At 39.2% G+C, this 70,437-nt stretch overlaps 8 protein-coding genes across 12 annotated transcripts; 2 read left to right on the forward strand and 6 right to left on the reverse strand.

The window, feature by feature from the left end:
- Positions 1-4,016: 4,016 nt before the first annotated feature.
- LOC130933729 (uncharacterized) lies at positions 4,017-5,562 on the forward strand. The gene is made up of 2 exons (XM_057863349.1): positions 4,017-5,028; positions 5,117-5,562. Exons 1-2 carry the CDS (start codon positions 4,017-4,019, stop codon positions 5,560-5,562), a joined length of 1,458 nt encoding a protein of 485 aa, XP_057719332.1.
- A 798-nt stretch (positions 5,563-6,360) lies between these two features.
- LOC130933737 (serine/threonine-protein phosphatase 7 long form homolog) lies at positions 6,361-7,819 on the reverse strand. The gene is made up of 5 exons (XM_057863357.1): positions 7,407-7,819; positions 7,186-7,297; positions 6,947-7,033; positions 6,659-6,856; positions 6,361-6,546 (listed from the first exon to the last, which is right to left on the reverse strand). The coding sequence occupies exons 1-5, from the start codon at positions 7,817-7,819 to the stop codon at positions 6,361-6,363; spliced, it is 996 nt and encodes a 331-aa protein (XP_057719340.1).
- A 3,618-nt stretch (positions 7,820-11,437) lies between these two features.
- Positions 11,438-13,864, reverse strand: LOC130933746 (protein MAIN-LIKE 1-like). The gene is made up of 5 exons (XM_057863366.1): positions 13,793-13,864; positions 12,904-13,164; positions 12,422-12,801; positions 12,215-12,302; positions 11,438-12,121 (listed from the first exon to the last, which is right to left on the reverse strand). Exons 1-5 carry the CDS (start codon positions 13,862-13,864, stop codon positions 11,438-11,440), a joined length of 1,485 nt encoding a protein of 494 aa, XP_057719349.1.
- A 786-nt stretch (positions 13,865-14,650) lies between these two features.
- LOC130970460 (pyruvate, phosphate dikinase, chloroplastic-like) lies at positions 14,651-19,942 on the reverse strand. Its single transcript, XM_057896553.1, has 18 exons — positions 19,749-19,942; positions 19,415-19,648; positions 19,200-19,337; positions 18,905-19,067; positions 18,588-18,823; positions 18,346-18,474; positions 18,010-18,189; positions 17,592-17,729; positions 17,323-17,487; positions 17,050-17,211; positions 16,854-16,943; positions 16,390-16,706; positions 16,156-16,285; positions 15,806-15,934; positions 15,466-15,603; positions 15,303-15,380; positions 15,115-15,206; positions 14,651-15,034 (listed from the first exon to the last, which is right to left on the reverse strand). Exons 1-18 carry the CDS (start codon positions 19,821-19,823, stop codon positions 14,980-14,982), a joined length of 2,649 nt encoding a protein of 882 aa, XP_057752536.1. The 5' UTR covers positions 19,824-19,942; the 3' UTR covers positions 14,651-14,979.
- Positions 19,943-20,231: 289 nt separating this feature from the next.
- LOC130970469 (uncharacterized) lies at positions 20,232-22,119 on the reverse strand. The gene is made up of 4 exons (XM_057896564.1): positions 21,783-22,119; positions 21,560-21,661; positions 21,326-21,452; positions 20,232-20,833 (listed from the first exon to the last, which is right to left on the reverse strand). The coding sequence occupies exons 1-4, from the start codon at positions 21,987-21,989 to the stop codon at positions 20,613-20,615; spliced, it is 657 nt and encodes a 218-aa protein (XP_057752547.1). The 5' UTR covers positions 21,990-22,119; the 3' UTR covers positions 20,232-20,612.
- A 685-nt stretch (positions 22,120-22,804) lies between these two features.
- LOC130933756 (uncharacterized) lies at positions 22,805-25,432 on the forward strand. The gene has a single exon (XM_057863375.1). It carries the CDS (start codon positions 22,805-22,807, stop codon positions 25,430-25,432), a length of 2,628 nt encoding a protein of 875 aa, XP_057719358.1.
- Positions 25,433-34,830: 9,398 nt separating this feature from the next.
- On the reverse strand, positions 34,831-41,648 carry LOC130945428 (pyruvate, phosphate dikinase 2-like). Its single transcript, XM_057874148.1, has 20 exons — positions 41,513-41,648; positions 41,120-41,429; positions 39,705-39,761; positions 39,346-39,579; positions 39,117-39,254; positions 38,755-38,917; positions 38,378-38,613; positions 38,169-38,297; positions 37,897-38,076; positions 37,671-37,808; positions 37,389-37,553; positions 37,153-37,314; positions 36,969-37,058; positions 36,524-36,840; positions 36,264-36,393; positions 35,981-36,109; positions 35,664-35,801; positions 35,502-35,579; positions 35,286-35,377; positions 34,831-35,201 (listed from the first exon to the last, which is right to left on the reverse strand). Exons 2-20 carry the CDS (start codon positions 41,387-41,389, stop codon positions 35,159-35,161), a joined length of 2,889 nt encoding a protein of 962 aa, XP_057730131.1. The 5' UTR covers positions 41,390-41,429; positions 41,513-41,648; the 3' UTR covers positions 34,831-35,158.
- A 1,956-nt stretch (positions 41,649-43,604) lies between these two features.
- LOC130970478 (putative E3 ubiquitin-protein ligase RF298) lies at positions 43,605-47,973 on the reverse strand. Of its 5 annotated transcripts, XR_009082071.1 has the most exons (4): positions 45,105-47,250; positions 44,876-45,014; positions 44,687-44,793; positions 44,200-44,424 (listed from the first exon to the last, which is right to left on the reverse strand). XR_009082071.1 is itself a non-coding variant. In XM_057896584.1 (3 exons), the coding sequence occupies exons 2-3, from the start codon at positions 47,205-47,207 to the stop codon at positions 43,888-43,890; spliced, it is 2,640 nt and encodes an 879-aa protein (XP_057752567.1). In that variant the 5' UTR covers positions 47,208-47,220; positions 47,819-47,959; the 3' UTR covers positions 43,605-43,887. The 5 variants fall into 5 exon arrangements, 3 of the variants coding, with proteins under 3 accessions (XP_057752567.1, XP_057752559.1, XP_057752575.1); XM_057896584.1 differs by lacking the exons at positions 44,687-44,793; positions 44,876-45,014 and adding an exon at positions 47,819-47,959 and having other exon boundaries at positions 43,605-44,424; positions 45,105-47,220; XM_057896576.1 differs by lacking the exons at positions 44,687-44,793; positions 44,876-45,014 and adding an exon at positions 47,819-47,973 and having other exon boundaries at positions 43,606-44,424.
- Between the last annotated feature and the right edge of the window lie 22,464 nt (positions 47,974-70,437).

The following is a 70,437-nucleotide window of genomic DNA, read 5'->3' on the forward strand; positions in this document are numbered from 1 at the left end:
CAAAGCAAATTGACAACAAGAAGAGAATCTAACAACAATTATTGAAAGAAATTAGCAACAACAATCAAAAGAAACACAATTATTATGAATTACCTTGAATTGAATTGAAAGAAAGTAGAAGGAACAATACTAGATCTACAACAAAATATAAGAACAACATAAAAGAGATTACACCAAAAGAATAGGAGAAGAATGAATGTAACTACAAGGAATTGAGAAGATAGAAGTAGAAGAAGATGAATCTAAATCTAGATCTAAGAACTAAACCTAATCCTAATCCTAATTCTAGAGAGAAGTGAGAGCTTCTCTCTCTAGAAACTAGTTCTAACTACTTCTAAAACTAAACAATGACTAATGGTAACTAACTTCTAAAGTATGAAAAGTATCTTGATTCCTCTTCAATCCTTGGCTTAAATAGCATCAGAAATGTGTTGGATTGGGCCCACAAGGCTTCTAAAATCGCTGGCCACGTTTTGCTTTAAGTGAACCAGGTGGCAGCAACGGCGCGTGCGCGTACTATGCGCGTGCGCGCCACCATACGTGTAGCAACTATGGCAAATCTTATATCGTTTCGAAGCCCCGGATGTTAGCTTTCCAACCCAACTAAAACCGCATCATTTGGACCTCTGTAGCTCAAGTTATGATCGTTTAAGTGCGAAGAGGTCGGCTTGACAGCTTTCCGGTTCTTTCATTTCTTCATGAGTTCTCCAACTTTTCATGCTTTCTTTCTTCATTCCCTTGATCCAATCTTTGCCTCCTAAACCTTAAATCACTTAACAAACATATCAAGGCATCTAATGGAATCAAGGTGAATTAAATTTAACTATTTTAAGACCTAAAAAGCATGTTTTCACTCTTAAGCACAATTAAGGGAGAAGTTATAAAACCATGCTATTTCATTGAATAAATGTGGGTAAAATGTGATAAAATCCCCAAAAATCAATACAAGATAAACCCTACAAATGGGGTTTATCAAGCACTCAGGAGCAAGACGACGTTTTTCACACGCCGCCTGAGAAGTCGTCATTTTCCACCTCCCGCGAGAAGCCGTTGGACCACTACACGACTTTCAACGAGTCGCTGGAGTTCATCGATTTTGGTGATTCCCAAGGAGCAGGGTGCGTCAATTTGGAGACAGATTCTAATTTAGGGTTTTCGAAGGTGCAGTTGACGGAAAGGGATGAAAGGGAATTGGTCTTTTGGAGCCCACTGGGAATTAAACGAGATGGTATTGATGAAGATACTGATGAGTTGCAGGTTAAAAAATCGAAAATTTCAGAGCCACAATCAGGTAGTGATTTTTCTAGGGCTTATTTGGGGATTGAATCTCTGGAAACCCAAGAGAGTAATGAAAATTGTATGGTTGATGTTGAACTTCTGCAAGTTGTTCCTGCTGAGGAACAAGTGTGTGGGGCCAATGAAATCTCAATATTATAGAATGAAGAAAATGAAGTGATGTGTGGAGAAGAAGATCAAAACATGGAGAATTCGGCTTGTGCACTGGAGATTCCTAGAGAAGAAGATGTTCAGAAGAAAAATAAGAGCTGTATTGTTTTCGATTTCGATGTTTTGAGGTTTCTAGCAGAGAAAAAAATTTAGGACTTGAGCTCTTGTGTTAGACCAATTTTATTTATAAGTGATTTACATAATTATATTATCTAATTTAATTGATAAATAAAATTATACTTAATATTTATTGAGGGGTAAAAATATCTTAGAGAAATAATATAATTCATTAATAAGTCATTTTAAATAATGAAATTCAATTCTATCTCATTAAATGAGTTAGTTGTTCCAAACTATGGAATTGAATTTCATTTCTTTAAGAATTCATTTCTTGATGGAATTGAATTCTAATTCATCATTTAAAGGTGTCTAAAGAGGCTGTAATTTTCCATAAAATTGGCTCTCACCTTATTCCTATTATTATTATTAAGCTCACTCTCACTAAAACCCATCAACTCCTCTTCTTCCTCTTTTTTTTCTTCACTCAATTACCAACAACATCATGAGGTGGCAACAGAAGGAGAAGAACAACAAAAAGAAAAAGGGGGAGAGGATGCGGGCGACGATGGTGAGAAGAACGACCCCCGCCGTTGTCTTCCACCTTCGCGAAGTGGAAGAGCACGAAGTGAAGTTGCCGTTATGTCTTGCCTCTGCTGCCGGATTAGAGAGACAGATCGAGTGAGAGAGGGCAAATAGAAATTAAGAGATAGAGAGACAGTGAGAGGGAGGTGGCTGAGGCTGATAGGTGGTGGCGGTGGTAGTGGTGGCTGGAGTGCTGGCGGTGGACATGGGTGATAATTATTATTATTTTTGTTGAAACTTGCTTCCTTATTATTAAGGAGGGGAAGGTTTAATTGGTTGTGTTGATGATAGTAATGGTGATTAGAAGAGGAAGAAAATCACGATGGTGGTATTGGCGGCTAGGGATGGTGGTTGCAGGTTGATGATGAACAGATGAAGGACGAAAATGGAAAAAGGGTGAATTTGGGGGCTGATTTTTATGGTTATGGAACTAATGAGTGTGTAGTCATCTATTATAGGGTATTGGGGGTGCTTAACCACAGTGTGGGGGCAGTTTTTTGTGACATTAGGCAGGAGCAATTCGGATGGTCCGAATTGCTGAAGAATAAAATATATGGTGCAAATCGGATGGTCCGATTTGCAAGGAGCGAAAATTTGAATTTTGGATGGTGCAATTCGGACCGTCCGTTTTGTTTTTTTTTAATAAATTGAAAAAATAATTCGTAGGGTCCGATTTGATTATTATAAGATTATTTTGAACGAGTTTGAACAACTCGTAGGGTCCGATCTGTGAGGTTATATGTATATAAAAATGTGTAACTCATAAATTAGGCAGAGAGCGTCTTCTTCCTCACACCGTGTCTGCGTTTTTCTATTTCTCCTAGTTCGTTTTTCTTTCTTATGAGGTTCAAAAAAATTGGTCATGAGGGTTCTGTTTTTGTTTAGGTTGTTGAGGGAAATGGATGATAGAGTTCTTTTAAAGGTATATTATTTTGGTCAGATTTTATTAGAAACATCTGAAGGAGTAAAATTTATTTGTGAAAATCCATTAGATGTTGTTATTCCCTTCACAATCTCATTTGAAGAGCTGAAAGGTGTCATATATGAGAAGATAGATTTGGCGATGTCAAGGAAGATATCATGTATTTTATACAGATATCCAATCACAGTATTTGGTGGATTCGTTCTATATCAAACCAAATACATAACCGACGAAGCGAGTATGCAAGATATGTTTTCAATGTATATTGAAAGTCGTGGCCAGGTGTCGTTTATCGAGCTGTACATTGAATTCGAACAATCTGAGGCCGACCGAAATATTATACGAGAAGATTACAATAGTGACAGTGAGAAAGAGTTCGAAAGCAATTATGAAGTTGTGGATCCAAATGGAGATGAAGATCAAGGTGATGGCACCATGGCTCCAAATGTGACAGACGTGGCAAATGCACTGGCAAATGAAGTGCCGTTCGAGGAGCCATCTTTCATGCGAGTGTTGGATTTGGAAGCCATGCATGCTCCGGAGTTTCCAGATTACATGAGCACCGGTACGTAATTGCCTATTTTTAGAAAGATGGATTAGAATTCCGTAATAAACTATATTGAGTGATGGAGCAAATAGTTAAGTTACATGTGAAAGTATATTTAATTAGCATCTGTTTATGTGTTGAATAAGTTAAGTGTATGATAATAATATTTTTTGTTAGTTATTGATGGAGTAAATAGTTAAGTGACATGTGAGAATATATTCAATTAGCACTTGTGCAGGTGTTTATGTAGTTAAATGTAGGGCAATAAAAATTTTTGGTTAGTCATTGATGTAGTTAAATATTAATTATTATTTGTTAATCAATATTTATTTATGTATTTATGTATTTTATTTATTTTTTTGTTAAGATTGAGATATTAACCTGATGTAGAGTTTAATAATATGACCATAAATGTATTGAGTGTTGATTAACTTTTAATTTTGGTTATTAAATTTTCGTATGGCTGCCGTCGTGGCAGAAGTACCTATTGTTGCAGATGGTGAATTTGCTGTGGGGATGAAATTCGGTTCAAGGGAAGCTATTATTAGGGCGATGAAAGAGTATGCCATCCGAAGAAGTGTAGACTATCGGGTGTATGAGTCAGAGCCGTTGACATTTTATGCCAAGTGTACACAGTATGGGGAGGGGTGTGATTGGCTTATTAGGGTTAGCATGATCAGCAGAAAGTACTGTTGGGTTATTAGGAGGTATAATGGTAGTCACACCTGTACCAGAGCCACCATATCTCAGGATCATTCGAAGCTGGATTATAACACAATTACAGAAGCAATAAAGCCGTTGGTTGAGGCTGACCCGTTGTTAAAGGTAAAATCAGTTATTGCAGAAGTGCAATCCAAATTAAATTACACCATCAGTTATCGGAAAGCATGGTTGGCTAAGCAAAAGTCAGTAGAAAAAATATTTGGAGGTTGGGAAGCATCGTACGAAGCTTTGCCGATATGGTTTGAGGCCATGTGTCATAAGGAGCCATCAGCTATCGTCTATTTTGAGACTATGCCTGCATACCAAGGCGATGACTTGGTAAATGATATCCGGGTATTGCATCGGGTCTTTTGGAGTATTTACCCATGCATTAGAGCATTCAGACATTGTAAGCCAGTTGTCCAGGTGGATGGGACCCACTTGTACGGAAAGTATAAGGGTTGTTTGTTAGTGGCAGTGTCACAGGATGGTAACAACAATATCGTCCCAATTGCATTTGCTATTGTGGAGGGAGAGACATCTGATGCGTGGCACTTTTTTCTTAGTAACCTGCGACAACATGTTGTGACTCGGGATGGTGTGGGGTTGATATCCGACCAACACGAATCCATCAATGCAGCTGTGGCTCGCAGTAACGGAGCATGGTCACCTCCTAGAGCTTTCCATATGTTTTGCATCAAGCATATAGAGTCGAACTTCTTGAGAAAATTCAAGGCACCGTACCTGCAAAAACTTGTCGTCAATATAGGTAACATTGAGTAATTAAAAGTTTGTTATGAACAGAGATAATAACAATTAGTGTTTGTTAATCCTTTTTTTTGTTCGCTATTATGCAGGATATTCGAGGACGGTGCGCGAGTACGAAGTGCATTACCAGCGGTTACGAGAACGGGGCGAGGCTTACACTAACTGGTTAAATCGAATCCCCCACGAGCAGTATGCGTTAGCATTTGATGGTGGCTACCGATGGGGTCACATGACGACAAATTTAGTAGAATGTATCAACTCAGTCTTGATGGGTGCACGCAATCTTCTCATCACTGCACTTGTCAAAGCAACATTCTACAGGTTTAATGAGTTGTTCACCCGAAAAAGATCCGAAGCGGAGGCTCGGATTAATGCTGGTCATATTTTTTCTGAGCTTGTGACCTCAAAATTGCATGCAAACCAACTTGCATCAGGGAACATCCAGGTTAATTGCTTCGACAGGCAGAATGAGGTCTTTGAAGTGCGTGAGATGCCAAGTGGGTTAGAGTATGCCGTTGACCTTCGCCGGCACTGATGTGACTGTGGTGAGTTCCAAGTGGACCGGATTCCGTGTCGGCATGTGTTTGCATGCTGTGTAAATCAAAGACTGGATTGGCAAGTGTACGTCCATGATGTGTATAAGATGGACCAAGTACGACGGGTTTATCGTGCTAGGTTTAGGCCCTTGGGAAACCCAACTACATGGCCTACATACAATGGGCCGCGGTTTGTACAAAATCCGTACCTCAGGCGCGTAACCAAAGGTCGGCCCAGGATGACGCGCTTCTTGAATGAGATGGACACGCGAATGCTACGTCGTCCACGGCGATGTAGGCAATGTGGGGTCGAGGGACACATCTGTAGTAGATGTCGTCAAACAGTTGGTGCAAGTGGCGGAGATAATGCTCAGTAGAGCCATATATATTATCCTATTTGAAACCTTGTAGCTTATATTAATCTACTATAAGATTTGCGCGTCTTTAGATTTATATATTATGCTATTTGAAACAAGTATTTAGATTTCTGTATTAATCTACTCTATGGCAGATGTGATTTCTATTTCAATCTACTCTATTTCAAATGTAGCCCATATTAATTTGATAACTTCATACATAGTACTTGATAACTAATTAAGCTAATTCATACATAGAAAAGTGCACTAATACATAGCCGATATTAATTTGATAACTTTATACATAGTACTTGATAACTAATTAAGCTAATAAATACATAGAAAACTGAACTAATACATAGCCCATATTAATTTGATAACTTCATACATAGTCGGTTAATAAGTTAATTCCCACATAGAAAATGTAAACTATACAAGCATCTACTTTCTCATTGCCCACTTTACATCTTTCACAAAACTCTTGCATTTTTTGGCAGCCTTTTTGAACATGGACGGAGTGAATCGATTAGCACTACGACGAGGCGGATCAACTCTGAGATTGTAACCTTTTTCTGTATCATCTGGAGTGCGTCCCTCACCTAGATACAACTTAATTAGACAGACCATCTTAACATGATTATATTAACATCAAACACAAACATATCATCATGGATACCACATATGAACATATTATAATCAAGTGAGCAAACAAGTATATAATCGGAACTTCTCTGTGTACATTGTCTATATTCCGTTGCTGATGAGGAACTCCCTGCACAAAACTAAACTGTCGCCTAGACCGATCGGTTGCATGCCACTCAATGCATTCAAAAGATTCCAACGGGACCGTAGAACTCCACACAATTGAGTGCATGTACATATCTGCAGGAATTATGTCCGGATCCACTCGATCCATAGAAGAAGCAACCCACGCAAACTGTGAAAGATAAACGACACTAGTGATTATAATCGGAATAACAATAACACTGCAACCCCTAAACCAAATATTTCTTTAATGAAAATATACCTGGCCTTCCTGCAGATCATCGAAAGCCTTCCTAAACTCAGCAAATTTCATATACCTAAAGCGTCGATCTCCACGCTCCCAGTTACGCTAACTAATATCGCTTAATTCATTAATAGGACTAGATTCTAAATATGAAGATACGGAGTAAATGTAAGATAATGTTACTTGTTCACAAGCGGAAAACTACGAGGTTTCCTAGGAACCGAAGCTAGGAATGGCAGGCGCATTCAAGCCCAAACGAGCAGCAGTGTCAGCGAACTGTTGATCTCCTTACAATCAAAACGAGATGCCCTGCATAACACCCTGTACAGATGTGCAAGGCAAGCCGATCCCCAACTGAACTGTACGATACTGCCAAATTCACGAAGTAAAGGCAGAAACTTCCAGTGCACAGATTCCCCCCGACTTGTCTCCCAACAATATTGTACCGAACAACAACATAATGTGGACCTTCACGTACCTCTGTTTACTTTCTTCGTCAGTCAACTGTAGGTGTTCTTTTAGATCCCGTAGCCACCCTATTTTTATACCGCTTCCTCTACATTCTGATTTTCTCGGTGTAACCCCAAATTGGTGCAAACACTCCGCCTCTAAGGTGTCAACACTGCTGATAGTCATCCCTGTGACTGGAAGACCGTCCGTTGGAAGACCAAGTATCATAGTCACATCTTCGAGTGTCACAGCACATTCACCAATCGGAAGATGAAAGGTATGTGTCTGTGGATGCCACCTTTCGACTAAAGCATTTACGAGTGCTTTCTGACACTGGACTATGCCAATTTGAGATGCATGATAAAACCCAATAAATCGTAAATGGTCCACCACCCTATCATCGTACCGATTCGGAGGGACAGGGTGATTACACCTCAACATTCGTGAACTCTACAAAAACATAAATTATAAATTATAAATTATAAATTATATACCTAAATATAACAGCATGCTTAAGTCAATAAAAAACATAACAATAAACAAATAATTATTATCAAAAACCAAATACATTGTATTATTATATTTTACAAAACTTAATTATTGATCAAAATCAGCAACATTAATCCAAAAACGTATCTTTTAAACATATATTTTTTACTAAAAATACTACAAAAAATTCTAAATATATTCCTTTTACTAATATATATTACTTTTACCGTCCGGAGCCTAAATTTAAACTACTAACAATCTATAATTAATTTTTTTATAATAATAATTATTATTATGAAATAATAATAATAATAATAATAACTACTAACAATCTATAATTAAATTTTTTATAATAATATTAATTAAATAATAATAATAATAATAATAATAATAATAATAATAATAATAATAATAATAATAATATCACTGAGATAGGTTGTTCCTAAATCGACCTAACAAGAACAGCTATAATATAACTAAATTAACAACAACAATTATAATTCTAAATTAATAATAACAACAAACTTAACAATCATAATAATTATAATAGTCATAACATCCTAATTAGAACGTTTAACCCAAACCAGCAACAACAACTACCATAACTTTCAAATAATAATAATAATAAAAATAAAAATAATGACAATAAAAATAATAATATCACTAACATATACTTAACTTGATCTACTAATAACAGCAACTATAATTAAATTTTTGACAATATTAGTTATATTTTTTAAAAAATTAAAAAAAATAATAAAAAAACTTACATAATCAGAATGATTGAGATATCTTATAATATGAAGGATGGCTGAGATATCTTATAATATGAAGTTCAGGACGATTAACATCTTTAGATTTTTGTATTTTTGACATTATAATTTTTTTTTGCTCACTTTGAGAAGAAGAAGATCTGAAAGAGAATGGGAGAAAGGTTGGTGCTGGGATGGAGAAGAAGAGCAATTCGGATAGTGGAACTGGGAATACATGCAGTAAAGGGAAGGAGCTGGGGTTAGGGGCACCGCTGTGGGGAATAACAGGGACGCGACACGTGGCGGGGGGAGGGGGCAGATCAGACCCTGCGATCTGTGGTAGCAATGTGGACCGTCTAATTTGTAATGGAAAATTCAGACGATCCGATCTGTCTTTACCTGATCCCACACTGTTGTAAAGCACACTCTTTCCATAAACCCATGCTACTCCAGACCCTTCTCCATAATAAAAATAAAAAGCGAAATTTGGGATGGTGTGAATGTGTGATGATGATGTTATTACATTAAATAGGGAGGTAAAATTAGTAAAATAATTGATTTAATAATTGACCATCATAAAATTAACAGAAAGGGCAAAAAATGTATTTAAGCCATGGGAGTGAAAAATTTACCGAAATCAGCCAAACTGAATTCCTAGACACCATTCAACCAGAACCAAATTTTTATATAATTCGAATCTAATCGATTCGAATTATACTCTCATGTAGTTCGAAATATGTTAATTCAAATTACATGGAAGGAATAGCATGAAGTAATTCGAAATAATATGTAACGAATTATAAAAGAGTAATTCGAATTAAGTTAATTCGAATTACTATGATAGGCTGAAGTAGCACATAATTCGAAAGATATTGATTCAAATTATTGAGCAATTGTAATTCGAATCCAATTGATTCGAATTATATATATATATGGTGCGAATTTAGTTGATTCGAATTACAATGAGCCGGAGCTGTATATATATGCTGTGAACTCATGTTGCTCTCAACAAAGAGGTGAGATGGCTAGTGAGGATAGTTTCCTAGTGCTGGTACATCACAGAGGGTCGATTAAGAGAAAAACTCGGTCCGGCGTGAAGTTCACTGATAAGGATCCCCTATGTATTATCGTGAGGCCAACAACCACCTACGATGCTCTTGTTAGCTCTGTGCTGGAGAAGCTTGGTCTCGAAGGAGTTAAAAGGGTTAAGAAGTTTTTCTATCGCATTCCAACAACGGTGCTCCATGACACCGTGAAGTATGATTCTTTCACGATCGGTAGTGATGAGGACTTGCAGGTTATGTTTATTTGTCGTAGGCAGTTTTCCGAGGTAAGGACACCAGAGTTGTTGGCAAAGTTGGTTGATGTGGTATCTAGCTCGGGTGGTTCGAACCGGAATGCCAATACTATAGCCGCGGTTGCCGGCTCGAGCTCGAGACCTGCGGTTGCTTCATCCTCCGTTCCTGTGTATGAGCCACCGATGCAGCCTGTTGCCTCCCCTTCGTTTGCCGTTGATCTGAGCGGCAATGTTGGAGACGAGGTTCGATATGGCCTGCTGTGCTTATTCACGTCTTACATGGCAGCCTTACGTCCACCAGGTCTATCGCCTTAGTTCCATTTTCGGTGTCTATCAGATGGGATTTACACCTCTCATTCCGGAGGGTTTCTGGCCACCATATGTCGGGCCTACCGTTATACCGGATCCGAACATAAGGCGTGCGAGGGAGGGTCGTCCAAGGTCCACACGCATTCGCACCAACATGGATAATGCAGATCCGAACCGGCCAAAGAGATGTGGCCTCTGCAGGCAGCCAGGACACACCCGTCGTAGTTGTCCACAAGCCGCAGGACCCAACGGGAATGCTGGGAATTAATAGAAGATTTGGTTTGTCTGTTTTTATTTCTTACTATATCAGCAGATGTATTTTATTTCAGTTAGCAACCATTGTTCTACGTGGAACTAAGTTATATTCTATAAGTGTTGAAACTTGTAATTCGTACCACATATGTATGTTGAATGTCTTTCTAATTTTGGAATTTAGTGACTAAAACAAACTACACTATCTGATGGGATGACTGATAATATGTAACATAACATCAAAGTACATAACATAACATAACATCAAAGTACATAACATCAAAGTACATAACATAACACTGATAACCAACAAAGAAGGTACATAATATAAACTTAATAATACGACATACACCACTATCCATAAATCATCTAAATAGGTGCGACCCCGTGCCACATCGGCGTGGCACCCGTGTCCTGTAACCCCTACGTGTAAGTGGCTCCTCATCCTCAATCGAGTCGTCACTGTCATCCAGAACTGCGTCTGTCGGGGTCATGGGCGGAACATGCACGGGTCTGGATGATGACGGGCCGGCAACTGAATGTGACCCCAGAGTCTGGGCCGATGTTGGCGTCCCACCCATGGCAAAAGTATGCGCAGGAGGCACCGTGGCAGGCTCGTTCAGATCTACATCTAGCGGTGCCTGTGTCCCTGTCGTGTGAACCCGTCCTGGTGCAGCCTCATCCTCCTGCATGATGGTCCGGATATCATCTAGGAAATGCGGTCCACCGAACTCGGCCACAATCCCATCACTAGCAAGGAAGTCTGGAAACATCGAGCTCGGACTCACCCATGGAGTACTCTCCTGAAGGGTCTGATCGTCACCGGGAACACCTACGAAATAATCTCCAAGAGGTCCACCCCCAAGCCCAGCGTCAGTGTGACTCGTGGGATCTCCCATACCAGATCCATGCCACTCACCATCATGCCCGCCCTGATGGGCCCTATCAACCCCCGCAACATCACCTCCTCCAGCTGCACCCCCCAGGCTGATGGGCACCCTCTCCACCAGCAGCCACCCTCCTCCTGCCTCCACGACCACGCCGCCTCCCCCCACCCCTAACTGCGTCCTCGACGTCATCCATAGCATGATCCACCCAATTCCACTCACGCTGGCTACGACGTGTCCCGACTCGTGCTCTCCTCTCAATACGACGTCTGTCAGGAACATCCTCAACTCGGTCCATATCTGGAACTCGGCCTGCACCCCTCTGCGTCGCCTCATCCGGAATAGGAATACCTCTAGGATCCCCCAATAACATCTCTGGCGACAGGAATCTCTTTCCGTGCTGATACCACCATGTCAAGAAATCATGCGACGGGCCGGGGTCGGCCACGATGTCGAACTGTAAAATGTGCTCCGCACGCTCCTGCCATTGAAGATGCCACTCAGGTAAATGCGCCGGGAACCAACGGTCACCTCCTCTCCCGTCCTTCGACATCAAGAAGTCGATGTTCAGGGCGGGACGCGGTGTGGGCTGAACGCCGCCTAACTGCGGTAAAACTCTATCAACCTGATGCCACTCGACCACCGCAAAATAAATCAGAGACGTCCTACACCGCCATAACATCGTATGCCGAGGCTCCAACACCTCCGGATGGACAACCTGGATGACGTCGAGTGCGCTATAGGGCATCCATATGAACTGAAAAAAACAAATAAAAACATTTTTGCACTTCTGCTAGACAATATAAACTGAAACAACGACTGCAGATACATATGGGCTCAGCGTACTTACATCCCGAGGCTGTAACAAGTCGATCTTCAGGCGAGCCATCTGTACCCGAGGTCCCTTGTTGCTAATCCCAAGATTGTAACCAGACCATCTGCGTAAGAGAATTAAAAAATTCTATTGTATTCATGACTCACTCTACAAGGCATGAAATTGCTTGCATAATCGAAAATAAATACAACAAGAATACATAGTATAAAACAATAACGGTACCTCGAGGCAAGGGGCCAGCTAATCTCATCATACCCAGTAGGCCTAAAAGTAGGAAACCTCCAGAAGATCCAAGACTGCAGTAACTGTAAAGGGCCAGCTAGCTTCACGACATGTCTGTTGGCGACTCGGCACATGCACCGGTACAACCATGCTAGTGCCGCCGACCCCCAACTGTAGCGACCCATCTCCTCAAGCCGAGCAACATAGGGTAGCCATCTGATGTGTATACGATTGCCGGACTTGTCGGCAAACAGCTGCGTGCCCAATAACATCATGATATAGGCACGGGCAAAGCGCCTAACTGTCTCCTCATCAGCCCCGTCTGGACACTCTCCAAATGTCTCCTGGAACCAGGTGCAGTTGACTGCGAATTTCTGCACCTGGTTCTCGGGAGGTGCAACACCGAGCAACTCACGGAATCATTGCCAAGCTGGCCTCCCACCCTCAATGTAAAGGTGGAAGTCTGTCAGGCAACCACTGACGTAATCTCCGTCCACTGGCAACCCCAGATGGTATGCGACGTCCTGAAGCGTGATGGTGCACTCTCCGAACGGCATGTGGAAGGTGTGCGTCTCAGGCCGCCACCTCTCGACGAATGCGCTGACTAGGGACTCATCTAGTCGGAACCATCTGTCGTTCAGTCTCGCAAGATGGTACAATCCGGCCATCTGAAAGTACGGTACGTACCTCTCATCAAGACGCATCCCCTGCTGCCGCCTAACGCTGGATATGCAACGACGAGGCTGGCCAGTACATAAACCGCATAATTAGAACAGATGCACAAACCAGTAACATATACAATATATTTCATAAGGAACCAGAAAATAAATCGTTCAACATAACATATATGAAACAAGCGACCAACATTTTATTCTCAAAAAACGCTTACAAAAAACCATTTCACTAAACTCACTATCCAAAACCATTCGCTAAAACCACTATCCAAAACCATTCACTAAAACCACTTGCCTAAACCGCTAACACTAAAATAAGCCGCTATAAAAAACCATTAACAAGATCCACTAGCCTACACCACCATCCTAAACCACCACCCTTAACCGCTAACCATCACTAAAACCACTATCCAAAACCATTCACAAAAACCGCTTACAAAAAACCATTTCAAAAACCACTAACAAAAACCACTGGCCTAAACCACTTGCTTAAACCGCTAACACTAAAATAAACCGCTATAAAAAACCATTAACAAAAACCACTAGCATACACCACTATCCTAAACCACTATTCTAAACCACTAACAGTAACATAAACCATTATCAAAAACCATTAACAAATACCATTATCATAAACCGCTTTCATCAACCACTAACAAAAAACACAATCAACAGCGCAACATCTTAAACCACTAACCTCGTCGTTGATCACACCGGCGATATGAGCAACTCCATCCAAACGATAAAGCCTCCCCGGATCGTCCCCCATCGACTGAAAATGCCGCTCTGGTCTTACTCGGCCCGAATGTTGGTCGTTTTCTCTGGGATTTGGTGGGGTTGGAGAATGACAAAGTGATTCGAATGAACTAGGTTCGAACTCCTTATATAGCCGAAACCCTTGTAATTCGAATCAACTTGATTCGAATTACTTAGTAGAACGAAATTCACCTAATTGGAATCAACTTGATTCGAACCTCTCTTTTGTGCACTTCTCCATCTAATTCGAATTAATATCACTCGAACTAGCCTTTCATAATTCGAATTTATTTGTTTCGAATTACTAGGGAGGATTGCAAGTTTAATTCGTTTTGTATTGATTCGAATTAGCTTATAGTTGTTTTTGAGAGTAGTTTGGATTGATTCAATTCGAATTACATGTAAATTTAATTCGAATCTTATTGATTCGAATTATATATAAATTGGTCCTGGTAAATTCAGGTATGAAAGTTTGATTTGGCTGATTTGAGTTATATTGAGCTCTCCTTGGCTCATTTGGGTTTTTTACCCTAACAGAAAGGTTAAAATGGGTAAAATAAAAACTTATTCAGCATTTTTCGACAAAATTGAATTGAATTAAAAATGTAAGGGTATTTTTAAAAAATTCAAAAATATTAGGGATAAAAAGTATTTTAATATATATGATAAAGATAATCTATTAAATCATCGTCATATATGATTCATTTCATCTGGCAATAGGCATTGATTTCATCTTTCATATTGCAAGAAAGAGTATCATCAATTAATTAAAAGAAAGATACACAAATTTATGGAAGACTTTATTAGCAAAAGAGTGTGGAACATGTACAAGAACTTCTACAGAATCTCTCTTATTTTATGACTTAGATATACAAACATGTCTCTACAGATATTTGTAGGCCAAGTTTCTGTTTCATATCCATTTCTGATTTACATGAATGGACTTTATTAGCAAAAGAGAGTGTGGAAAATGTACAAGAACTTCTACAGAATCTCTCTTATTTTATGACTAAGATATACATACATGTCTCTACAGATATTTGTAGGCCAAGTTTCTGTTTCATATCCATTTCCGATTTACATGAATGGACTTATTATAGACCACAATATTCAGAGCGAGTTAGAGTGTCAATTCCCATCTTCCACTGCAACTTGAGCTGCTGCAAGGCTAGCAATTGGAACCCTGCAAGAAAGTGTCAACAAATCTCAGTTTGGTGATTGTTAGAACAAAATCACTCATTTTAATGGGCCTGAAAATCTGACCTATAAGGAGAACAGGAAACATAGTCAAGACCAACTTTAGCAAAGAATGCAACAGAGGATGGTTCACCACCATGCTCTCCGCATATTCCAACCTGAGATATCATGCATATAACAAATGCTTTTATATCATTGTGTATGAAGATTCGGTTGGTTCAAATTATTTGTATTAGTTGTGCATCTATTCCTACCTCTAAGTTTGGTCTAGCAGCACGTCCCTTTTCTATGCAAATCTTGATGAGTTGACCAACACCCTTCTGGTCAAGTACCTGATAATATTGTCAACAGTTCAAATTCAGCAAGCATTCTTCATACATGTTCCATGAAGAAACAAAGTGAAGTTTTTCAATTAACCTCAAATGGGTCATTCTGCAGAATGCCGGTTGACAGGTAAATAGGAAGAAATTTGCCAACATCATCTCTGCTGTACCCAAATGTCATTTGGGTAAGGTCATTGGTTCCAAATGAAAAGAATTCTGCTTCCTCTGCAATCTACATGAACAGATAATAAAATTCTGAAGTGTGAGAAACCAAAAGGGAATAGAATGACACTTTAATTGTTCCAGCCTAAGCAAAATGGTGGAGTCGATTGCCATTCTTTATGGCTTTATCATATTCGAAATTAGTAATATGCAAAGCTAGAATCTAAATGTGATTCTTTGAGTTGATAAATAACAGAGGATTTAAGTTATACCTCATCTGCAATCAGAGTAGCTCTAGGGACCTCAATCATGGTTCCTACTTTATAGCTTAGAGAGGAACCCGTCTCAGAGAACACTTTCACAGCAACATTTCTTATTAAACTCACTTGGTGCTTCAACTCCTGCCAAGGATAAAAGAGGAAAGATTATAAATAATCAAAACAAGAAGCTAATGTAGTTGTACTTGGTACATACCGTTTAGGAAAAACTAAAAAGACTACGAAGCCTTGGCTCAAAGAATGTAAGATAAAGCTATAACATAATTTTTATGATTAATGGTACATGTAGAGCAAAAAGTGAAGCAAGAAAGCAGCAAGGGAATGAGATTGAATAAGAATCATGCCTGAGGTGTACCAACAAGTGGAACCATTATTTCCGGCAGAACTTTAATGCCATGGTTACTCACTGAAACTGCAGCCTCAAAGATTGCACGAACCTGCATCTCAGTTAGTTCCGGGTATGAGATTCCTAGCCTGTTGACAGAAAATTCAATAGTCAGATATGAATGCCGTGAATCAATCCATAAACTAAGGAGAGAGAGAAAGAGAGAGGGGGGGGGGGGGGGGGGGATGCAAACCTGCAGCCTCGGCAACCAAGCATGGGATTCACTTCTGATAGTTTTTCAATCCTAGAGAAGATTTCTTCTTCATTGATACCTGTCTCCGAAGTTAGCTCCCTGACAATGTGATGCAACTCACCCTGGGGAATAAACTCATGAAGTGGAGGATCCAACAATCGGATTGTCACCGGGAGACCGTCCATTGCGCGGAAGATCCCCTCGAAATCTGATCTCTGATAAGGTAGCAACAGGTCAATTGCGGCTTTCCTCTGTTCTGGCGTAATGGCTACTATCATCAACCTCACGGCCTTTATCCTCTCGTCTGAGGCAAAAAACTGAAAGTAGAGAATCATACAATTCTTAAATATTTAGTGCCATAACAATTGAGCATGCATTATTCCTCTATATATATATTGAGGAATATTGAGAGCACACTTTTCATTTAATTATGACCAAGGAGTTGAAATTTTATTTTTTTTTACCATGTGTTCGGTCCTGCACAGTCCAATTCCTTGGGCACCATTCTGTCTAGCTGTTAGTGCATCTGCAGGTGTGTCAACATTTGCCATTACCTGATTCACAACAGCAATATGAATTCACAATGTTCAGAAAACAATATTTTGAAGCTTTAATTCAACTCAAACTATGAAGTAGGTAAGACTCATGACATACACTCACCTTCAGATGCCTTGTTTCATCAGCCCAAGACATGAAGGTTGCCAGATCATCACTTAGAGTTGGAGGAGAAAGTGGTTGCTTTCCTAGTATCACCTCACCGGTGGACCCATTAAGTGATATCCATTCTCCTTCCCGGAGCACCTTATCCCCAACTACCACCACCTGCTTCATTGATTGAGATTATACTCTCATGGTTATTTTTTATATGAATTACTACCAATAGCAAGATGGCCATTTAGCATGTTTGTACTACCTAAATGAATAATCAGTCACCTTTTCGGTGTCATTTACAAGTATACCAGAGCAGCCAGCCACACAACACTTTCCCCATCCGCGGGCTACAACGGCAGCATGAGATGTCATACCACCTCTCTCTGTCAAGATCCCAGCAGCTGCATGCATACCGCCAACATCCTCTGCACTTGTCTCTGTCCTCACCTTTCAACAATGCAAGACTGGATCAGCTAATAGTCACTCATTTAGCAATAATGGATGATCTACTGATCACAAAAAAACTAGAGCAAGGGGGATTATTGCCATACCAATATGACACTCTTTCCTTCTGCATGCCATGCCTCTGCATCATCAGCAGTGAACACAATCTGCCCTATTGCAGCTCCAGGGGAAGCAGGCAAGCCCGTGGCAATCACTTTGTCCTTGTAAGCAGATGGATCCTCAAACTAACCGAACAATTAAAACAAGTCAAAAACACCAAGCATAGTCTAGTGAAGCCGTACTTATTACTATTTCAAAATCTTACAACTGAGTGTGTGGTTCTGATTACTGGTCACTTAATACTATTTTTTCAAGTTAGTTTAATTCCTCCAAGTCCTTTCAAGCTGAAACTAGTTGGCTAGTTGCTACTTTCCTTCTATGCAATAAGAGACAAAAAGAATCTATTGGCACACGACACACTGGTACTGGTCATAGAGATACTGGCAATTACAACAGAATATATACCTGAGGGTGAAGAAGTTGATCAAGATGGCGTGGCTCTACCATCTTGATTGCAGAACGAATATCAACAAGTCCTTCCTTAACCATATCAACAGCTATTTTGACGGCACCTTTACCAGTACGTTTTCCACTTCGGCACTGCAACATCCACAACCTATTTTCTTGAACAGTGAACTCAATATCCTGCATTACAGGTTAAAGAAATTTCAGAAGCTTTGTCTTAATCCATTCAAATTGAAGCCAGAATAGCATGCAGAGCAGCAAACATCAGTTTCTGTAAATAAACAAATATTACACAGGATTAAGAATATATAAGAATCTATGAGATTGGAATTTAACCATCATATCCTTGTATTGCTTCTCCAATATTTCACAGTTCTCCTCAAGTTCTTTGTAAGCTTCCGGCATGCAAGTTTTCATCATCTCCAAATCCTCAGGTGTCCTGATTCCGGAAACTACATCCTCTCCCTACATCAATAATAATAATAAAACAATGATGCTCCTTAAAAAGCAGCTCTACTCTATCACATCAACACTAAACAAGTAGTATTAGAAAATTATTATATGGTATCAGATGTAACCTGAGCATTAATCAGAAACTCCCCATAGAGTTTCTTTTCGCCGGTGCTTGGATTTCGCGTGAACAGGACGCCAGTTCCTGAAGTAGTGCCCATGTTGCCAAACACCATGCTTTGAATGTTCACAGCGGTTCCCTTTAGCCCATATATTTTATTAATACTCCTGTACTTAATGGCCCTTGGGCTATCCCAAGAGTTGAAAACTGCTTTAATCGCTAATTCTAGCTGCTGCATTGGATCTGCAATTGGTAAATTGAAAAATGTCAGTTGGATGAAGGCATGAATACTTGTCAAGAAGTTGGTGGCGATGCATTCAGCACCTGAAGGAAAACTTTCTCCCTTGGCTTCGAGGTAGACATTCTTGTATTGCTCAACCACATCCTTGAGATCAGATGCTATTAGATCAGTGTCAAGTTTGACACCTTTTCTACCTTTTAGATTCTTTAACTTTTCTTCAAACAATGAGTGTGGAATACCCATTACCTAAATACAACACAAAAGATAGTTAGAAGTTATGAAAAAACACAATGCTACTTATTCCAGTTTTAGAGAATGATACTATGTAACTAAAATATTGCATGCAATAAGATTTTAGATTTCAATTTCACTACTCACAACATCTCCAAACATGTCCAAGAAACGTCTGTATGAATCATAAGCGAAGCGCTCTCCACTTTTTGCAGCCAAGCCAGTAACGACTTCATCATTGAGTCCAAGATTGAGAACTGTGTCCATCATTCCAGGCATGGAAATCTTGTAAAGGTGGGGGAAACTAGATAGTTATGTTCTATTAGCACAACATGAGAAAAGAAGAAAAGAATGATATATACCGCGGCGCCAGAGCGCACAGAGAGGAGGAGAGGCTTAGAAGGATTCCCAAGGGAGGTTCCCATCTCTGACTCCACAAAAGTGAGGCCTTCAAGAATCTCATCCCAGAGGCCATCAGGTAGCTTCTTGCCGTTGTCCTGATACTCTTGACAAGCTTCTGTTGATATGGTCAGTCCAGGAGGCACTGATAACCCAATGCTTGCCATTTCCGCCAGGTTCGCCCCTTTTCCTCCCAACTATTGCAAATCAGAAGAAAACAGAAGCACTCATGATATGAAAATCATGCCTTAATAACATACATACACATGTAAATGTAGAGATTAGAGAATGCCTTACCAAGGCCTTCATGGCCTTGTTTCCCTCACTTCTGCCCTTGCCAAAAGTGAATACCCGCTGTCTAGACATCGCCATAGACAAGTTTTTACTCCAGCTTCAGTTTAAAGGGGTTGATAATAAAAACGTTGAATTGATAGTTTAAGGTGCAAGACATAAACTTAACGTTGGCTTTATATACATATAATAATAATGAGATGGAGCTGTCAAAGCGTCAAGCGGTGCTTGCATCATGCATCAAAAACAAATTGCAATGGGGAAGCTTATCCTATTTATTACAGCAAGAGGCCTCGTAGTTATCTTCATTTAGTGATTACTCCAACGGATAAGTATCTTGCATGCTACCTTTTCCAATATATATATATATTCCCAGCAGCTGCTAAACCAGGGGCTTGTCTAGTGGGTTTGAACTTTGACCCCGGCCGTTTTTTTCCATAAAAATAACCATTTTTTTTGTCTGATTTTGGATCAGTATGGATACCAATATACTAATTGCTAACATGCCCCCGGTCTCAATTTTGATTATTTATTACTGTTTGGTAAAATAGGACAAAACAATCATTTATGATATCTAAATAAAATGTGAAACAGTGGTTTTACTGTTAAGAAGTATTGCCCTGTAACCAGAGGAAGTTACAGCAGACACACCATAAAATTAGTACACAATGTATAACTAATGCCGCAGAAACCTTCCCCAGCTAATGGCTTTTCTGTTCTTCTGAGAGTCCCAAATATCAAGCTACCTTTCAATGGTAGCAGCGAACAGTCAGTTCCTTGAATCCACACACACGAGTAAGGTGCCGGTTCAGCTCTGCCACAACTGAAGCATCTAAATCCCAAAGAGGAAAGATCATTGTTACCAATTTGTCAGCCATCAACAAATAATGCATCAAGCATGTTTGAAGATGAATTGTTGTTTTCGTTCTCATCAAAGAAACCATTGGCAGCATTTTCTCTTCTAGCTTTACGTTCTTCAACGATATCATCTTCTGTTTCAGTGCAGAAATTTCGTCGAACCTGCTTTACAGGTCTCTCAGCCACAACAAATTTGTTCCCATCACGAGATCTCTCTCCAAAACCTGCCCAGACTGGCAAAAATAATAGTTCAGAAACAACAGTCAAGTTTAATGAATACATCAAGGACATAATCTACGCAGAAGCAGTTAGATCTTAAGAAACAGTCAACACGATTTTCACCAATGAACAATGATGCTTTAATTTATATTCAATAATAAATCCCACTTCCAAGAAGCTAATCCACTGGAATGTTTCTCATTGTATATCAATGTATAGAAACCACACATGTACACAAACAAAAAGTGATTATGCAAGAGCAACACATACTGCGAAGGTAATCGAAAAATACAAATTTTCAATCATCATCATCACTAAAAGTATACTTAAATATTACAAAAAAGAAATGTGCATATTCCTTTCAGATATAAGAAGTATCAAACATCAGATATAAACACATTTTGTGAGTTACTGCAAAATTCTAGGGATTTGGATGAAATATGACCAATAATGAAAGCTTCATCCTAACACTCCCACATTCATATGTAACTAACATATGCTTGTACCTCCAAAATGATGCAGAACAATTGAAGCAGCAACAGTAACATTCAAAGAAGCAGTGCCACCTCCATATTGTGGGATATATACAAAGAAGTCACATATCTCACATTCTTTAGCAGAAAGGCCTGTACCCTACACAGCAACTTTCACAGGAATCAAACAAATTTCTAACGTGATTCTCATGCTCCATGAAGGAGTGAAGTTCTAAAAACCAATTAAATCAACAACAAAGGAAAAACCTCGTTGCCGAGTAGGAAAGCCGTGCTTTTTTTGAAAGGATGCTGGTTCACGGGCATGGCATTCTCGGTGATCTCCACTCCACAAATATCGAAGTCTTTCTCCTGTGAAAAGTAATAACAGAACCCGATTCATTTTCATAAAAAAGAAACCATTTTCGGATAAAGAAATAAATGAGGAAAGAGCAACTGATTTGGGAGGTAGAAAGAGAAAGCAAGGAGGGACCTTGAGAAACTGGCGAGCGTCGTGAAGGGAGTGGAAGTGGCGGAAGCGGAGGTGGGCGGAGGAGCCATGGCTGCCGAAGGAGTTGAAATCACGGCGACCGACTAGGATGAGCTCCGAAACACCGAAGGCAGTGGCGCTTCGAGCAAGCGTGCCAACGTTGTGCCTTTTGGCAATGTTGTGAACCACCACGTAACTCTCAAATCCCATTCTCGAAAATCGAAATTATTGCCACTCGCAAAGAATGAACCACCCGAAACTAGTAGTAGGATGTTCTCTACTTTGGGGTTTTGGATTTGGGAGGGACACTTTGAAAGAGAGGGTTTTCCAGTATTCAACAACAAAGGTCAAAGGTTGAAATTGAAATTAGGTTTTCGATCATTTTATTGTATTTGTTTATTTTATTTTTTCTTAAAACAAAATGAAAGATTGAAAATTTCGAAAGGAGATTCTATTACAATTGAAAAATGAGTGAGAATTATATTTTAATTAGTTAATATTAATTAATTTTAGTATTTGAATTTAGAATCTAAAATTTATGATTAAAGATTAGAGTGTAAAATTTAAGATAAATAAAATAATTTAAAAAAATAGGGTAAAAAACCTAAATGAGGCAAGGAGAGCTCAAAATTACCCAATTCAGTCAATTCAAAAATCTATACATGAATTAACCAGGACGAATTATTATATAATTCGAATCAATATGATTCGAATTATACTTACATGTAATTCGAATTGATATGATTCGAATTACACTCAGGCAACAAAATAAGGTAATTCGAATTGACTTAATTCGAATTACTAGGAAGGAGACATTATTAAGTAATTCGAAACAACTTGTTTCGAATTACACTTAACTAATTCGAATTTAGTTAATTCGAATTTAGTTAATTCGAATTACTAGGTTAGCTTGTGATACTACATAATTCGAAACATATAGATTCGAATTATATATATATATATAGTGCGAGCCAGGAATGTATATATATGCTGTGAACTCATGATACTCTCAACAAAGAGGGGAGATGGCTAGTGAGGAGAGTTTCCTAGTTCTGGTACATTACAGAGGGTCGATTAAGAGAAAAACTCGGTCCGGCGTGAAGTTCACTGATAAGGATCCCCTATGTATTATCGTGACGCCAACAACCACCTACGATGCTCTTGTTAGCTCTGTGCTGGAGAAGCTTGGTCTTGAAGGAGTTAAAAGGGTCAAGAAGTTTTTCTACCGCATTCCAACAGCGGTGCTCCATGACACCGTGAAGTTTGATTGTTTCACAATCGGTAGTGACGAGGACTTGCAGGTTATGTTTCTTTCTCGTAGGCAGTTTCCCGAGGTAAGGACACCAGAGCTGTTGGCAAAGTTGGTTGATGTGGTATCTAGCTCGGGTGGTTCGAACCGGAATGCCAATACTATAGCCGCGGTTGCCGGCTCGAGCTCGAGACCTGCTGTTGCTTCATCCTCTGCTCCTGTGTATGAGCCACCGATGCTGCCTATTGCGTCCCCTTCGTTTGCCGTTGATCTGAGCGGCAATGTTGGAGACGAGGTTCGGTATGGGGAACATATTCCCACCGAGGTACATTGTCCCACACCGGCTGGTGTTGGTGATGGTTTGTTTGATGATCCAGATGACGATGACGTGGAGCCGGATATGATCGCTGATGAAAGCGGCGATGATGTTGGAACTACTGTTCCGACAAGGACTACAGGTGGATCTAGTTCTGGCACACAGCAGTATCCACCCCATTTTTCCTCATTGGACCTGGATGCCATGCGGCAGGACGAAAATGCTCTGCAGCCCTCAGGATTTGGCGCTAGAGAGACCGAGGGGTCTGCCGGTATGAACGAGTTCCAAGTTGGCCAACAATTTCAGGATAAAGATGAGGCGTTGTTGAGTGTGAAGACGTACAGTATCCGCCGAGGGGTCCAGTACAAGGTCGTTGAGTCTGACTACCGCAGGTATGTGGGAAAGTGTTCTGAGTTTGGGAATGGGTGCACATGGCTAATTCGGTTGAGTCTCCGACAGCGGAAGGGTATCTGGGAAGTGAAGCGATACAACGGACCGCATACATGTCTTGCCAGCTCCATCTCCAGCGATCATAGGAGTCTGGACTACCATGTCATATCCACCTTCATTATGCCGATGGTTAGGGCTGATGCAGCTGTGAACATCAAGGTGCTTCAAAATGCCACGGCCGCACACTTTGGGTTCAGGCCTACGTACAGGAGGGTATGGATGGCGAAGCAGAAGGCCGTTGCCGTCATATATGGGGACTGGGACGAGTCGTACAATGAGCTCCCTAGGTGGGTTTTAGGAGTTCAGCTGACGATGCCTAGCACTGTAGCCGTCCTCAGGACTTGCCCTGTTCGAGTTGGGGAACAGGTCGACGAGTCTCAGGTTTATTTTCATAGGCTGTTCTGGACTTTCCCCCCTTGTATCCAGGCATTCCGTCATTGCAAGCCTTTGGTGAGTATTGATGGCACCCATCTATATGGGAAGTATGGGGGAACACTGCTAGTCGCCATTGCACAGGACGGAAACTCGAACATCCTCCACGTGGCATTTGCACTAGTTGAGGGTGAGAATGCTGAGTCATGGTCTTTCTTTCTTTCCCACCTCCGTGAGCACGTGACACCTCAGCCGGGTCTGTTAGTTATTTCAGATAGGCATAACGGCATCAAGGCAGCCCTCGAGGCTCCGGAAGGGGGATGGCTACCCCCTGCTGCGTACCGAGTGTTCTGCATTCGACACGTTGCAGCGAACTTTGCCTTGACGTTCAAGGGAAAAGATGCCCGGAGGCTTCTTGTTAACGCCGCATATGCCAAGACCGAGGTGGAGTTCGACTACTGGTTTGACATTCTGCGCTCTGAGAATCCGGCAATGTGTGACTGGGCGAACCGAATCGAGTATTCGTTGTGGACACAGTACTGTGATGAGGGTCGGAGATTCGGGCACATGACGACCAATATTTCGGAATGTGTCAACTCAATCCTGAAGGGGGTTAGAAACCTCCCTGTTTGCTCGCTGGTGAAGGCCACATACGGAAGGCTAGCTGAGCTATTTGTCCGTAAGGGTAGGGAGGCCGAGGCTCAGATGGGTACTGGACAACAATTCAGTCAATACCTAGTAAAGTGTATCGAGGCCAACCTGAGGACAGCCAGGCACTTCACGGTGACTGTTTACGACAGGGATAACTCGGAGTACACCGTTGCTGAGACGACTCCGACAGGTTCATTCTCTCTTGGTACGTACAGGGTCTCATTAGGGTCTAAGACTTGTGATTGTGGATACTTCCAAGCACTTCATTTTCCCTGTTCGCACGCATTGGCATGCTGTGCTTATTCACGGCTTACATGGCAGCCTTACGTCCACGAGGTATATCGCCTTAGTTCCATTTTCGGTATCTATCAGATGGGATTTACCCCTCCCATTCCAGAGGGTTTCTGGCCACCTTATGCCGGGCCTACCGTTATACCGGATCCGAGTATGAGGCGTGCGAGGGAGGGTCGTCCTAGATCCACAAGAATTCGCACCAACATGGATGAACCAGATCCGAACCGGCCAAAGAGATGTGGCCTCCGCAGGCAGCCAGGTCACACCAGGCGTAGTTGTCCACAAGCCGCAAGTCCCAGCGGGACTGCTGGAAATCAGTAGGAGATTTGCTATGTCTGTGTTTGTTTGTTAATGTATTAGCACTTGTTTTCTAATTGTTTTTAATTGTTAATGTATTAGCACTTGTCTGGAATTAAGTTGTTTCCTATGTGTAATGAAACTTGTTATTTGTACCAAATATTTCTGTTGAATGTCTTTTAAATGATTAAAATTTATATCTATAACAAACAACATTATATCATGGGATGCCTGATAACGAATAACATAACATCAAACTATAAATCATAACATAAAAGTAGAATACATCAAAGTAAATGACATAACAAAACATCAAAGTACATAACATAATATCAAATAACATAATAACAAAGTACATACCATAACAATGATAACCAACCAACAAGGTACACAATATAAATATAACAACATGACATACACCACTATCCATGAATCATCTAAATAGGTGTGATCCAGTGCCGCAACGGCGTGGCACCCGTGTCCGGTAACCCCTACGTATGAGTGGCTCCTCATCCTCAATCGACTCGTCGCTGTCATCCGGAACTGGCTGTCTCGGGGTCATAGGCGCAACATGCACGGGTCTGGATGACGACGGGCCGGCAACTGAGTGTGATCCAATACTCTGCGCCGATGCTGGGGTCCCACCCATGGCAAAAGGATGCGCAGGAGCTACCGTGGCAGGCTCATTCAGATCTACATTCAGGGGTGCCTGTGTCCCTGTCGTCTGAACCCGTCCTGCTGCAGCCTCATCCTCCTGCATGATGGTCCGGATATCATCAAGGAAATGTGGTCCACCGAACTCAGCCACAATGCCATCACTAGCAAGTAAGTCTCCAAACATCGAGCTAGGACTCACCCATGGAGTACTATCCTGAAGGGTATGATCATCACCGGGAACACCTACGAAATAATCTCCAAGACCTCCACCACCAAGCCCAGCATCAGTGTGACTCGTGGGATCTCCCATACCAGATCCATGGGACCCACCATCATGCCCGCCCTGATGGGCCCTATCAACTCCCGCAACATCACCTCCCCCAGGCATCTGGGCACCCTGTCTAGCAGCACCCACCCTCCTCCTGCCTCCACGACCACGAACTCTCCCCCCCACCCCTAACTGGGTCGTCTCCGGCATCCATAGCCCGATCCACCCAGTTCCACTCACGCTGGCTACGACGTGTCCCAACTCGTGCTCTCTGCTCAATACGACGTCTGTCAGGAACATCCTCGACCCGGTCCATGTCTGGAAGTCGGCCTGCACCCCTCTGCGTCGCCTCATCTGGAATAGGAACACCTCTCGGATCCCCCAATAACATCTCCGGCAACAAAAACCTCTTTCCGTGCTGATACCACCATGTCAAGAACTCATGTGACGGTCCGGGGTCGGGCACGATGTCAAACTGTAGAATGTGATCAGCACGCTCCTGCCAGTGAAGATGCCACTCAGGGTACTGTGCCGGGAACCAATGGTCACCTCCTCTCCCGTCCTTCGACATCAGGAAGTCGATGTTCAGGGCGGGAGACGGTATGGGCTGAACGCCGCCAAACTGAGGTAAAACTCTATCAACCTGATGCCACTCGACAACCGCAAAATAAATCAGGGACGTCCTGCATCGCCATAACATCGTATGCCGAGGCTCCAACACCTTAGGATGGACAACCTGGATGACGTCGAGTGCGCTATAGGGCATCCATATGAACTGAAAAAATCAAAATCAAATCGTTTGTACACTTAGTTAAGAGCTATAAACTGAAACAATGACTTCAGATAAACAAATGTTCTGCGTACTTACCTGCCGAGGCTGTAACAAGTCGATCTTCATGCGAGCCATCTGTACCCGAGGTCCCTTGTTGCTAATCCCAGGATTGTAACCAGACCATCTGCGTACAAGAAAACAGAAGAATTGGTTGCATAATTGAAAGTAAAAACAAGAAGAATATATAGTACAAAACAATAACGGTACCTCGAGGCAAGGGGCCAGCTGATCTCATCATACCCAGATGGTCTAAGTGTGGGAAACCTCCAGAAGATCCAAGACTGTAATAAACTGTAACGGGCCAGCTAACTTCACCACATGTCTGTTGGCGACTCGGCACATGCACTGTACAGCCATGCTAGTGCCGCCGACGCCCAACTGTAGCGACCCATCTCCTCAAGCCGAGCAACATAAGGTAGCCATCTGATGTGTATACGATTGCCGGACTTGTCGGCAAACAGCTGCGTACCCAATAACATCATGATATAGGCCCGGGCAAAGCGCTAACTGTCTCCTCATCTGCCCGTCTGGACACTCTGCAAATGTCTCCTGAAACCAGGTGCAGTTGACTGCGAATTTCTGCACCTGGTTCTCGGGAGGTAAAACACCGAGCAACTCATGGAACCACTGCCAAGCAGGTCTCCCACCCTCAATGTAAAGGTGGAAGTCGGTAAGGCAACCACTAACGTAATCTCCGTCGATTGGCAACCCCAACTGGTATGCGACGTCCTGAAGCGTGATAGTGCACTCTCCGAACGGCATGTGGAAGGTGTACGTCTCAGGCCGCCACCTCTCGACGAATGCGCTTACTAGGGGCTCGTCTAGTCGGAACCATCTGTCGTTCAGTCTCGCAAGATGGTAAAGTCCCGCCATCTGCAAGTACGGAACATACCTCTCATCAAGACGCATCCCCTGTTGCCGCCTAACGCTGGATATGCAACGACGAGGCTGGCCAGTACATAAACCGCATAATTAGAACAGATGCACAAACCACTAACATAAGCGATCTATTTTATAAGGAACCCGAAAATAAATCATGATGGGTAAAAGATATATGAAACAAACGACCAACATTTCATACACAAACCGCTCACTCAAACCACGTGCCAATACCATTAACAAAAACATATGCATTTTCACATTTATCATAAACCACTACCGTTAACCGCTAAACCATCACTGAATCCACTATCCAAAACCGTTAACAAAAACCGAGTACAAAAATCGCTAACAAAAACCACTGGCCTAAACCGCTTGCTTAAACCGCTAACAATAAAATAAACCGCTAAAAAAAACCATTAACAAAAACCACTGTCCTACACCACCAACCTAAACCACGATCCCAAATCGCTAACCATCACTAAAACCACTACCCAAAACCATTAACACAAACCGCTTACAAAAAACAATTTCAAATACCACTAAAAAAAACTACTGGCCTAAACCACTTGCATACACACCTAACACTTAAATAAACCGCTATAAAAAACCATTAACGAAAATCACTAGCCTACACTACTTTCCTAAACCACTATCCTAAACCACTAACAGTAACATAAACCATTATAAAAAACCATTAACAAATACCGTTATCATAAACCGCTTTCATAAACCACTAACCTCGTCGTTGATCACACCGGCGATATGAGCTACTCCATCCAAACGATAAAGCCTTCCCGGATCGTCTCCCATCGACAGAAACAGCCGCTCTGGTCGCACTCGTACTGAACGTTGGTCTTCTTCTCTGGGATTTGGTGGGGTTGGAGAATGAGAAAGTGATTCGAATGAACTTGGCTCGAACTCCTTTTATAGCCGAATCCCTTGTAATTCGAATCAAGTTGATTCAAATTACTATGCAACTCAATTTTCACCTAATTCGAATCAACTAGATTCGAACCTCTTTATTGTCCACTTCTCCTAGTAATTCGAATTAAGTAAATTCGAATTAGGTTGATGTAATTCGAAACAAGTTGTTTCGAACTTCATTGGTTTGTTGCCTTCCTAGTAATTCGAATCATATCAATTCGAATTACATGTAAGTATAATTCGAATCATATTGATTCGAATTATATAATAATTCGTCCTGGTTGATTCATGTATGGATTTTTGATTTGGCTGAATTGAGTAATTTTGAGCTCTCCTTGGCTCATTTGGGTTTTTTACCCAAAAAAATAAATAATATTAATTGAAAAAAATAGTTACTTAACATTATTTATGGGATTTTATATTTTTTTATATAATTTTTTGTCATACAAAAATATTATTCACTGAAACATAGAATGAATTTTATGTTATTCACCAGTTTAATACATTAATAAATATTTAAAAAATGTGTTTAATTAGGAAACAAATTCTTATACATGTTCTATAATAAAATAATTTTTTTAATTTCAATTAAACAAACTGTGATTTTATATTTTAAACCATGGTAAAAAAAAATATCAAGTGAAAAAAAAGTGATATTTAGAATTTTTAAGTTAAAAATTGTAGAGAGTCCAAAAAAAGCTCATATAACTTAATAGGATTTTTAAGTTATGTTTTATAAACTCATAATAAAGCAGTAATTTGACCACTCTAAAGACACACCTTCTTTTGAAGTCAATATAACTTCGAAAATATTTGGAAGGAAGTAATATTTAGAGATATTGTAAGTATTTTGAACATTCACAGAATTTAAATATACATTCGACTTAAAGAGTTGAACAACCATTATGAAAAATTTTCTATAATCTCGTTCGAGTTGTGAAAATACTTGATCTACTAATTCTCCAAATAATATACATTTAATTTTGTGCTTCCTGGAATAAAAGGCATAATACAACTCTAACAATATTTTTTGACACTTAATATTCAGCATATGCTTGAATTAAATGACTGCAAAATAAAAAAAAATGTACAGCTGAAAGGAGAGAGAAAGTAGTAAATATTATTCTAAGTCTTCCAACTGTAATATAATATGCTTATTTTTTTCACCCATGTGTATAATTATCCCATAGTTTCTTCCTTTCTAACAACCTCTCATATATAATCTTCATGTTACAATAAGGCCATTTAAATCTAAACTTATAATAAATTTAAGATCATGTCTTAACAAAATAAGAAGTATGTTAATGTAACATGTCAAACAGGATTTCTATCCATTGGAGCATTTGCTTCAAGTTCAGCAAAAGGATAAAATTTAAATAGGTTAAAAACGAAAGTCTCGATGAAAAAGATTTTCACCTCTGTCTTTGTATAGAAACTAAGCTTGTATTTATGAGCAGTTGTTTTTACCTTTTCATTGTTAATTTTCACAATAAAATTTTACATACTATGCACGGCATGCTTTTTTATCTTCTCCCTGAACAAATTCAATCCAAGCTTGCATATTGTTGCATGAATTCTATCACCCTGCAAAATATTTTGAAACCCAAAAAAATCAAAACTTGTTAGAAAGGCATTAAAAAAGAAGATGCAACGTATAACAATCACTCATCTTGCAAAACCATCTCCAAGCTAAACACCTCATTCTGGTTTCACTGGTTAGGAAACTCATACAATCGGACAACACCTACGACCAACGACCAAGCAAGCTTGGTTGGATTGATGTCTTTGATCAAGTCTGTCTTTGCACTCTAAAACTGCTTCGAGCAAAAGTTTTGCCAGGTAAAATTAATAATAGATTTATATTTTTCATGTAAGTTGTACCATTCTAATATTTATATAGAGTTGTTCCTTTATCAATGAATGAAATGAGTAAGAAAAATGAGATTTTTAAAGAGCCAGTGAGCGCTAAAGTGGAATGTCCCAAATTTAATCATTTATTAACCGTAGATCCTTACACATGGGCAAAAAGATATGCTACTTGTATTTGAAATTCAATTTCGCCAGGACCTCCGACCAATGAAGCCGTCACCTCCACACTTCTTTCGAAGGGAACACTATAGCTACCTTGTCCCTTGGAATGTTACTTTGGCAACCAACCCTACTGAAAGGACGACAATTTTTTTTGGATGGTAACACTGTTGGTGGACAATTTTTGGAGGCTTTTTTATGCATAAGCCGATGCGTTGTTGTGGGTTTGCATTTTCATCCTAATGGAGGGAACTAGGGGTGTATATAGTCCGGCCCGACCCCGAACACTTTAGGGGTTAATTTGGTGTGATTTTATCGGGTCTAGGGTTGGGTAAGGGTCTAAAAATAGACCCAGTCATTATTTCGGGTCGGATCCGGGTCATAAATCGGGCCACCCGAACTCGGCCCAGTCATCATATACAATTAATATTTTGTGTTATTAGTGATGGATGATGACTATTTTTATGTGGAATTTAAGTATTGTAAACTTTAATACTTTGTGTTATTAGTCATTATAAGACTATAAGTTAATGTTTTATGTTTAAAATGCATAAGACTTTAGACTAATGATATAATATTGTGTTATTTGTATTGATTTAAAAAATTTGGTGTTATTAGACAATATTAGTATTGATTATGGTTATATTTTAATTTTAGAGAATTGTTGGTTCTTGTTATATTTTTCTAAATGAATTTTACCATGTCAAATAATGGTTAGAGTTTTAGAAATTTGGATATTTTTACATGCTAACTTACAAAAAGGTATAAAGATAATATAATGTTAATTTTTACCTGGTATAATCGTGACCCGAAAATGTATAAGTTTCATCGGGTCTAGGACCGGGTTTGGGTCTAACAAATAGACCCAATATATATTTTGAGTTGGGTCTAAGTTATATTAGACCCGGTTTCACCCGACCTATAAACACCCCTAAAAAGAATACTATTCATGAGAGGTGATGTGTCATCACCTCCAAAGCTTTAGAGTTGGATGTTTTTAGTGGAAACACTGTTCAAACTTCATGTACTGAACTACTTAACTATTATATTACAAATAGATGTACACTTTTCTCAAAAATTAACTAGTCTTTATTTTTTACCAAACATTACTTCTCACTAAAAATATTCTCTTTATTTTATGTAGCTTAACTGGTAACAAGCCTCAACATGAAATTATAACTATTTTAGGGTGTGTTTGTTTTTGTGTTTGAAGGTAAAAAGCACATTCAAAATTTTTAAACATTTCAATTTTTGGTTTGGCTATTTTTTTGGCTATTTTTTTGGCTATTTTTTCTTCCTATAAATGTAAAAGTAATTTTGTACTTAAATTCACATTTACAAAAAAATAACAAATTATAATTTTTGCATTTTTTTATTTCTCTTGTACCAACCCCACCCTTCATACATATTGTTTTATTTATGAAATTTTTATTTTTTTTATGATTTCTTTTTTTATTTATTATTAATATTTTTGTTAATTTTTTTGTTTGACATTATACATTTTTATAATTGTCATTCTTGTATATTATATTTATTATTATCTTTTTATACTATAATTTATTGATCCCATTATATAGAGTAAATTAAAAAAAAATTAACCATAAATAATAATAGTAGTGAAAAATTATAACATACTAAAAAAGAGTACTAAGAGTTCTCAAAAAAAATTATTATATAAAAAACATATTAAAAAAATATAAAAAATTAAATATACTTAAAAAAATAATATTATAATTTAATGGCGTATCCTTTTCTAGTAATTATCTACCTAAAAGTGATTTTAACTAATATTATCTAAATAATATTTATTTTATCAAAATCAATTTTAGTATAGAATTACCAAACATAAATCATGTTGATACAAACTCATTCTAATCAAAATTAAGCCTATAAAATCACTTTTATTCAATTCCAGTATGGCAAAAGTCAATCCAAACACACAAGTTAGTTATTTGGAGTTCATTCGGCAAGATACACAAGAATTTATCAGAGATTTTATTAGTATGGATACAGTCGAACATGTACAAGAATTTTACAGAATCACTCTTATTTTATGACAACATATAGCTACTTGTCAGTACTATTGTCTTGTGCACCAAATATATTGTAGGCACATTTTGCAATCAAATTCTGAGAGAAACATTGGTGCTGCACCTGGCTAAATGAGGTGAATGAAGCACCTTGTCCTTTCTGCGTTGCTGGCTAGTGCATATTATTGACGCGTGTTACTTTTCTTTTCTATGCTGACAGAGTGTGGTTCACTTTATGACCTTGAAACGGTAGTATTGATTTCTTCTAAAATTATTAATTTTAACCAAGTTGGGATCTACTTTATCAATATGCAATCTTATTATGCCAAAATTTTCAATCCTTCTTTTAAGGATTTTTTTTTTCTGTGTATCATATTCGGGCTTCTCGTGTACCAATCTCAGGCCTTGTGATTTTTTAAGCCCCATAATTTTATGAGAAAAGTTATTCTAATATGCAACTTAAAGAATCCCCAAGCTTATGACAAAAAAATAAAAATAAAAATCCCCAAGTTTATGTCAAAAAAAGAATTTCCCAAGCAAGCTCAAGACCGTGGCCGAGGACACGGCGGAGTCTTCAAAACCAGTAGCCCAGCAACAACTTGGAGCTTCCAGGTCCATAAATTCGACTTTTTCAGCACTTCTGATCACCTTCACTTTTGCAGATTGGAGTTGCAATAGAAACTGAAGTGCTATTGTTTATTTTAATTGAGTTAGGTTTAGGTGAGAGAAGTGATGGGAAGATTAGTCTCATAGTTTGTTTGTTGCTAGATCCTTATGAGTTTGAGTTGGGTTTATATGGCCCTTAACAGTTATCATGTACAAAAAAATCTCCAATCCGACTTAGATCCACCAAAGTAATGGTCAGAAGCAACAAAAAGGACAGTGGCTCATCAACCTGAGCAGATTGAGAAGGAAGATGGGGGCATTCTCATTAGATGAGGAACAACTCCGGTCTAAGTTCACGGTGAAACTTGGAGACACCTCTGACAAGAACAACTTTGTGTGGTCATTAAGGCGAGGAACCAGCAACTGTAGGCGGTGGAGATTCAGTCGCCATTGAGATACAAGGGTGAGCCTCTGAAGCTCGTGATCTAACGATTTTCTGAGTTAGATATTCTTTATCCGATCTCACACTGAAAAAAAAAAAATCCAAAACAGGAGAGAGAGAGTGTTTGTTGTGAAGGCGGTTAATTGATTTTTTTTATCCCCAACCCCAAAGGAAAAAAAAGGATGGAGAGAACGCTTATATTGAAAAAAGTTTATATTATCTAACTTTTTAAATATTAAATATATCTAAATTTAAATTAAATTTAAAATGGACATTATTTATTTGCTCAAAAAGTATTTTATTTTATAAATTTACTTTTATAAAAAATGACAATGATTCAATTATAAAATAATTTTTAGATATAATACGTTAAAATATAAGAATATAACAAATAATTACATTAGACAGCTTATATTTACATTCTGCAATTTGGATGCACCATACTATTTTGTAGATGCAAAATTTTTTACACTTGTCTTTTTAATACTTTGCCGTAGCAGATTTGGATCCATCCGTAATGGTTGTGAATTGGTTTTAACATTTTCAATTTTTTAAATTCTTATTTTACAATTTTTTTGAAGTTTGCAAACCCATTAAAATCAATATTAGAGTGGAGGCCCATCTGTCTACAAAACTACCACTGAACAATCGTGCAAATATTAAATATTATAGAGGCCACTAAATAATATAGGACATTTCAGAGGATAAAATTGACAAACATCAAAAGACCGGACAGTAAGACCCAAACAGGTGTCAGAGGTAAAAGGTACTTCATTCACCTTATTTAGCCAGGTGCAGGCTATAACTCACCGAGAAACATTGTTGTAATTTGTATGAATCTTTGTACACAATGTTTCTCTCATTCTTTTTCGTTTTCCAAAAACATATTTCCTTTTTCTTTCTACTTCTATATGTATGTCAGTGGCCATTTTATCTGACCTCATATACAGATATCCATTTTTGATGTACATGGACTTATTCACTATTATAAACAATAAATAACAACTATTTACAGTTATAAGAGAGTCATGCCCTGAAAGTTAGCCATTCAACCCTCTCTTAAACCAGATTAACAAATTTCTTAAACTGCAACTTGAGCCGCTGCAAGCCTAGCAATTGGAACCCTGCAAGTGTCCTCAAATTTCAGTTTAGTGATTGAATCTAAATCTCTAATTTATTTTTAGATAATATGGAACTAAAAATCTGACCTAAAAGGAGAGCATGAGACATAGTCAAGACCAATTTGAGCAAAGAATGCAACAGAAGATGGCTCCCCACCATGCTCTCCACATATTCCAACCTGATAAAACAACTCAAGGTGTTAATTGCTGCAGCAATTTGATGAGGTCTAATAATTCATAGAATAGAACAGCTACATGCTTCTAGTTCAAAAATCTCTGTCAGTCAGTTACTCCTAGACCTACCTTTAAGTTTGGTCTGACAGCACGACCCTTTTCTGTGCAAAGCTTGATGAGTTGACCCACTCCTTTTTGGTCAAGTACCTAATATTATTGTCAACAGTTTCAAAAATTCAGCAACCATCTTTCATATATCATCAATGAGCAAATAACCTTTAGACAACTAACCTCAAATGGATCACTCTGCAGAATGCCGCTTGATAGGTAAATCGGAAGAAATTTTCCAACATCATCTCTACTGTACCCAAATGTCATTTGGGTAAGGTCATTGGTTCCAAATGAAAAGAACTCGGCTTCATCAGCAATCTAGAAGAATGGATAATAAAATTAGCAAGTTTAAATAAATAATTAAACAGAACAAATTATACTCTTTAACTATGCTTCTTTCCCACATTCTAAAATCTAAAGTAATGACAAGTAACTACTATATGTTAGAATCTTAATGTGATTCTTCAAGTAGAGACATAAAAGGAGTTTGTTTTTACCTCATCTGCAACTAGTGCAGCTCTGGGAACTTCAATCATTGTTCCAACCTTGTAGCTTAAAGAGGAACCCATCTCAGAGAAAACTTTCTCAGCAACATTCCTTATTAAACTCACTTGATGCCTTAATTCCTGCCAATAAAATAAAATAAAATCTGGGCTTCTATGATTAAGATGATAATGGAACTATGGAAGTTTCCTCATAAATTTTAGGCTTAATGATGCATGTAGACAAAACTGAAGAACATGCAAACTAGAAAGAGATAAGGTGGAGTAAGGATCATGCCTGAGGTGTACCAATAAGTGGAACCATTATCTCAGGAAGGACTTTAATGCCATGGTTACTCACTGAAACAGCAGCTTGGAAGACTGCACGTGCCTGCATCTCAGTTAATTCGGGATATGATATTCCCAGCCTGTTGACAGAACCTCAATGGTCACATACAAATTATTGTAAAATCAATCCATAAACTATGGACATTGTTACTTCATTTTCTAGAGTTCATTTCAATATGAATTTGTCATGCACAAGAAGGAAATGCAAACCTGCAGCCACGAAAACCAAGCATGGGATTCACTTCTGAGAGTTTTTCAATCCTAGAGAAGATTTCTTCTTCCTTCATGCCTGTCTCAGAAGTTAGCTCACTGACAATGTGCTCCAAGTCACCCTCCGGAAGAAACTCATGGAGCGGAGGATCCAACAATCGGATTGTCACCGGGAGACCATCCATTGCTCGGAAAATTCCCTCGAAATCTGATCTTTGATAAGGTAGCAAAAGGTCAAGTGCAGCTTTCCTTTGTTCCGGTGTGATGGCCATTATCATCATTCTCACAGCCTTTATCCTCTCGTCCGAAGCAAAAAACTGAAACTCACCAAAACCAGTAGAAAACCATATCATTTGTTACTACTTTTGAGTAAAATTTGTTATGAATATCCAAAAACTAGGTTTAAAATTAAAAAGATTAAATCATATATGAATATTTTATGTACCATGTGTTCTGTCCTGCATAGTCCAATTCCCTGAGCACCATTCTGTCTTGCTGTTAATGCATCTTCCGGTGTGTCAGCATTTGCCATTACCTGACCCACAACAGCAAATAAAAGAATATTCAAGAAAGGAGATTCTTTGATTCAACTCAACTAATGAAGCATGTAAAGCATACTATGCACCCACCTTCAGATGCCTTATTTCATCAGCCCAAGACATGAAGGTTGCAAGGTCATCACTTAGTGCTGGAGGCGAAAGTGGCTGCTTACCTAGTATCACCTCACCGGTGGATCCATTCAGTGATATCCATTCACCTTCCGGAATCACTGTATCACCAATTACAACAACCTGCATTTTCAGTTGAGATTATACCAACAGCATGATGGCCATTTAATATGCTTATACCAAAGGAAAGCCTTTACCTTCTCAATATCATTTACAAGGACATCAGAGCAGCCAGACACACAACACTTTCCCCATCCGCGAGCTACAACGGCAGCATGAGATGTCATACCACCTCTAGCTGTCAAGATTCCAGAAGCTGCATGCATACCCCCTACATCCTCTGGACTTGTCTCTGTCCTCACCTTGAATAAATAAAATAGGAATGAAACTCCAATCTTACACTAAGAAGCATTTCACCTAAAACTTTTCATAATCTTGATAGATAAAAAAAATGATTGCGTGATAATAAAGAGGGATACCAAGATGACACTCTTTCCTTGTGCATGCCATTCTTCAGCATCATCAGCATTGAGCACAACCTGCCCTACTGCAGCTCCAGGGGATGCAGGTAAGCCGGTAGCTATCACGTTGTCCTTGTAAGCAGATGGATCCTCAAACTAACCAGACAAACTAAAATCAATTAAGAACACTTGATCATCATCTTAAATGTGAATCTAGTAATTGTAACTACAACTAAGTATATACCTGTGGGTGGAGAAGCTGATCAAGATGCCTTGGCTCTACCATCTTGATTGCAGACCGAATATCAACAAGCCCTTCATTAACCATGTCTACAGCTATTTTAACAGCACCTTTGCCAGTACGCTTCCCACTTCGACATTGCAACATCCACAACCTATTTTCTTGAACTGTGAACTCAATATCCTGAATTGTAGGTTAAAGCAATTCCATAAAATTTCCAGGAAGTAAGAGAAGCATGCAAAACAATGACCTATCTATGGAGAGTGAATTTTTACCATCATATCCTTGTAGTGCTTCTCCAGAATTTTGCAATTCTCCTCAAGTTCCTTGTATGCTTCTGGCATGCAATTTTTCATAGTCTCCAAATCTTCAGGTGTCCTGATTCCAGCAACTACATCCTCTCCCTATTTGGGGAGTTGAAAAAATCAGCAAAATAAGTGCATGAAAGTCGCATAACTAGTGTATCATATCATAAATCATGTACCTGAGCATTAATCAGAAACTCTCCATAGAGTTTCTTTTCTCCGGTACTTGGATTTCTAGTGAACAAGACACCAGTTCCGGAAGTCGTCCCCATGTTACCAAACACCATAGTTTGAATGTTCACAGCAGTTCCCTTTAGTCCATTTATTTGATTAATGCTCCTGTACTTAATAGCCCTTGGGCTATCCCAAGAATTGAAAACAGCTTTCACGGCTAGCTCGAGCTGCTTCTTCGGGTCTGCAATTGGTTAATCAAAACTTTAGATGGGCGCATATAGTTTTTTCTTACAAAAACTTTATGATGAGAGGGAGTTTGAAATGAAGGTGAAGACCATGAGGATATATAACAAACAAATCGTGATGGAGTTGCATTCAGCACCTGAGGGGAAATTTTCTCCATTGGCTTCAAGGTAGACATTCTTGTACTGCTCAACCAGATCTTTGAGATCAGATGCTGTTAGATCAGTGTCAAGTTTGGCACCTTTTTTGTTCTTTAGATCTTCTAACTTCTCCTCAAACAACGAATGCGGAATGCCCAAAACCTCAATATAACACAAAAGAACAATTAGAAAATATGGAAAAACACAATGCTTCTTGTTCCACTTTTAGAGAAGGATATTGATACTAGCTTTTAATATTGTAATTTGGACTTCAGTTGCTAAAGCATTGTTAGCAATCTATAAAGAAAGCTAAAACAACGTGCATTTTGATACATAGAGTGTAAAAGAATTGACTACTCACAACATCTCCAAACATGTCTAAGAATCGTCTGTATGAATCGTAAGCAAAGCGCTCTCCACTCTTTGCAGCCAAGCCAGCAACGACTTCATCATTGAGTCCAAGATTGAGAACTGTATCCATCATTCCAGGCATGGAAATCTTGAAAAGGTGGAGGAAACTAGTTAGTTATGTTTTGTTAGCACAGCATGAGAAAAGAATAAAGCAAGTATAAGAAAAGAATGATATTTACCGCAGCGCCGGAGCGGACAGAGAGGAGGAGAGGTCTAGAAGGATTCCCAAGAGAGGCCCCCATCTCTGCCTCCACAAAAGTGAGGCCTTCAAGTATCTCATCCCAGAGGCCATCAGGTAACTTCTTGCCATTGTGCTGATATTCTTGACAAGCTTCCGTTGATATCGTTAGTCCCGGAGGAACTGACAATCCAATGGTTGCCATTTCTGCCAGGTTTGCCCCCTTTCCTCCCAACTATTGCATATCATTCACACACATGCAGATCAATTCAAAGGAAAACAAAAGCAGACATGGAAAAAAGAAAGCAGGCATCCCTATTTTGTTGAATGTAAACAAATGTGAAGACAAAGAATACTTGCCAAGGATTTCATGGCCTTGTTTCCTTCACTTCTGCCCTTGCCAAATGTGAATACACGCTGTTTAAACAATAGCACAGAAAATTTTTACTCCAGCTTCAGTAAAAAATAGATGTTACATTCTAAATGCTTAGGGAAAATCATAGCTGAACACCACTCTTATACCTCTTTTTACTTGTTAGTAATGTGTGAAAACTTCTAAAAGGTTTATGACAATTTGCCTTTGTATACGTGATCTGACATTCTTAAAAGTTTTCAACTTCAAACTGTGTCTGATTATTGTCTGGGAGTAAGGGAATAGCACATTGCATATGGCAGTTATGACCGTTAGGATTAGTTACTGAATCCGTTATGTATAATGCAACTTCGGTTAAAACAAAAATTGAGAAGCTTGGTCAAAGGTAAACAATGCTTAGTTAAATAAATCGAATATCAGCATAACTGTGTAAGTACATAATGAGTTTAATTTTTATATGATGTCAATATATAAACATCAGTGACTCTGACTCAGTGTCGGTGTTCAATTATATTAATTAAAATAACTAGTTTTTTTAAGGTTATTTCCAAATGATTAAGCATTTTCAAGATATTAAAAGTTAGAAAAATTCTAGATGACCAACAGTTTTTCAGACAACATCAATTTTAAGAATATTTAAAATCTACATCACACAAAAGAAAATTGTTAATAGCAAGGGACGTAACAAAAAATTTTCACAGCCTCACGGACCAAGTTGGGCCTCGTATTAGGATATTTTATGGTAAAGAGGAAAAATTGGCCCACTAATTGCGGTTTTGTCCCAAAACCCAACATTACATGCTCAGCTAGTCACGAAAATCACTTGACCAAATAACCGCAGTTTGGGCAACCCCCACTGGTGCGATTTTCATTTCACAAATGTAAAAAGGTGGAACATTATTAAGGAAGTAATCATATTTAAAAAAATTATTACATGGTACTACTGAGTTAAGAAGCATTAAAGTAATGTAATATAAATAATAAATAACGCGAAAGTAGTCAAGATCATTAGTATCTTAATCTTTTAACCAGTAGTGTTTTATTCAAATCTTAAAAATAATTTAGTACTTAATTAAAAAATGTTTTAGAACAAAAAAAAAGACACCAATTGTTATTATTATTAGTATTAGTAAATCAAAAATATTATTTATACACTAAAAATAGCTAATAAAATCAATTGATATATATTTGTGTATAAATATATATATAATTTAATTTATTTTTAATGTATATTTTAAATTTTTATGCATATTGACTATATTTTATATTAGTAATTAATTTTGTTGTATAGCTAATACTGGTTGTTAGTGAATTGAATAAGGTATTAAAGTAGTAAGTGAATATTGATGATTAATATAATTGTGGTAATTAGAGGAAAGAATGAATGGATGGTACTACATACCTTTTTGGTTGTGGGTGGGGTAAGGATAACTTGTCCACGTATTGCAGGGTAACGTGATGATCCTGTTGATGATGATGATGATGATGGTGATGATGAGGAGTTGGATCCAAAGCACAAAAACTGCAACTCCTCCTGCCACAGCACTACTCCTCTGCTGGTGCTTCTTTTCCCATAGAACAGTAACTCCCTCTTCTTCTTCTTGTTATTACTGCAAACATCTGGTGTGCTCCTTATCAGTATTCCCTTCCCTATGCCTACTGAGGAACACATCTTTTTCTGATCTTTCTCACTTCAATTTCCCCTTCCTTCTCTGTTGCATTCATGCGCATATACATGCATGTAAATACATATATTACTGCATACTGATTATATCATGAAATCAAATTCACGTACCTGAAGATAGAATGAATGAATATAACAAAAAAGAGAGTAGTTGAGAGCTGAGTAATTAGTATAGCAGCTTCTCAAAATGAAAAATGTCAGTTGTGTTTTATTTTCCTCGCTATTTATGTGTTCAATTTTATTAATTATAACTCAATAACAAAAAGAATGTAATATAATTCAAAATTATAATGTATGATGAGAAATGAGTGGACGATATTCCGGATTGGAGCTAAGTCGCCTTCAAATTGAACTTAATAGTAACACTAACGTTATTATTTTGTGTTCCAAAATTATTATTTATCCTCTAAAATTAATTATTAATATATTTATATATAAATATATATAATTTAATTTATTTTTAACTTTTATTTATATTTTAATATATATTTTATATTAATGACTAATCTTAATAATTAATTTTAGTATAGATATAATATAATTGTATGTGTCCTTTATTTGATTTTTTATTTTATTGAATGACCAACTTTACCCTTTCTTGGTCCGTCTCGCGGTTTATGGCACACATATGGACAATTCTTAGAAAATCATACAACTTGTCCCTTTCAAGTTTCAATGGCTACCCTCTTCTCCTACTTCTTTGCTTCTCCTCCTTTTTTGTTTCTTCCAAAAACAAAATACTACTATGAAAATTATGTTTTTTCAGCTCTTCACGTACCTTCTTCCGATTTAAAACTTTTGACACCACAAACATCTTGCAGTAGATATAATGAAACTAAAAATGTAATTCTAATATATTTGCAAAATTTTGTAAAAGCATTCGATTTTTACTCTTATTTTAAAGCCTTAATATATATAAATTACAACTGTTTTCGGAAGTTAATATAGCTGGATAAAGAAGGAAATTGTTTTATATTAACAAACAATTCAACTTCGACAAACTAATAATATTATTGGAATGGTTAAATGTTTAATTTCCTTTCTAAAATAATGTGAATAGATGTGGCTGAGTAGATCTCTCGTATCACTTCATAATTTCCCTAAAGAACCTTCTAGACAGGAATGGGTTCTATATTTTTCTCCAAATATTTCCATCCACATCTATTACTCTATTTATCTTTATTAATTATTTGTTTTCTAATTCTATTTTATTATTAATAGTTTTGTAGATTTTTAAAACGCCTAGGAAGCAGTGAAAATAAATGGTTGGTAAACTATGGCATAAACAAACATAATTTTATAGTTACTTTTCTTGAACTTTTTAATTTTAATACGGAGAGATGGTTGGTGGATAGCAGAGTTATAAAGGTATATGGTGTTTCACCAAGATATGAGGACTGCGCAAGACAAATCGGACTGTCCGATTGGAAGTACTGAAAAATCCTGGGTCTGATTTGTGTACTGGCAGAAAACTCTGGGTCCGATTTCAATATACACGAAATTCTGCATAAAATTTTGCTCCACACAAATCGAATCGTCCGATTTGTGTCTCCCTCTCTCTGCAATGAAATTGGACTGTCTAATTTCTTCCCACTAAAACAAAAAATTGAACGCTGTCACAACCGTATATATCTCCCCAATACTCCATAACTCAGCATAACTCACATGTCAACCTCATAAAAAAATTAGCCACTTTTCTTCACTGTTATGAATGTTATAAGAAATTTAAAATAAATAATATGGACATATTATAAGATTCTATAATTTATAATTATGTGTCTTTGGCCTTAGCCATGTGGCATCCTTTTAATTATATTTCTTGAGCTTCATGAGTCCTTTAATTTTTTTTAGACACTCTAGAGTGAAGGAAAAAAGTTTTCATGTATTATGCGTCACTTAATAAAACATAACAGTTAAGTCAAAAAATGATGGCTTGTGTGAAATATGCAATTATGCATAATCTTGATTTTGAAGTCCACATTCTATGATCGCTGCTTGAATCATGAAGGCCATTCATGTAGACAAAAATATTGGGTGGCACATGTGGCTATATTCTCTATTAATGTTGTCAATAGGAAGTCATAATCATTGATCAAATATTCTGACATTCAGCAGATATGATTAAATCACTTATATTCACCTTCTTATGTTTAAGAAATAGCACATGGACACATTAGGATTGAGAAAACAATAGTGTATATATATATAACCAATAGGTATAATTTCTTCTGCATATTTATTTACTTTAGCATCATATCACAGTAACAAGCTAAGGAAGGCAAGTGCACCTTCTCAAGAATAACATCAAAACAGAAGAGGAGAAAAAACAGAACCAACCAAAAATCAACCTTGCCATTGAAAGCAGCTTAATGTATCAACCAACTGTTGAGATGCATGATTAGAATGCTTTATTCATTCTGAAGTCCCATAGACATTATTCAAAACTCTCAACTCGCTCAAAGTATAAATAAATAAATAAATAAATATTATGTATGTGTATACCGTACGGCAATACGCCGCTGGATCGGGCTCCTGCAAGAAGGGCAATCTTGCATACCTTGCTTTTCATGGAGCTCATTGCATGTTGTGCAAACAACCTGATGTGCACAGGGAAGGAAGACCACGGACATCTCCTCCGAAAGGCACATCACACACTCGCGTTCGCGTTTAACCCCACCGGATGTCACTGAGTAGTCGCTGACTAGCTCCCTTATAAAAGAATTCCGGGGCCCTCCCATGGCTGCAACATTTTTGAGGTCCGCAAACCTGCCAGCATAGCTTCCATCAATGCCCATCCTCAGTGCAGCGATCTTGGAAGAGTCAGTCTTGAACCTCAGCTGTGCAATTTCCTTTTCAAGTTTATGGATATCATCTCTGTACTTGAGCAGATTTCTCTCCGCTTTCAATTTGATCATATCCTCTTTGGATTTTGCTGACTCCTCAATCTGTTCTCTTTCCTTTTTTATAGAATTGGCCTGTAGAAGAAGTTCTTCTTTCGCCTTCGCTTCTTGCTGCCATCTAGCCTGTGTGATATTTGCCCTTTACGATGAGAACATAACAAGAAATAAACTCATTCAACACCCATAAAGAGTCAAGAGTGGTTGCATTGTGGAACCTCGCAATGGTTCATGTGTACAAAACAATTTGATCATGTTTCACTTGACAATAAGGATGAGTATCACAAATACAAGATAAACAGGATCTTCAAGGAAAAGGAAAACAAACAAGGTGCAAGGAAACACAAGTTTAAGGAGTCATCTTAAAATCTACGCATCCGTTCTTCACCTTCTAAATGGAGAAAAGCCGATAATACCTCGATAGCTAACATGATGGCATGAAGAAAATTTGTTTCAGACCCATATCATTTAATATACATGCAGTACTCACCCACTCTACATGGAAACATGATAATGGTCAACTCATGCAAACAAATGGATATCTAAAATAGGTGTTAACACAAGCCTATCTACTTACTGGTCTATGCTGAGAATAAAAATGAGACTGGAGGATCTTCAAAACAGAAAAACCCACTAATCACACCTTCATACAACCTTATTTCTTAAGAAAAAAGGTTGCATATTGGAGACACCGTGGTACATTAATACTGCACGAACTATGTTACAACAGTGAAGATACCAGGTGTTGTTTACAAAAATATAAGGGAACATTAGAGAAATTTTGGAACAAGATTAAAGTACTATACCTCAGCTTGTTCCTGTTGCACCTTAGATTGCTCTAGTTCCTGCAGCAGCTGCGCTAATTTACGTTTTTCGGTAACTAGCTCTTCCTGAAACAAGGATTTCTGTTTCTCCCAAGACTGAAACTTTATTTGGGTTTTCTTTTCCCTTTTTGAGACCTCCTGACAGCTTGCGGCAGTTTCTGCAGCACGTAGTTTAGCAGCTTCCATCTCTCTCCTTAAAGCAGCATTCTCAACCTCAAGCTTCCTAACAGCAGCATTAGCTCGCTCTACCTGTCCACTTGCTTTGCATAAGGCATTTTCCATCTCGGAAAGCTTCTTCAGAGTGTTTTCTTCCAGAGATTGTTTCTCTTTCTTAAGACGCTCAACTTCCTCTTTCTCTTGTCGAAGTGTCTTGAGCTCAGCCTTATCCTTACCCAGCCGACGAGCAGCCTGCATAACTTTTTGATTGGCCCATTCAGTCCATTCTTGAAGTTGATTTTGCAGCTCACGAACCCTTGGAACCAGCTTCAAAATCATTTCATCCTTTCTATCTTGTGGTACCCGTTGACCAAGGGGCTTGTCAGATGATAAACCCACATGACTACTACTAGGTGCCTCCTTATTGACGTAGACAGGTGCCGGAGAAGACTTGATTCTTGAAGACAATGAAAGAGAAAGATCAGTATCTGTAGCTGATAAAGGAGCTGGACTACTGAATGCAGGTAGAGTATTTGCTGCATGTACTGAATACGAAGTATTGGTCGATCTAGAGATGAGATCAGGAGCAGAATCCAACCGGAATGAAGTCGAGACAGATGGTCCGGCAGGGGATGAGAAATTAGCATTATTGTCTTGAATCACATCAACCCCCATTGCCTTACTTATCTGTAAGGATGCACTCTTTAAATTTATCGTAGAAGATTCTGACACAGATTTAAGTTTCTTATCCAAGATTAAACTACCAAAGCTACTCAGCTTCCCTCCTCTTGAAGACCCTTTGGATCCATAAGTCCGATAATTCTTTTCCACATGAAACGACTTTTGTCGAAGAACATAGTCCCTCTTGGTGCTGCCAGAATGGAACTTCCTAACATTCCCCCATTTTTCATCGACCAGGGGAGATTGAGATGTTGCAACAGTAGTAAAAGCTTTATTAACACAATCAGATCCAAAAGTGGTACCCCCATTCTCTAAGAGTCCACCACCAAGAACATGAGAATTCTTTGAGTTATTCATGCCAGGAATTCCCACCGCGAAGGGTTTCTTGGATTGAGAATTATGAGAACCTGCAGGAATCGATTTACAAGGATTTGGAAAACTGAACTCAGGAACTTTTATTTCTGCTGTTGATTGCAATTCCATTTGGCTAGATGAACCACCATCCATAGTGCCATCACTACCTAAACAACTTAAAGGGTCACCATCCATTGCACAAGCATGTGACACATTCATGTCGCAAATTAACAAACACCACATTGCATCGCCGATACTGAAGAATGGCCTAACCTCTCTAAGTACACAAACCAATTCAGCTAAGATATACTTCTCAAGCTGCACTAAATCTTCAAAATAGTGCTCGCGTGAAGGATCAATCTCTTGGCTGTTTCTAAGAAATGCTACAGCATTATCAATTATATTAGACTCAGTATCTTTATATCCATAGCAGATGCCAGACCTCAAGATGGCCTTAGTTGCAATTTCTTCTGTATATCCCAATGCAGCAATTTTTTTTATTGCACTCTTGAAAATGGTGTCCAAATTACTCAAGACAAGCTCTTCCAATTGGGCTTCAGTGAGATCATTCCAATCAGCATCGTTGAATTCATCTGCCTCGAGTCCTTCCTTTGGATGACTAGGCCCGACCTCAGATGCACTTCCAGGACTATACAACCCAAGGTCAAGCTTCAATCCATCGGCAGAATGATCCTGGCTAATACTACACAGGTCACAAGCCGCGGCTTGCCCATGAGCCGGGGCAATTTCAAACTTCTCAGCAGAGAATTCATAACCAAGGCACTCACTTTGGGGTGAAGGAATAATCTTATTGGACTCCCCCAAAGGAGGATCAGCCCTGAATTTTCTCTTATTTCTACTTCCTTTTTCTTGGACAGAAACTGAAGGAGACATTTGACTGCTGCCACTGGCAACCAATGAAACCATTCTTAGACAGCTGCAGACAAAAACCAAATAAACAACCAAAAAAAGAAAGGAAACAGATGAAAAATATGAACACACTTATCAAGTTTTATCTAGTATCTATCCACAACCGCAATTCTAACATCAAGTTTCATGAATTCAAAAGCAATATTAATAACATCATTGATGAGGAAAATTCAGCAGCAATTCCACAACATTGTGCATAAAAAAAAGTAATATAACTAGCACTGGATATCATATTTGTATGCATTAAATCCAGAAAATCAATCATTTCTGGATTTAACTATTAAGAACCGATGATTTCCAAAATTCTAGAAGGTTCAGAGTTCAGAGAATAATTGATGACGGATCAATCAGCTTCCACATATACGCAGTAATCTCGTCGAGCAGAACATACCCGGAAAAGAAAAATTGGAAATTAAAAATACCCAAACGAATATCGATACTCCAAATACAGCAACAGATCACAAAAACGATTAAAAAACATGTTTTTGAAAGATTATCCAAGCATACGGAGGCAGTGATAGGAAGAAGATCCCAAATACATGAGTTATAATCAGTACTACACGATCGATACGTACCCGATTGGAGCAAATTACCGAACAATCGATGGTACGATCGATCTTACACAATCGGACAATCACAAAGAAAATCTACACCTTTTCCCTATTTTTTTTCTTTTTTTTTTAGTTTCCTTTTATTTTATTTGTGCTGATATGAGGGCCTTGGGAGCTTGATGGCTTTTATGTATTCAAGGTCTTCCTCCATCTTAGAAATAAGAATAAGTTAATAAATTAATAATAATAAATAAATAAATATTTTATTTTTCATATATTCATTCATTTACCATAAGCTGCCACTCAAAAATAAAATTGTATCTTAATTTTAAAAAATTGTGTTAATTTATATATGTTGCCATCTATCTATCTACATAGTCTAAAACATGACTATGTAGCATGTGGTTGCATCACATGGAAGTGTTTGAAAGACATGCATATCAAAATTAATAGTGGCAAAGTGTAGACATGTTATGTTAAATATTTTTTTTTCTTTCAACTTTTTAGTATAGAAAAGGTAAAATTAAGAATCACTTCTAAGGAAGCATGGTAGAAAAAGGAGATGAGATTTTAATAACAAATAAGAGATTAACCATTTATATTATATCACAGACAATTTATGAATAGGGTAAATTAAGAATTAAGTCTCTAAAATATTTGATTTTGAACTAATTAGTTTCTAAAAAAAATATTAATTTAATTTTTAATGTAGCAAACAGTAATATGTGATGTCTTTCTATTAATTTATTACGTAAAATTTTATAGTAGTGTTTATATATACAGTTACCAATTGTGACGTGTTTATTTATGAAAGATTTTGTAACACCCTATCATACAGAGACTTATGCTTAAGTCATAATTCAGAGATGGCAAGGTATTACGACCTCTAAAATAAAAATTTAGTACGTATAGTAGTATGAATGATTGATTATAACTAGGAGCCTTTGCAGAAAAAGGGGGTAAACAAAAACCGCAACTCAAAAGCGCATCACTCCGATCGATAACGTAACGAACAAGGATAAACCAACGCGAGATAATATATATACAAAGGAGTGTCAAAAACAGGAATATCAAGACTCAAGATCCGGCTGCGAAGATAACCGGTCCGAGCATAGTAATATATACATATGATAAAATAATGAAAACCCCAAAGGAAACCCAAAGGGACACAAATACATAAACCTATTCTCCAAAATCTCCCATAAGAGGAGTCATCACAGTTTGTATTATTTAATGGAGATAAAAGTATCTAAACAAAACATATAAACCAAAACATAGCCTCGAGAACAAAGGATCTTCGCAAATCTAGAAGTCTCCAGCATGCCTCAGCGGGAAACCGTACGTCCTGCATCTGAAAACCACAAAATCCGCATGGGTGAGAACCAGAGGTCCCCAGCATGGTAACAGCTTCCACATATATAATACATAATAATAGAGGAAAGCCGAAGGCAATCATAGAACTTCCTCCAGATAATATCAAAGCTTATAAACAAGCTAAACCATATAAGGGCATCTGACTAAAGATTCTTCAGTCTAACTAATACTTCCTTTTCCAATTCCTTCAAACCTCCCAACCACCAGCAGGAGTATAATATAGCAAACACAATTATATCAGACAAAGAATATACAAATAGGAGTAGTTAAGACATTTAGACAATTAGCAAGTAATATGCAGTCAAATAGGCAATCTCAAACAATTCACATAGTATGCATATGATGAATGCCTGTCCCTAGTGGCCGATGATATCATCTTGTCGGTTATAGAGCCAACCCGACAAGTCCTGGTCGCTAACCATTGGACTGTCCCTCTGTCGCGCATCCCCAACTCGAGTTATACTCGTTATAAACTTGATCATAAACATGATCCATATCCATCACCCTCACTGGTGAATATTTCGGGGGCGAGCTCATCCGGGTCTTTCACAGTGCCCGGCCACACTTACGACATAGGGTCACCAGAGTATCGAGTCTCAACCTGGAGCACGTGGTGGCTAGCCACTGCTACTACCCAGGGAAACTCGTATCTCCGATAGTGGAAGTGCAAATCACAATTATCAATAATTCAGCATAAACATGCATGAATCCTCATCCATGGATCAACATCCATATCAGCCATCCGGCTCACGGTTCAGTCCAGAACCAGCCAATATTCATAGCATACACAGCTATTCCGGCTCATGGTTCAATCCAGAACCAGCCAATATTCATAGCATACACAGCTATTCCGGCTCACGGTTAATCCATAACCAGCCATTCCATTAACAATTACAGCCTTTCGGCCCATGGCATAACAAGCACTTCCACCACCATCCTCCGCATCTCACATAATCATCTTGATCCTCATTGATCATTCATATTTCCCTTGCTTCACTCGCAAGTTACCTCATTCACTAGCCCCTTTCTAATAGCTAGGCATGTCATAATGATTTAAGACATAAATGGTGAGATCGGAGGCTTAGAAGTATGAGATTTGGCTTTTAAAACTCAAAAATCAACTTTGGGATGAAAACAGGGCCACGCGTACGCGCACTCCACGCGCACGCGTGGATGGCCTCAAAAACTCATCGACGCGTAAGCGTCATGCACGCTAACGCGTGGATTAAAAGTTTGCCAATCGACGCGCACGCGTCAACCACGCGTACGCGCGGGTGTTCTCGTGCCCCAGGCACAACACTGGCACAGTTCTGGCATAACTCTCTGGAAAATGGCTGGGCATTGGGTGCAGCACCATCGGCGCGCCCGCGCACATCACGCGCACGCGTGGATGGCGCTTTCTAGAAGATCGGCGCGTACGCGCCAGGTGCGCCCACGCGCAAGGGGTCATTCTGCTAGAAATTTTCTAAGTTAAAAAGCTGCAGAATTCACCAATTTAAACCCCAATCTTCCGACGGACATAACTTCCTCATTTTAAATCGTTTTTCACCCGTTCTTCGAACGACATGGACATCCCGGATCAAATTTCATTTCTAAACAGATTTGGTACAAAACAGAGATCCGTAGTCCAAGTTATGTCCCATCAAAGTATGCCCAAAAACCATATTTTCATACAAAACCACAATATGCCATTTTCAAAACAAGCCATTTCCAACTCTTTTCAAAACCAATCAAAACATGCCAAGTTCATCCCTTTTCTTTGAAATCAATCAAAATATATCAAATTCAACATCAAGCCTCCTCAACTCACACATTGACACATTACCACAACTTACCAAAATCACTATCTCGTCATGTTACCCCACTTCACCCAAGTGGCTCAAACTCAAACACATTGGCATATCATATACTATTCCTCATGCCAATTCTCAACAACACCAATTCCAATAAATCATTATTGTACACAATCAACATCATACTCACCATCAACATGGTTTAACCCACAATTCAACCATAACCAATCATCAAGCATATATCACGACATACATATTTCTCATACATCATACCACCAAGGCATCAATAATCATCATCACATATATGACCACATCATATATCTCAATCATTCAACAACATCAACAATTCAATGCCTATCTTAGGGCCTCTAGCCTAAGTATTTCCTACCACATTACATATTAGATACGGGAAACCGAAACCATACCTTAGCCGAATTTCCCAAGCTCCCCCGGAGCACTTCCAAACCACTTATCCACAAGCTCTCAAGGCCTCAATACCTCCAAGAACAGATTTTTCACCACCAAACCCTTTCCAAGCTTTTCAAAATCACCAATCAAGCTCCAATATCCACACATACACAACCTAAGCCACAACCATCATACCCATACACAACATCTCAAAACCCAAGCATCATAAAAGAACAAATACACTAGGGTTGAGAATCTTACCACACCCAAGGTCCAAGGAGACAAGATTAACCTTCTCCTTCAAGAGAGTTTGGTCCTATAACATCAAAGAACCCAAAATCTCAACATTTCACCCATGAAACTCGAAAATAAGGGCTGAGATTTCGAACAGCAACACGTGGCTTACCTCAAGATTGATTATATGGGTTTTGTAGAGCTCTCCGCGGTGAACGCGTGGCCGCAAACGGGGTGGCAATCGGAGCTCTAGATCAAAAGTTATGATGGTTTGAAGATCAACCAAGGGAGAGAACTTGAGAGAGTGTTCTTCCTCCCTTTCTCTCTAATTTTCAGCTTGTGTGTGTAACAAATGAGGAGAGAGTGTGCTGAAAACTAGGGTTTTGGTCAAGTTATGTTGGGCCAAGGGCCCACTTTGGGTCCGGTTGGCCCGGTTTGGCCCGTTCGGTCCAATCTTGGTCCGAATTCTATAAAATTGGTACCAAAATTCTCGTCTCAGTCTCCTCTATCACATTTAGCCATAAAAATCACATTTTAGGCTTTCTAGAATAAATTCTCATTTATGGGTTAATTAGCCGTTAATTAACCGGGTTTTACATTCTACCCACCTAATTGGGAATTTTGCCCACAAAATTCAAATGCAATTACCTGAGAATAAATGCGGATAATCCGTTCGCATCTCCGACTCAAGTTCCCAAGTGTGTTCCTCAACACCGCCTCGACTCCATGCCACTTTGACTAATGAAACATCTTTTCCACGCAACCGTTTAATACTAGTATCATCAATTCTGACTGGAGCCACTGGAAGCGTCAAATCTTCCCTTAATTGAACCGATTCGGGTTCCAACACATGGCTAGCATCAGGGGTGTACTTTCGAAGCTGCGACACGTGAAACACGTCGTGCAGGTTCGAAAGATGAGGTGGTAGAGCCATCCGATACGCCACCGGTCCAATCCTCTCCAGGATTTGAAATGGACCAATGTAGCGAGGATTCAACTTCTTTGCTTTAATCGCCCTACCTACTCCTGTAGTCGGAGTAACCTTAAGGAAAACATGGTCTCCTTCCTCAAATTCTAAGGGCTTTCGCCTTTGATCGGCGTAACTCTTTTGATGACTCTGTGTCGTAAGCATCCTATCATGGATTTTCTTGACTTGTTCAGTAGTCTCCGCTATCATTTCCGGCCCCAACAAGCTTTTCTCTCCAGCTTCATACCAACATAGCGGAGATTGACATTTTCTCCCATACAAGGCCTCATACGGAGCCATTCCGATGCTCGCATGATAACTATTATTGTATGCAAACTCCACCAATGGCATATACCGATCCCAACTCGCCGGTTGGTCCAAAACACAAGCTCTCAACATATCCTCTAGTGTTTGGATTGTCCTCTCAGATTGACCATCTGTTTGAGGATGGTAAGCCGTGCTCAAGCTTAATCGGGTTCCAAAAGCTTTCTGAAATGCACCCCAAAACCTTGAAGTGAAACGAGGATCTCTATCAGAGATTATAGTAGCAGGTACACCATGAAGTCTCACAATCTCCTTTATGTATAACCGTGCTAGCTCCTCAAGGGTGTAAGTCATACGAATGGGCAAAAAGTGAGCTGACTTCGTCAATCGGTCCACAATCACCCAAATAGCATCAAAGCCAGCCCTAGTCCTTGGCAATCCTGACACAAAGTCCATTGCAATACTTTCCCACTTCCATTGTGGAATCTCTAGAGGTTGCAACATACCGGCGGGCTTTTGATGTTCAATCTTTACCTTTTGACAAGTTAAGCACTTTGATACATATTCCGCCACATCATTCTTCATACCCGGCCACCAAAACATCACCTTTAAATCATGGTAAATCTTAGTACTTCCCGGGTGAATGGAGAATCCGCTTTTGTGTGCCTCCTTTAAAATATCTTGCCTCAAAGTGCCAACATCCGGCACAATGATTCTACCCTTGAATCTCCATAACCCATCTTTTTCTTCCGACACTCGCCACTGTTTTCCTTGCTCAATAGCCGGTAACACCTTCCATAACGCTTCATCATTTTGATGAGCCTTTAGGAGTTCGGACTTAAAGTTACTTGAGATTTCTAATCGGCTCAAACATAAAGTTCCGGATACTTCTCGAGCACCAATCTTAAGACTCTCGAATCCCTTGAGCAACTTCTCCTCTTGGAGCATCATCCGAGCCGCATATAATGACTTCCGACTTAACGCATCCGCCACTACGTTTGCCTTTCCCAGATGGTAATGCAACTCAAAGTCGTAGTCCTTCAACAATTCCATCCACCTTCTCTGCCTCATATTAAGCTCTTTCTGATCAAAGAGATACTTCAAGCTCTTATGATCAGAGAAAACTTGGAACTTAACCCCATAGAGATAATGCCTCCACACCTTCAAGGCAAACACAACCGCAGCGAGTTCCAAATCGTGCGTAGGGTAACTAACTTCATGAGGTCTCAACTGTCGTGAGGCATACGCCACCACATTATGGTGCTGCATCAGCACGCACCCTAAACCCTTTAATGAGGCATCACAATACACCTCAAAAGGCTCGTTCGGCTCGGGTAACACTAACACAGGTGCAGTGGTCAACCTTTTCTTCAATGTCTGAAAGCTCTCCTCGCATTCAGGAGTCCAAACAAACGGAGTGTCTTTGCGGGTTAACTTTGTCATTGGCAAAGCTATCTGTGAAAAGCCCTTGATAAACCTTCGGTAATAGCCAGCTAAACCCAGAAAACTCCTTATCTCTGTTACGGTGGTTGGTTGTTTCCAATCCATCACAGCCTCCACCTTAGTTGGGTCTACGGCTATTCCCTTCTTACTCACCACATGGCCCAAAAACTTCACCTCACTCTTCCAAAATTCACACTTAGACAGTTTTGCATAAAGTTTCTTCTCCTTTAGAATCCGCAACACGGTCCTCAAGTGTTCCGCATGCTCTTCTTCAGTCTTGGAATAAATTAGTATATCATCAATGAAGACAACAACAAATTTATCCAGAAACGGACGGAAAACTCTATTCATGTAATCCATGAATACCGCAGGAGCGTTCGTCAACCCAAAGGACATCACAGTGTACTCGTAATGACCATAACGAGTCCTGAAAGCGGTCTTAGGGATATCCTCACCCCTCACCCTTATCTGGTGATAACCGGATCGCAAATCAATCTTAGAGAAAACTCCAGCTCCTTGTAACTGATCCATGAGATCATCAATTCTCGGCAATGGGTACTTATTCTTTATTGTAACCTTGTTCAACTGCCTGTAATCCACACAGAGCCGCATACTCCCATCTTTCTTCTTCACCAGTAACACTGGAGCACCCCATGGAGAGACACTTGGCCGTATAAAATTCTTTCCCAACAAATCCTCTAACTGAGACTTTAACTCGTTCATCTCTAACGGTGACATCCTATAAGGAGCACTTGAGATTGGTCCCGCCCCGGGCACCAACTCAATAGCAAACTCAACCTCTCGGTTAGGTGGAAACTCATCAATATCATCGGGAAACACTTCCGGAAACTCACACACAACCGGAATCTGTTCCAACCTTTGATCGTCACCCGAAACGCCCGCGGTTAACAACATGATACCCTGACATTCGGTTCCGGAACAGTTCACCATCATCGAATTCAAGTAATAATTATTCACCACGACCGGCCCTTCTGTATCTTCCGGCATAAAGTACACCGACTTTGTAGAACAATCTAGCAGAACATGGTTCTTAGATAACCAGTCCAATCCCAAGATAAGGTCAAGACCGATCATCGGTAAGCAGATTAAATTATGAACGAAATCACGCTGCTTGAACCTAAAGGAAACTTCCGGGCATCCTAGCCTAGTTACCGTGGCTTCATGGGTAGCATTGTACACCCTTGGATCATAACCTAAAGTTACAATCTTCAACCCTAACTCATGGGCTTTCTCAAATGCAATGAATGAATGTGATGCTCCCGAATCAAATAAAGCATTTAAAGTTTGACTAGCCATTTCACAGTTACCTCGAATGAGTGTCTCAGATCCCTCAGCTCCTACAGCTGAAGTGGTGAACACCCGTCCAGTCTGTTGTGCCTTCCCAGCACCTTGTTTCTGCTTTTTCGGGCAGCTTGCGATCTTATGCCCTGCTTTTCCACAATTGTAGCACAAGCCCCATCCGGCCTTGCATGGTGCTCCCGGATGGTGACTCCCACACCTAGAACAAGCTTGATCATTCTGAGGCTGCTTCCCAAACTTCTTTCCTTGGGAGTTGTTGTTGTTGGGCCTCCTGAAAGAGCCTCCCCGCTTGAAAGATGGACCTCTAGGTGCAAAGCTCTTCCCTCGGTTCTGTGGGAATGAACCTTTGTGACTCCCTTTCTCAGCGGTTGCCCTTTTCACACACTCCTCGGCAACCCTACACTTGTTCACTAACTCGGAGAAAGTCCTAATCTCCATTGGTCCCACTGAACTGAAGATATCACTCCGGAGTCCTCCTTCATACTTAACACACTTCCATTCCTCATATTCCACCGGAGTCCCTTGGCACATACGAGAGAACCTGAACAGCTCCTCAAACTTGTCAGTATACTCTGATATGGACATAGTACCCTGCTTCAGTTGTAACAATTCAAGTTCCTTAGCCGTCCTAGCAGAAGTCGGAAAGTACTTCTTATAGAACTCTTCTTGAAAGACATTCCAGGTGATATAGTCATCACCCTGCTGCAGAAGACGTCGGATACCTTGCCACCAATGCGACGCTTCACCGGTGAGCATATAAGTGGCAAACTCGACACGCTGTCCTTCAGGTACCACTTGTGCTTGTAATGCTCGCTCTATAGCCTGAAACCATGTATCAGCCTCAGTCGGGCTAGTAGTTCCCTTGAACTTAGGCGGATTAACCTTCAAAAAGTTTGCCAAGGTCATCGGACCCTGAACTCCACCTCCATCATTACCATGGTTATTTATCTGTTGACCAAGAGCCTCGGCAGTGGCTTGCATAGCAGCAGCCATGTTCTCCAACGCAGCCATAAAGTTCACCGGGTTATTAGGGTTATTCTCCGGTGCATGAGCATTCGTACGACCTCTCGCACTACCTCTACCGCGTCCACGAGGCGCCATCTGGTTCCTATACACACCCAACAATCGATATTAAGTTGATCAGTCTCAATATCGGAAGTCTAGTGCTTCAAAGTCCCAAATGCATGCTCATGAACGTTTATGCCAATTATATCAAGCAGATATACTAATAGCACATAACACACACACAGAGAATGCACAGAAGCATAGTCAGTCCATCCCTCAGGCTCTACAGGAACGAACTGCTCTGATACCATAATGTAACACCCTACCATACAGAGACTTATGCTTAAGTCATAATTCAGAGATGGCAAGGTATTACGACCTCTAAAATAAAAATTTAGTACGTATAGTAGTATGAATGATTGATTATAACTAGGAGCCTTTGCAGAAAAAGGGGGTAAACAAAAACCGCAGCTCAAAAGCGCATCACTCCGATCGATAACGTAACGAACAAGGATAAACCAACGCGAGATAATATATATACAAAGGAGTGTCAAAAACAGGAATATCAAGACTCAAGATCCGGCTGCGAAGATAACCGGTCCGAGCATAGTAATATATACATATGATAAAATAATGAAAACCCCAAAGGAAACCCAAAGGGACACAAATACATAAACCTATTCTCCAAAATCTCCCATAAGAGGAGTCATCACAGTTTGTATTATTTAATGGAGATAAAAGTATCTAAACAAAACATATAAACCAAAACATAGCCCCGAGAACAAAGGATCTTCGCAAATCTAGAAGTCTCCAGCATGCCTCAGCGGGAAACCGTACGTCCTGCATCTGAAAACCACAAAATCTGCATGGGTGAGAACCAGAGGTCCCCAGCATGGTAACAGCTTCCACATATATAATACATAATAATAGAGGAAAGCCGAAGGCAATCCTAGAACTTCCTCCAGATAATATCAAAGCTTATAAACAAGCTAAACCATATAAGGGCATCTGACTAAAGATTCTTCAGTCTAACTAATACTTCCCTTTCCAATTCCTTCAAACCTCCCAACCACCAGCAGGAGTATAATATAGCAAACACAATTATATCAGACAAAGAATATACAAATAGGAGCAGTTAAGACATTTAGACAATTAGCAAGTAATATGCAGTCAAATAGGCAATCTCAAACAATTCACATAGTATGCATATGATGAATGCCTGTCCCTAGTGGCCGATGATATCATCTTGTCGGTTATAGAGCCAACCCGACAAGTCCTGGTCGCTAACCATTGGACTGTCCCTCTGTCGCGCATCCCCAACTCGAGTTATACTCGTTATAAACTTGATCATAAACATGATCCATATCCATCACCCTCACTGGTGAATATTTCGGGGGCGAGCTCATCCGGGTCTTTCACAGTGCCCGGCCACACTTACGACATAGGGTCACCAGAGTATCGAGTCTCAACCTGGAGCACGTGGTGGCTAGCCACTGCTACTACCCAGGGAAACTCGTATCTCCGATAGTGGAAGTGCAAATCACAATTATCAATAATTCAGCATAAACATGCATGAATCCTCATCCATGGATCAACATCCATATCAGCCATCCGGCTCACGGTTCAGTCCAGAACCAGCCAATATTCATAGCATACACAGCTATTCCGGCTCATGGTTCAATCCAGAACCAGCCAATATTCATAGCATACACAGCTATTCCGGCTCACGGTTAAATCCATAACCAGCCATTCCATTAACAATTACAGCCTTTCGGCCCATGGCATAACAAGCACTTCCACCACCATCCTCCGCATCTCACATAATCATCTTGATCCTCATTGATCATTCATATTTCCCTTGCTTCACTCGCAAGTTACCTCATTCACTAGCCCCTTTCTAATAGCTAGGCATGTCATAATGATTTAAGACATAAATGGTGAGATCGGAGGCTTAGAAGTATGAGATTTGGCTTTTAAAACTCAAAAATCAACTTTGGGATGAAAACAGGGCCACGCGTACGCGCACTCCACGCGCACGCGTGGATGGCCTCAAAAACTCATCGACGCGTAAGCGTCATGCACGCTAACGCGTGGATTAAAAGTTTGCCAATCGACGCGCACGCGTCAACCACGCGTACGCACGGGTGTTCTTGTGTCCCAGGCACAACACTGGCACAGTTCTGGCATAACTCTCTGGAAAATGGCTGGGCATTGGGTGCAGCACTATCGGCGCGCCCGCGCACATCACGCGCACGCGTGGATGGCACTTTCTGGAAGATCGGCGCGTACGCGCCAGGTGCGCCCACGCGCAAGGGGTCATTCTGCTAGAAATTTTCTAAGTTAAAAAGCTGCAGAATTCACCAATTTAAACCCCAATCTTCCGACGGACATAACTTCCTCATTTTAAATCGTTTTTCACCTGTTCTTCGAACGGCATGGACATCCCGGATCAAATTTCATTTCTAAACAGATTTGGTACAAAACAGAGATCCGTAGTCCAAGTTATGTCCCATCAAAGTATGCCCAAAAACCATATTTTCATACAAAACCACAATATGCCATTTTCAAAACAAGCCATTTCCAACTCTTTTCAAAACCAATCAAAACATGCCAAGTTCATCCCTTTTCTTTGAAATCAATCAAAATATATCAAATTCAACATCAAGCCTCCTCAACTCACACATTGACACATTACCACAACTTACCAAAATCACTATCTCGTCATGTTACCCCACTTCACCCAAGTGGCTCAAACTCAAACACATTGGCATATCATATACTATTCCTCATGCCAATTCTCAACAACACCAATTCCAATAAATCATTATTGTACACAATCAACATCATACTCACCATCAACATGGTTTAACCCACAATTCAACCATAACCAATCATCAAGCATATATCACGACATGCATATTTCTCATACATCATACCACCAAGGCATCAATAATCATCATCACATATATGACCACATCATATATCTCAATCATTCAACAACATCAACAATTCAATGCCTATCTTAGGGCCTCTAGCCTAAGTATTTCCTACCACATTACATATTAGATACGGGAAACCGAAACCATACCTCCAAGAATAGATTTTTCACCACCAAACCCTTTCCAAGCTTTTCAAAATCACCAATCAAGCTCCAATATCCACAAATACACAACCTAAGCCACAACCATCATACCCATACACAACATCTCAAAACCCAAGCATCATAAAACAACAAAATACACTAGGGTTGAGAATCTTACCACACCCAAGGTCCAAGGAGACAAGATTAACCTTCTCCTTCAAGAGAGTTTGGTCCTATAACATCAAAGAACCCAAAATCTCAACATTTCACCCATGAAACTCGAAAATAAGGGCTGAGATTTCGAACAGCAACACGTGGCTTACCTCAAGATTGATTATATGGGTTTTGTAGAGCTCTCTGCGGTGAACGCGTGGCCGCAAACGGGGCGGCAATCGGAGCTCTAGATCAAAAGTTATGATGGTTTGAAGATCAACCAAGGGAGAGAACTTGAGAGAGTGTTCTTCCTCCCTTTCTCTCTAATTTTCAGCTTGTGTGTGTAACAAATGAGGAGAGAGAGTGCTGAAAACTAGGGTTTTGGTCAAGTTATGTTGGGCCAAGGGCCCACTTTGGGTCCGGTTGGCCTGGTTTGGCCCGTTCGGTCCAATCTTGGTCCGAATTCTATAAAATTGGTACCAAAATTCTCGTCTCAGTCTCCTCTATCACATTTAGCCATAAAAATCACATTTTAGGCTTTCTAGAATAAATTCTCATTTATGGGTTAATTAGCCGTTAATTAACCGGGTTTTACATTCTACCCACCTAATTGGGAATTTTGCCCACAAAATTCAAATGCAATTACCTGAGAATAAATGCGAATAATCCGTTCGCATCTCCGACTCAAGTTCCCAAGTGTGTTCCTCAACACCGCCTCGACTCCATGCCACTTTGACTAATGAAACATCTTTTCCACGCAACCGTTTAATACTAGTATCATCAATTCTGACTGGAGCCACTGGAAGCGTCAAATCTTCCCTTAATTGAACCGATTCGGGTTCCAACACATGGCTAGCATCAGGGGTGTACTTCCGAAGCTGCGACACGTGAAACACGTCGTGCAGGTTCAAAAGATGAGGTGGTAGAGCCATCCGATACGCCACCGGTCCAATCCTCTCCAGGATTTGAAATGGACCAATGTAGCGAGGATTCAACTTCTTTGCTTTAATCGCCCTACCTACTCCTGTAGTCGGAGTAACCTTAAGGAAAACATGGTCTCCTTCCTCAAATTCTAAGGGCTTTCGCCTTTGATCGGCGTAACTCTTTTGACGACTCTGTGCCGTAAGCATCCTATCATGGATTTTCTTGACTTGTTCAGTAGTCTCCGCTATCATTTCCGGCCCCAACAAGCTTTTCTCTCCAGCTTCATACCAACATAGCGGAGATTGACATTTTCTCCCATACAAGGCCTCATACGGAGCCATTCCGATGCTCGCATGATAACTATTATTGTATGCAAACTCCACCAATGGCATATACCGATCCCAACTCGCCGGTTGGTCCAAAACACAAGCTCTCAACATATCCTCTAGTGTTTGGATTGTCCTCTCAGATTGACCATCTGTTTGAGAATGGTAAGCCGTGCTCAAGCTTAATCGGGTTCCAAAAGCTTTCTAAAATGCACCCCAAAACCTTGAAGTGAAACGAGGATCTCTATCAGAGATTATAGTAGCAGGTACACCATGAAGTCTCACAATCTCCTTTATGTATAACCGTGCTAGCTCCTCAAGGGTGTAAGTCATACGAATGGGCAAAAAGTGAGCTGACTTCGTCAATCGGTCCACAATCACCCAAATAGCATCAAAGCCAGCCCTAGTCCTTGGCAATCCTGACACAAAGTCCATTGCAATACTTTCCCACTTCCATTGTGGAATCTCTAGAGGTTGCAACATACCGGCGGGCTTTTGATGTTCAATCTTTACCTTTTGACAAGTTAAGCACTTTGATACATATTCCGCCACATCATTCTTCATACCCGGCCACCAAAACATCACCTTTAAATCATGGTAAATCTTAGTACTTCCCGGGTGAATGGAGAATCCGCTTTTGTGTGCCTCCTTTAAAATATCTTGCCTCAAAGTGCCAACATCCGGCACAATGATTCTACCCTTGAATCTCCATAACCCATCTTTTTCTTCTGACACTCGCCACTGTTTTCCTTGCTCAATAGCCGGTAACACCTTCCATAACGCTTCATCATTTTGATGAGCCTTTAGGAGTTCGGACTTAAAGTCACTTGAGATTTCTAATCGGCTCAAACATAAAGTTCCGGATACTTCTCGAGCACCAATCTTAAGACTCTCGAATCCCTTGAGCAACTTCTCCTCTTGGAGCATCATCCGAGCCGCATATAATGACTTCCGACTTAACGCATCTGCCACTACGTTTGCCTTTCCCAGATGGTAATGCAACTCAAAGTCGTAGTCCTTCAACAATTCCATCCACCTTCTCTGCCTCATATTAAGCTCTTTCTGATCAAAGAGATACTTCAAGCTCTTATGATCAGAGAAAACTTGGAACTTAACCCCATAGAGATAATGCCTCCACACCTTCAAGGCAAACACAACCGCAGCGAGTTCCAAATCGTGCGTAGGGTAACTAACTTCATGAGGTCTCAACTGTCGTGAGGCATACGCCACCACATTATGGTGCTGCATCAGCATGCACCCTAAACCCTTTAATGAGGCATCACAATACACCTCAAAAGGCTCGTTCGGCTCGGGTAACACTAACACAGGTGCAGTGGTCAACCTTTTCTTCAATGTCTGAAAGCTCTCCTCGCATTCAGGAGTCCAAACAAACGGAGTGTCTTTGCGGGTTAACTTTGTCATTGGCAAAGCTATCTGTGAAAAGCCCTTGATAAACCTTCGGTAATAGCCAGCTAAACCCAGAAAACTCCTTATCTCTGTTACGGTGGTTGGTTGTTTCCAATCCATCACAGCCTCCACCTTAGTTGGGTCTACGGCTATTCCCTTCTTACTCACCACATGGCCCAAAAACTTCACCTCACTCTTCCAAAATTCACACTTAGACAGTTTTGCATAAAGTTTCTTCTCCTTTAGAATCTGCAACACGGTCCTCAAGTGTTCCGCATGCTCTTCTTCAGTCTTGGAATAAATTAGTATATCATCAATGAAGACAACAACGAATTTATCCAGAAACGGACGGAAAACTCTATTCATGTAATCCATGAATACCGCAGGAGCGTTCGTCAACCCAAAGGACATCACAGTGTACTCGGAAAACTCTATTCAGCATATGTTCGATTAACATGGTGATTCGAACAAGTTTTTCGAATAAGAAAGATTGAAGAGTATCAAAAGGGCGGGAATCTCCGCATACAAAGGGGCACGGATTTTTTAATGATCAGTTATGGAAAGAGGGTTATAAATAACAGGAAGCAGTATGGCCTAGGGGTTGGAACTTTTTTCCAGAAATACACTCAAACACACTCACATTCTCAGCAAATTTCTGAGTCTGCATTCGAGTTCGATTTCTATAGGGTTCCTTCAATTGTCTTTACTTTTCAATTTTACAATTTCTGCAAACTTTATCTTTTCCTGTTCAGTTTATCTTCAAAGCATATTTTAATTTCATTGACAAAGTTACATTTCAGTACTTTTACTTTTCATGTCAAAAGTCCTTTGACCCAGTTGGAGGCATTTTTATTGCTTTATTTAAAATTTAATGCAAACTATTTCGATTTCAGTCAGTTTTACTTTTTGAAATCTATATTGTACACTTTTTAGTTTCTTGCACCTTTTGAACTTATTCCCTTTTAATACTTGTCCAATTCGAGGACCTTTGATGCACTTATAGAAAAACTGGTACCTGCAAAAGAGGAGTAGGTTTCGCTCCCAGCCTATTAGATATCGAACCACCATCGATTTGCTAAAAATCGACAAAATAAATTGGCACACCCGGTGGGACAGTTTGAAACTGAAGTGTGTCAAAAGATTTTTGGTGTCATTTGGTGTATGCAGTTGAGAAGTGGAAGGATTATCCACATGGCTGATGAAGTGTCAAATATGAATGGTGGTTCGTCCACCAATGACAGCATACTAGTAACTGTGCAATCTTCGGACGTTACTTCACGTTCAGAAAGTTTGATTGTAAGTGAAAGTACATTGGTTACTAGTGTACAAATTGGAAATAATGGGTATAATATTCATCCACGTGGTAACTTACCACCAGTCCAGCTTCCAGTAACTACTGGTTGGCCTCTTTATGGCCTTCCTGTCGGTTATGCTCCACCGGTGAGTGGTTTTGTTCCTCCCATTCATTTTGGAAATGTGAATGGAGTAAATAATTCTTAAAATCTACAACAATATTCTAAATTTTCTCGTGATTATGATGTGGGCTCTACGTCGAATGCCTCTAATTCTATAGCAGCATTTCGACAACATGTAGAGGAAAGTCATCATAATTTGGTCAACTTATTGACTCAACAAATGACTACAATTCTAAATCCTATGATGGTTTATCACGAATCGAAATTCGAACGTCTTGCAAGGCAAGTTGAACAGATTGCCCGAATCGTTGATTATGATGAAGGAGAAAGGCATGATGCCAGGGGGAATAATGAGTGTTTCAAAAATATATTTCAAAATAAAAATAATATTTTAAACAGAGAGAATCCTCATATAATTTTCCATGGTCAAAATGCAGATGATGTTCTGGCCTGATTACATGCTAATCATGGTGATGAACATTATCAAGTCACAAGGATTGTGGAAGATGTACTCAATCAAGTCGGTTTGAATGTGGGGTTTGTGAATCGACCCCATTTTATGTCTGCTTTCCCTCAAGTTGTTCAAATGGCTGAAGTGCCAAGAGGGTTGAAAAATCCGAAAATAATTACAAAATTTGCAGGGAAAGTTAGAGAGTCGACCACTGAACATGTCGCTCGATATATGGTCGAGATTGGGAATCTAGCCAATGATGAGAATTTGAAAATGAAGTTTTTTCCTTATTCGTTAACGAAGAATACGTTTACTTAGTTTTCGAATCTCAGACCAAATTTGATAACAACTTGGATTCAGTTGGAAACTGCTTTTCATGCTCAATGTTATCGAGGGCAATTGAATGTAGCAATTACTGATCTATTAGCGTTGAAATGAGAAGATGGTGAAACCATCGATGATTATATGATACGTTTCAAAAATTCTAAAAGTAAATGTTATGTGTCATTACCTGAGAATGAAGTGGTGAAAATAGCAGTTATGTGGTTAGGATTTTATATGCGTTAAAAATTGCTTAATGTGCATATTCCTGACTTAACCCATTTGGTTGAGAGAGTTTGTCAAGTCAAACTTTTAAAGAAAGAAAAGGAGAAACATAAGAATGAAAGAAGGTTAAAGAGTAAACCCTTTACTTGAAAAGAAAAAGTGGCTAATGTGGCCATGGAATCCTCGGAAGAAGGGTCTGATTTCGAAGTAGAGGTTGATCTGGCCGAACTTAAGAAGGGTCCTCCATATGTTTGCTCTTTGCTTAAAAAGCTCCCTAATAATGAAAAGTCGAATGATTCAAAACTAAAGAGAGGAAAAAAATATAGTTTTGATATCTCAAAATTTGATCAGATTTTTTATGTGCTGCCTAAAGATAAGCATTTAATTTTGCCCGAGGGTAGAATTTTGCTTTCGATGAAAGATTTGAAAGAAAAACCTTATTGTAAGTTTCACCAAGTAAATAATCATTCGACTAACAACTGTGTTTGTTTTAGGGATCTTATACAGGAGGCCATCATGGAAGGACGTTTGAAATTTGATGATGGGAAAAAGGAGATGAAGGTTGATGCTAATCCTTTTGATGTTGAAGCCAATTTTGCTGAGCCATGTTTAGGTGTGAATATGGTGGGAATTTCTTATGACTTTGATGTGACTTTGGGTGATTTTGAATCACAAGTCCAATCAATATATTGTCGAGTGGGGGATGGTTTGTTAGATTTTTTGGTGCAGCAAAAGATCATAGATCGGGACGTATCTCTGTGTCCTCGATGTAATGGTATGACGCTGAGGTTGCAGTAATCTTTGAAAAAGAAAGGATGAAGAAAGGATTGGCTCATAGAGAGGAGCAGGCTTGTCAGACGCAACCAATTCGATGAGTAGAGGGACAAAGCTCTAAGGCTCCTCAACAAGATGCTACCGCACCAATAAGCCGTTCTTAGGCTATAGGAGTTCAGTGGATTCAGAATTGTCGAGAATTTTGAAATCGAGATGCTGAATACAGGCGAAACCCACAGTGGGGACATCGAAGACCTCCTCGAGGTCGGTATCCCTATTATCATGGCCAAGCTAGAGGGTACCCAAGGGGTAGAGGAAGAAGGAATCAACAACAAATAAAGAAGCCTCAAACTGATAAAGGCAAAGGGAAAATGCCTTCAGTGCACTCTCGAGTAGTCTTCCCATCTGATGGAGAAACTTACTCAAAGGGTATTTCTTCTCCTACGAAATTGGACAAAGGCAAAGCAGTAGTTAATACTCCAGGTGCTGACAAAGACAAGGATGTTGATTTAGATGAAGAGTATTTTGAAGCGGGAGATGATGAAATGGTTGAAACTATTTCGATTATTCCAACTGAATACTTGGGTGAGTGTGAAGGCAACCCTGAAGAAGATTATGATATGGATGTTGAAGAAGTATTTTCTTTCATCCGATATGAGTATGAACCAAGGTATTTTCTGAGGCCTTCTGAAAAATAAAAGTCTCATCTTCTGAGGCCTTCCTCTAAGTTATCTCCTATGCTTGTTGTTTTCTCAGGGTTGTCTCCAATTTACACTTCTTCTAGTTTGCATTCAGGCTGGGGGTGTAGCTCTTCTTGAGTTCGAACGCCACCAAGCTCAATGGCATTGACCTCTTTTCTCCCAGGATTTCCTTTTAGATTGAGACTTTTGTTGTAGCACCTACGTGCTAGCTTCTGATCTCCCTTAATGGTGGTAATTCCTTCGGCCATAGGAAACTTCATACAGAGGTGGGGTGTGGAGACAACAGCTGTAAGTCGGTTCAAGGTGGTCCGACCTATTAGGGTGTTGTATGTGATCAACCAGAATTTTATGGTAAATTTTTTGTTACAATGAGTAGATTTTATCAATTTATCTCACATTTATTCATTGAAATAATATGTTTTTGTGAATTTATCATAATTGTACTTAATGATTAAAAACATGCTTTTTAAGCCCTTAAATTGCTAAATTTAATTCACTTTAATTCCATTCGATGCCTTGATATATTTGTTAAGTGATTTTAGGCATTAGAAGGAAAGGATGGCTTGAAGAAATGAAGAAAAAGCATGTAAAAGTGAAGAAATCATGAAGAAATAAAGTTTTGAAAATCTGCCCCGTTGCGCGTATGCATGGCTTCCGCGTACATATGACCTGGAATTTCGCCAATTTGCGTGTACGCGTGCCTTCTGTACACGTGACTGCCAGCACGTGATTTACTTAAATAAACACGTGGATCATGATTTCAGGCCAATTTTAGGCCCAATCCAGCTCATTTCTGAAGTATTTCATGCAATTCTCAAGAAGGATCAAAGGGAGAGCAATTAGGTATTAGTTTAGAATCATGTTTTAGGTTTTTTCTAGAGAGAGAAGCTCTCTCTTCTCTCTAGAATTAGGTTAGATTTAGGTTAAAATCTCTCTTAGATTTAGGTTTTAATTCTTGTCTTGATTAAGTTTTCTTTGCAATTTCTTGTTATTTCATCCTTGTTCTTTTAGTTTTACTTGTTATTTCCTTTATTTTGTGCTTTGGTTCTTATGCACTCTTGTTGATTTTGATTTTCATTTAATGTAATTTGATATTTTTATGTTTATTGATGTTTGATTGAGTTGTTATTATTGTTATCTTGCATTTGGTAGCTTTAGATTTTATTATTATTGCAATTTTACCATGCTTTCATTTTATGCCTTCCAAGTATTTGATAAAATAATTTATTTGGTTTTATGATAGATTTTTAGCACTCTTGGCTTGAGATTGAGGACTTGGGTTCCTTGATGTCATTGAAGTCCAGTGTGATTGGTAATTTAGGGTTGTTAGTTGGTTTTAGGATCAACTATGTTCACTTGACCTAACCCTCTGATGTTAGAGGATGACTAAGTGGAATTAACCCTTTGTAATTACCATGTTGTGTTCAATGATCTAGATAGAAAACCTTGACTCTTAATCCTTTCCAGGAGTGTCTTTTAGAATTTATACTTTCTTGTTCATTGATGATTAGATTTTTGATGGTTTAGAATTTCACAAATGAATTCTCGTTGCAAGTATAGTTCCTAAACCAAGCAATAATCTTTTCATACAAAAAGTTGTTTGTAAATTTATAAACCGAAGTATTCAAACCTCGGGTCGTTCTCCCTAGGAATTACAATAAAGTGTCTTGTTATTGGTTGTGAGTTATTTTGGGGTTTTCGAGATTTTAGACAAGAAATATAAATGGCAAAGAAAATAAACTAACAACTAATAAAGCTCTTGGCAAGATATGAGAACTAGAAGTCCTATCCTAGTTATCCTTCTCAATTGTGATGAGAATTGTGTATTGCTCCCACTTAGTTAACCTCTAACCATGGAGGAAAGTCAAGTGGATGAATCAATTTGATCCCTCAAGTCCTAATTAACTCCTAGAGGAATGACTAGCTTTAGAGGCATTCAAATCAATTAGCAACTTCTAATTATCAATCAACAAGGGAATTAGATAACTCAAGAGTCACTAATTACCCTACCTAGGCCAAGAGGAACAAAACCTACACTGAAATCCAACCAAGCATTTCATCAAACACTTGGAAGGCATAAAAGAAAAGCATAGTAAATCAACAACAAGAATGAATTCTAACTACAATTGAATACAAAGAATTAACAACAACAATCAAGGAAATCACAATTATCATGAATTACCTCAAATTGCATTATTGAAAGAAAACAAAGGAACAACAATCTATCCAAAACAAAATGAATAATTACAATTATTAAAGCACATAACTAGAAAGAGGAAGAGGAGAAGATTAAGATTTGATGAAGGAGAAGTGAATTAAAGCATGAATTAAACCTAGATCTAAGAAGAGAGATTAACCTAAACCTAATCCTAATTCTAGAGAGAAGTGAGAGTTTCTCTCTCTAAAAACTAACTCTAAACTAATCCCTAATTATGCTATATGCTAGACTTCATTAGATTGATGCCTTCCCCTCAATACTTGATCCTTTTATTCCTTTCTCTTAGCAATTGGCGCCAAAATAGGTTCAGAAACCCTCCCAAATCGCCAGGCACGTGTTGCATTAATGAAGTCATGTGCGGTCATCGACGCGTGCGCGCACGGTATGCGTGCGTGTCCCTAGCGGATTTTGCAATGTGCGCGCGAGCGCCTTGTGTGCGTGCGCGTGCTTGGTCGAGATCAATTCTTTGGTTTTTGTGCTTCTCTCCACTTGCATGCTTTCTTCCTTGCTCCCTTGATCCATGTCTAGCCTATTTCAACCTGAGATTACTAGCAAACACATCAAGGCATCTTATGGAATCAAAGAGGAATTAGAATTCATCAAAATAAGGCTTAAAAAGCATGTTTTTACACTTAAGCACAAATACGGGAGAGATTACAAAACCATGCCAATTCATAGGTTAAATGCGAGAAAAGGTTATCAAAATACTCTAAATTCAATACAAGATAAACCCTAAAAATAGGATTTATCAACCTCCCCACACTTAAACCTTAGCATGTCCTCATGCTAAAATAAGAAGGAACTAGGGGTATGACATTTATTGAATGCAACTAAACTATATGAGTCCTATCTAAATGCAACTACCTAAAGTAAATGCAAATGCTTAGTTCAAACAAATCAATTCCCAAGAGCCATGCATAAGCACAATAGCTAGGGCAATAGGAGTTAAGTCCAAACCACAATTGTATTGAATTATTAAGAAGAGTTCAAACTTGCAAGAATATGAATAATATGAGTGAACCCATGTTATTGAACTTTTGAACCCTCACCGGATGTGTATCCGCTCTATTCACTCAAGTGTTTAAGGGTTAATTCACTCAATTCTCTTCTAATCATGCTTTCCAAAATTTTATTTTCTTCTAATAATCAACACTTATTCAATGCATGCATACATTTATCATGAGGTCTTTCAATTAGGTTGTAATGGGGTTAGGGTCAAGGTAGGATCATTTATGGTTAAGTGGACTAGGATTTGAATCTTTGATTAGCATAGACTTTCCCACCTAACTATATAATGACCTATACAAGTCCAAACTATTCTAACTACCCATTCTTCACTTTTTCTTACATATTCATGCATTCTATTCTTTAGTTCATAACACTTATGCATTGATTCCTTTTTTTTTTGAACTTCACCTTGGGGCATTTTGTCCCCTTTTATTATGATTATTTTTTTCTCTTTTCATTTCATTTTTTTTTCTATATCCCTTTTCTTTCATTTTCACTTTATTTTTCTCTTCTTTTTTTTTCTTTTTATACTTTGTACAAGGACATCAATTGCATAATGTCTTATACATTTAATCAATACATGAATATGTTCCCAATTCCTAAATATGGAAGTGTACTACCCCTTTTTATCCCATCCAATGTTCCCAAGCCTTACCTACTTTGAATAATAAACACTCTCACTAGCCTAGGCTAATCAATGATCCAAACAAGGAATTTTCATTGGTTTTCCGCCTTGGGCTTGTAATGTGCTAAAATGAGAATAAGTTGGTTAAGCATAGGCTCAAAATTGGCTAACAATGGAGAGTAAAAGGTAGGCTATTTGGGTAAGT

This window comes from Arachis stenosperma, chromosome 1, assembly GCF_014773155.1.
Source record: "Arachis stenosperma cultivar V10309 chromosome 1, arast.V10309.gnm1.PFL2, whole genome shotgun sequence".
Classification (NCBI taxonomy): Eukaryota; Viridiplantae; Streptophyta; class Magnoliopsida; order Fabales; family Fabaceae; genus Arachis; species Arachis stenosperma.

Coding starts and splice junctions, on each gene's coding strand:
- LOC130933729 (XM_057863349.1), top strand. CDS start 4,017: ATGGCTGCCGTCGTGGCAGAAGTACCTATTGTTGCAGATGGTGAATTT. Junction 5,029..5,116: donor AAAACTTGTCGTCAATATAG/GTAACATTGAGT, acceptor GCTATTATGCAG/GATATTCGAGGACGGTGCGC.
- LOC130933737 (XM_057863357.1), bottom strand. CDS start 7,819: ATGTTGAGGTGTAATCACCCTGTCCCTCCGAATCGGTACGATGATAGG. Junction 7,298..7,406: donor GACGAAGAAAGTAAACAGAG/GTACGTGAAGGT, acceptor TGAATTTGGCAG/TATCGTACAGTTCAGTTGGG. Junction 6,547..6,658: donor AGCAACGGAATATAGACAAT/GTACACAGAGAA, acceptor AATCATGTTAAG/ATGGTCTGTCTAATTAAGTT.
- LOC130933746 (XM_057863366.1), bottom strand. CDS start 13,864: ATGGGGGACGATCCGGGGAGGCTTTATCGTTTGGATGGAGTTGCTCAT. Junction 12,802..12,903: donor TGCCAGTGGACGGAGATTAC/GTCAGTGGTTGC, acceptor CCCGAGAACCAG/GTGCAGAAATTCGCAGTCAA. Junction 12,303..12,421: donor AGCTGGCCCCTTGCCTCGAG/GTACCGTTATTG, acceptor TCTCTTACGCAG/ATGGTCTGGTTACAATCTTG.
- LOC130970460 (XM_057896553.1), bottom strand. CDS start 19,823: ATGGCGATGTCTAGACAGCGGGTATTCACTTTTGGCAAGGGCAGAAGT. Junction 16,286..16,389: donor CTTGGTTGCCGAGGCTGCAG/GTTTGCATCCCC, acceptor TTCTGTCAACAG/GCTAGGAATCTCATACCCGG. Junction 15,381..15,465: donor TGCAGAATGACCCATTTGAG/GTTAATTGAAAA, acceptor CAATATTATCAG/GTACTTGACCAGAAGGGTGT.
- LOC130970469 (XM_057896564.1), bottom strand. CDS start 21,989: ATGGGATTTGAGAGTTACGTGGTGGTTCACAACATTGCCAAAAGGCAC. Junction 21,662..21,782: donor ACGCTCGCCAGTTTCTCAAG/GTCCCTCCTTGC, acceptor TACTTTTCACAG/GAGAAAGACTTCGATATTTG. Junction 20,834..21,325: donor TGTTCTGCATCATTTTGGAG/GTACAAGCATAT, acceptor TATTTTTGCCAG/TCTGGGCAGGTTTTGGAGAG.
- LOC130933756 (XM_057863375.1), top strand. CDS start 22,805: ATGGCTAGTGAGGAGAGTTTCCTAGTTCTGGTACATTACAGAGGGTCG.
- LOC130945428 (XM_057874148.1), bottom strand. CDS start 41,389: ATGTGTTCCTCAGTAGGCATAGGGAAGGGAATACTGATAAGGAGCACA. Junction 35,802..35,980: donor CTGCACTAGTTGCAGATGAG/GTAAAAACAAAC, acceptor CCATTCTTCTAG/ATTGCTGATGAAGCCGAGTT. Junction 35,580..35,663: donor TGCAGAGTGATCCATTTGAG/GTTAGTTGTCTA, acceptor CAATAATATTAG/GTACTTGACCAAAAAGGAGT.
- LOC130970478 (XM_057896576.1), bottom strand. CDS start 47,240: ATGGTTTCATTGGTTGCCAGTGGCAGCAGTCAAATGTCTCCTTCAGTT. Junction 44,425..45,104: donor TGCAACAGGAACAAGCTGAG/GTATAGTACTTT, acceptor AATATCACACAG/GCTAGATGGCAGCAAGAAGC.